Raw genomic sequence first — 72,089 nt, 5'->3', positions numbered from 1 at the left:
TGTCTCTGTCTCTGTCTCTCTCTCTCTCTCTCCCTCTCTCTCTCTTTCTCTCTAAGTTCCCCCTCCTATATTGAACCATTATTTTAGTCCATCTATAGCCAAAGGCATGGACATTAAAGCTGTGTACTCTTTGGCTGGGACAATGGTGCAGTAGGTAAAGTGCTTGCCTTTTGAGCTTGATGGCTTGATGGGCTGAGTTCCAGTCTAAGAACCTATAGAACAAAAGCTGGGAACCATGGCATGCTTGTAATCCCAGGACCTGGGAAGCAGAGGCAGGCAGATCTCTGAGTTCAAGGCCAGCCTGGTCTAGAGAGAGTTCCAGGACAGCCGGGGCTATTCAGAGAAACCCTGTCTCAAAACAAACAAACAAACAAGCAACCAAAAAAGTTGGTAATGGTGGCATGTTTTTCATTCCAGCAAGGGAGAGGTAGAAACAGGCAGAGCCCTGGGTTGCATTGGCTGCCAACCTAGCTCTAAGCCCATGAGAGATCTTATGTCAAAACTGAGGTGGGCAACACCTGAAGAATGACTCCTGAGGTTGGCCTCTGACCTACACACACACACACACACACACACCACATGCATTCATATATACATGTGTACCCACCCAAACATACATACACATACATACATATGTATGTTCCAGACCCTAACCCCTATATACAACCTCAAAAAAAGTGAAAATGACATTATGAAACTTTCAGGTAAATGGATAGAGCTGGATATAATCATTCTGAGTGAGGTAACCCAGATTCAGAAAGATAAACACCACATGTTCTCTCTCATATGTGGATGCTATCTCAAAAGGAAACTAGTAAGGGGCTATGAAGGAGACTTCAAGGTAAGGCAGGTGCTATAAAGAGGAAAAGAGAATAATGGAACAGCAAGAGTTAAATGGGGAGGGGTGACGTGGCAAAGTAGGAGTGAGTATGTAGAAGGGCAGCTATAAGTAATGACCTTAGAAAATGTCATACAGAAAGCTACTGCTGTAGAAACTTTCATACACACGTACACGAACACGTACACGTACACATACACATATCCATCCAGAGGAATTTAAATGGAGTTCCACACAATGAGGCAATACATGCTCCAGATGGCATAGACCATCAAATAGGGATCCCAGTGCCACATATGAGTTCTCTCTTTTTAAGTTGTTATTCATAACTTGGTGGTAAGACACTACTGCTGAAAACCCCACATATTTGAGTCACAGGGCATAGTGGAGTAAAGCTGGTGCTGATATAAAAGCTGTATCTCTAGCTGACTAGGTTTCACAGTGCTAGACATTTCTATGAATGCTACTGGGATGGGGAAAGTAACAGACAATCCTAGCCAGCTGTGAATCCTCTGAGCTATGATATGACTGTCCTGTCAAGACATGCCCACTGGTGCAAAAATGGTACGAGTGATATGGAAGTAACCAAGCACTTCCTAACTATATTGAAGGCAAGATTCATAAAACAGAACTCATGCTTAGTACCATTAACTGGACCAAAAACCAGTGGTCTAGGGAAGAACCTAATAACAATAAATGGACATTATAGTAAACACCCCCTAAATTCTTATCTTCATCCCATAGATTAATCCCTATTGAAGAAGCTTCCTTTTACAGTAGACCCACAGATGATCAGCAGGCAGAGAAGAGGCAACGGTGAGTACTCAGACCCAAATGGGACTTGTATATCAACACTGCAAAGTGCAGGAATCATTGCGGTAGAGGAAGCAGAATGATTTCAGGAGCAATGGTAGTGGATATCTGTAGTGAGGCAGTATTATCCAGACATGACAGGATGTATATGCACAGCAGCCAAAAATGCATGGATAAGACCTACACAAAATCAAGCCAGCTAAAATCCAGTCATGTACCAAGGAGGGGTTCATGAAATCCCACCCCTAGCTGAGAAGCTACTGGCAACTGATGGCTGCAGTGGGAAAGAGAGTTTTCTCCATTGATAAGGTCCCTGAAAGACTGCATCATGCTGCCATAGACAGTCTTACACTGTGCACATACAGGAAGCATGAAGTAGACTCAGTGGATTCAGCAGCAACAATAAAAACTAAGTTGGAAGAGGGGGTGGGAATGGGAGAGGAATTTGAGGGGAGGGATAGATTTGATTAAAATGTATTACATCCATATATGAAATTCTCAAAAAAATAAAATCTGAACAGAAAAAATAAAATAAAAATTAGGAGGCATGCATTCCCCAGCTTGGCTGAGGCTTGATGGAGTTAGTCCTACTCCCAACTCCTTTTTACTGACTGCCTTTTACTAGCTGGCCATTTTATTAACTCTTAGGACATTTCTATAGAGATCCAATCTTGTTCTATGACATTTTTATTCCTCCTAATTTCCCTCATAGACGGTAGTGCACTCTTATGGCTCTGGAGTTCCCATGCCTGCCATCAGTCAGCACTGGAGTTCTTGTTACTAAGATGACCAGAGCAGCATCCACTACACATGCAATTTAGGATCTGCCACCAGCAATGGCTCTGTTGCCACACTAGAAGCAGCCACAGTAAACCCAAGCAGATGGAGGATAAACACTCAATGAAACTGTTTTCTTTTTATCTATCTCATTGCTGATCTCTACTTTCAACTCACTTCCTCTGTATTCCCTGCTCTGCTCTCTCCTCACTTTCCTCAGCTCACATCACTACTATGGTGGTAAATCCATGGTACCAAACTGACTATAGGATGTCTATTTAGTCAACGGTGCTCCTGGAAGAGAGCAGCATCTATATTGGTAGACTGGGCAAGCAGACAGCCCTCCTCAATATGAGTAGACATCTTCCAATGCAGTAAGCCCGTACCTCCCAGAAAGGGAAGAAGAAGGTGAATCCATTCTTTTCCCAATCACTGGGGCTGGGATCTGCATACCCTCCTACCCTCAGTTCCTCTTCTCAGATCTTTACAGCACAGCTTCCCTGGCTCTTCAGATATCCGGGCTCATAGATGGCAGACTGTGGGACCTCTTCAACAATACCTCATAATAAACCAAATCTATCTAGCTCTATGAACAATCTATAGAATGTGTGTGTGCGCGCCAATATAATGTGTATATGTATCTCTGCATATCTCGGGTCATTCATTTCTATACAGACACATATGTACTTACCAACTCCTGCTTATCTCTCTCTTTAGAGAACTCTGATTAGCACAAAGGCTGAGGTATCACTGGAGGTTCTCGGGTATCAAAAGAAATAAAACAGAAAGAAGAGAAAAATGAGCGTTCATAAGAAAAGGAAGGGCTAGTATTCCACCTCCTCTCTCTCACTTAAGTGTTCTTTCCCTGTGCCAAACCCCCTCCCAGCCCCCTCAGCATTCCTCAAGCGGGAGCTGTCTACCACAGAGCTTTGCTTCAACACAGATTGCCAGGCTACACAGCTGACAGGGTGGAGCCTGTGGATGGCTGCCAGGGTACTCCTCCGCTCATTACTCTTCTTGATGCAATTCATTTCCCTCTGATTGGACACAATTAGGATGCCAACAAATGACTCGCCCAGCCCTGCTTGGCAGTTACATAACCACAAGCGTGTGTGTACTGCCCATCAGAAGCAAGTGAGCCTCTAATGAGAAGGGTTAATTACAAAGTGAGGGTCACCCCGGAACAGCCCCTTCTGTATTCCCATTCTGATCAGAGAGAGACCACACAATGAGAAACTCTAGAATAATCAATCTGCAGCACAGGAAACTTGCTGAGCCCTGTTTATGGCTGCACAGACAGGGAAGGGGCTACCTTCCTAAAGTGTCATGTTTTTAATAACCTTCCAACACAGTCCCCCAAAGTTGCCTCAGAAGCACAGGCTTCAAGCTCTTGACCAATTTCCTCTATTTTTTCCTCACTGACTGCCTGGAGCTTCACGTTCTTCTGTTTTCTGCTTCCACTTAGACATATTTGATGGTATCTTCCAGTTCTCATTCATCTCTGAGAGGACTGTGTCCTGATGAACTCTCAACCACCATTTTTTTCATTCTATATTTATTTATTCACTTTACATCCTGTCACTGCCCCTCCTCCTGGTCACCCATCCAACAATCCTTACCACCCTCTCCTAGCCCTCTGAGAGGGTAGAGTTTCCCCTGGGTATCCCCTGATGCTGGCACATCAATTGACCACCATTTTTCATGTTCTTGAAAGAAAGATCATCAGAGACACTCCATCCAAAAACACACCACTGGCTCCTGTCCAGGAATGCCTATGCTAACTTGGAATTTTCCTCTCACGTGTTTCTATAAAAACCTAGTGAAGATCAGCCTCTGTCTTTCCATACTGACTCTTAGTTCTGCTGCAGCCTGCCTGCAAGAGCTTCACCTCCCACTCCTCTTTCATTCCCAGGGAACTCTACCTCTTTCTTCAGACACAGGGTCTCCCAAGCTCTTTTCTGTGGACCCTCTCAATCTCTCCTTCTAGGACATCTCCATTCCTTAGTGTCAGCCACTGACCCATGGAAACATTTTCTACTAGGTACCCCCAGTGACCATCCTGAGCTTAGACTCAGCCTTTCCTACTAGCTCATCTCTATTTCTTTGTGGCACCCACCCAATTGCAGAAGCACTCTCCACCAGGAACTCTACAGCTTGCCTACAATCTAAAGTGGACAACCAAAGAACAGAGCATCTACCCCACAAAGACAAGAGGATACAAGGAACAAATAATCCAAGAGCAGTAAATCTAAAGGGAGGACAGCTATACCACCACAACAAAGTAATAGGACTCAGTCAACATTACTCATTAGTAACTATCAACATTAATGGTCTCAGTTCCTCAATAAAAAGAAAGACTAACAGACTGGACTAGAAAATGGGATACATCTTTTTGATGCATCCAAGAAACAAACCTTACCATCAAGAATAGACATTACTTCACAGTAAAAGAATGGGAAAAAAAGTATTGCAAGCAAATATATCCAAAAAACAAGCAGGAGTAACAATTCCATATTTGACAAAATAGACTTCAAGCCAAAATTAATCAGAAGAGATGGAGAAGAACACTACATACTTATCAAAGGAAAAATTCACAAAATTCCAATTTTAGCTATCTATGCACCAAACACAAGGGCACCCAAGTTCATAAAAGATACACTACGACAGCTAAAATCATATTGACCTTCACACGGTGATAGTGGTGACTTCAGTACCCCACTATCACTGACAGACAGTCACCAAGACAAAAACTAAACAGAGAAATACTGTAGCGAAATAACAACATAAGTCAAATGGACCTTGTATGGACATATCATACCCATGATAGGGTCAAATCTACAGAACATTCTACCCTATCCCGAGTATGCCTCCTTCTCAGCAGCTCATGGAACTTTCCTCCAAATTCACCACATATTAGGACACAAAGCAAGTGTCAACAGATACAAGAAAGAAAGATGAGTGACATTCTGCATCCTTTCTGACCACCCTGTATTAAAGCTGGATATCAATAATAGCAAAATCAGCAGAAAGTATACAAGCTCATGGAAATTGAACAACTCACTATTGAATAAAGATGTGGTCAAGACAGAAATCAAGAAGGAAATTAAAAACATTTTAGAATTGAACAGGACTAAAAGCACAGCATATCTAACCTCTGGATGCACTGAAGGCAGTTCTAAGAGGCAAGATCATGGCACCAAATACCTACATTAAAAAAACAAAAGAGAGACTGAAGGGATCTCATATCAGTAACTTAATGACAAACTGAAAATTCTAGAACAAGAAGAAATAACACACAAAAGTTGACAAGAGGAAATAAGCAACATGAAGACTGAAGTCAGTGAGATAAAAACAACAGATCAATAAAGCAAAGAGTTGATTTTTAAAAAAAACAAACATTGACAAACATTTAGGCAAGACAACCAAAAGATGGAGAGAAAAGATTCAAATTAATTAAATTACAGATGAAAGGAGAAACATTACATCAGACACTAAGGAAGTTCAAAGATTGATAAGGACATACTTTAAAATTTGTACTCCAAAAAATTGGAAAACCTAGTATGTATATATATATATATATATATATATATATATATATATATATATATCATACCAAAGTTAAATCAAGATAAATTAAGAAATTTAACAGACTCATACTCCCTAGTAAGACAAAAACAGTAGTTTTAAATTTCCCAATCAAAAACAGTCCAGGGCCATAATCAGTACAAAATTCTATCAAACCTTCAGTGAAGATCTTGTTGATTTGTTGACCAAGAGGGTCCTATGGAACCCACCCTCAGATATCACAGACTATTGCCAAAGCTATTAGTTGCTCTCAGACCCTGATGATAAGCCCCTCTTGTTGAAGAAAACATTTATGTCAAGTTAACGTGGAGAGGTCAAGTCAGTACCTAACTAGAAGCTTCGTCCCTACTGACTAACATTCATCATACTGTAAGGTACTCTGCACAATACTGAAGGAGAAAAGTGATAATCAATATGACTCAGCTACAAACCCTATGACCTACAACAGCAAGCTGCCTGCAAGATATACTACTACAATAGTGGCACAAAGGTTTTAGAAGTAACCAATCACTTTTTAAAAGTTGGATTTAAGGCCCATTCATGAGATGCAAGCCATACCTGACACTGCTCAAACTTTCAGGAACCTAAGAATAGATACATCATGGGCCTAGGGAAAAACCCAATACTACTCTTCTGCTAAAAGGACATAGCAATGAAATGACATATTGCTATACCTAGAGATCAGTGCCTTGCCCAACCCACATTAGAGAAGCTTCTGCAGGTAGTGGATGGGAATTAATTCAGAGACCCACAACTGGACAATGTGCCAAGAGTGAAAGACTTTGAAGCACTCAGTCCTAAATGGAATATCCTCATCAAATTTAGGACCATTTTCATCAAACCCCTCCTTTCCAGGCTTAGGGATCTATGTGGAAAAGGAGGCATTAAGATTACAAGGGGGCTGGGCAGTGGTGGCACATGCCTTTAATCTCAGCATTTGGGAGGCAGAGGCAGGCAGATTTCTGAGTTCGATGTCAGCCTGGTCTACAAAGTGAGTTCTAGGACAGCCAGGGCTACACAGAGAAACCCTGTCTCAAAAAAAAAAAAAAACAAAAAAAAAAAACCTAACTAACTAAATAAGATAAGATAAGATAAGATAAGATAAGATAACAAGGAACATTGATGAGGGATGGTTCCAAGTAAACAATTTCTTTTAGACACAAAAAGGCTAATGATGCACATATGAACTCACAGAGTGTGGCAACACATGGAAAATATGTACAAAGTCAAGCCAAACTGAATAATCAAGAAGCTATCTTCAACTAATTACCACTGGCCAGGGGAAAAATCAGCTTTCTCCAATGAATTGTCCCTGGATATATCAAACACATTCCAGGGCAGGTTCACAGCCAGGAGTAGTTGGCCAATAGAAAACAAGCCCAATGGTATTTTTGTGGTCTTTTTACTTTGTTTTGTCTTTTTTCCCATTTTTGTCTTACTGGTTTTGCTTGCCTGTTTGTTTTTATTTTTGCTTTTATGTTTCTGTGGAGTTTTTTATTTCTTGTTTTCTGCTTGTTTTGTTTTCTATTTGTATATCTATTTTTTAAGAGAAAGAATATATATTTAGGTGGGGAAGGAGGTGTGGAGGATCTGAAGAAGTTGAGGGAGTGGAAATACATGATCAAAATATATTATATAGAAATTTAATTTTTAAAAATGACATGTATAAATGTCACTTTTATTTCCTTAGATAAGATGAGAGCTGTAGCCATGATGTGCAAATACACAGCGTGGGCTGAGTTCAGAACATTCCCTTCTTTGTTCTAACTATCCCTAGGCCTTGGCCAGGAAGCTTCCAAGCCTCAGGACAGTATAAACTTCCAAGCAGACTGATTCAACCTTGCTTTTCCTCTGCTTCTGACTGAATTGCTCTACCTGGCCTCGTACTAACTTTGGCAATATGTTCTAATCTTCTGGATCCTTCTCATTCTCTGGCTAGTTCTGTCTTCATCTATGTCTGTTCTCTCTATAGTCTATCTCCATAGAATTGTCACAGAAAAACTGCTATACACATACATGACCCACCACACACCTTTTCTTCTCTCACCGCTCTTAAGTAGCCTCTCTCCCTTTGCTGTTCTCCTGTGAGTTGGGTGTATTCTATCTCCAAGTCATTCTGTCAAATGTTTTTCTGATTCATCACTTTGTCTGTCCCTCAATTAGACTTCACTTTTAAAGATGGCTGCTTCCCTCTATAAACTAACCATACCTTCACTCTTAGGTCTTAAAGGCATGTAGTAAGACCATGTCTGTATTCCAGCCAGATCATACTGTAATCCAGAGTGTGTCTGCACTTCTTCTAAGCCATATCTTTGAGTATGATTCCTTGCCAGAGCAGCCATGTTGCTGGATTAAAAATTCCTCTACAGAACTGCAGAGAAAATCAACTTCTGTCATGTCTCACTTTTCCCTCTGAGCCATTGTCATTTGTCAGGCATTGCCTTTGATGTCATGCACTGATAAGTCCTCACATCAGCAGGTGAAAGATCTGTGAGCTATGTGTGCTAACAGAGATGACTCAGGCATGTGGCACTAAGAGAAGGTTATAAACATCAGTCCATCTTAAGTCCTCTGATGGTTTGTATATACTCTGCCCAGGGAGTGGCACTATTGAAAGGTGTGGCCCTGTTGGAGTAGGTGTGGCCTTGTTGGAGGAAGTGTGTCAATGTGCTTGTGGCCTTTAAGAGCCTCATCCTAGCTGCCTGGAAGCCTGTATTCTGCTAGCAGCCTCCAGATGAAGATGCAAAACTCTCAGCTCCTCCTGCACCATGCCTGCCTGGATGCTGCCATGTTCTGGTCTTGATGATAATGGACTGAACCTCTGAACCTGGAAGCCATCCTCGATTAAATGTTGTCTTTTTAAAACTTGCCTTGGTCATAGTGTCTGTTCACATCAGTCAAAGTCTAACTAAGATAGGTCCACATTGTGATGTGCCGGTTACCATAATTAGGCTAAGGAACACTATGTTATTCTGGGGTCTTTTGAGGGTTGCCTTGTGGCACAGAACTTTCCACAGCACATTTCCATCTAATCTCTCCTCACATGAGTATAGCATAAAGTGGAGTCCTATATCACATTTTACTCTTCATCCTCTATAACTATTTCCCTGCAATGTATCTCTACATACTTTTGATTGAATAACAACTATTAATACCAACATACCCTCATGTTTATTATTATAGCTATGTCTATTTTCATCAGCTTCCAAGAAATGACTCTATAAACTAGAAATGTAATCTATTAGCATCATCCTGATAGACTCATCAAATTCCTCTGTCACTCCTAATTTTCATTTTACAAGATTAACTTAGATCTTCTCTCACAGGGATGGAACTTCTGGTCTTGGGTTTATGTTTTGCAGTCATCTTCATCCAAAATGCTTCTGTTGTTGGGAATGGAAAATCCCTGTCAAATGCCTCGGAGGAGTAGAGATCAGTTAATACATGGTGCAAAGAAGATATAGTCAAGAATGAGCTGCAGGGGGAAAAGAGGCCAGACAAAGAGATTGGAAGGACATGTACTAGGGGTTGGGGGATGCTCCATAAGCAACGTGCTTGCCTGACAAGCATAGGTACTTGAAGTTGGTCCCTCAGAATCAACTTCAGAATTAGGAAGATGGAGAAAGGCAGATTCCTACAGCTTGCTGGTCAGCCAGCATAACCAATAGGCCAGTGAGTGAGACCCTACCTAGAAAGAAAGAAAGAAAGAAAGAAAGAAAGAAAGAAAGAAAGATAAGGAAGAAAAGAGAAAGGAGAAGGGGGGCGGGAGGGAGGAAGGAAGGAAGGAAGGAAGGAAGGAAGGAAGGAAGGAAGGAAGGAAGGAAGGTAGGAAGGAAGGTAGGAAGGTGCTAGTCTGGAGAACAACACAGGAGGTTGACCCATACATGTATGTGTACACATATTCACATGCAACAAGTATATGCAAATACACTCACACAAATGTACACACATGTGCACATGTGTGTGTGCACGCACACACACACACATGCATGCACAGACACAATTTTCACTGGTATATTATAGGCAAGCAGCAGTATTTGATTTCCTCCTTCAGATAAACTATGACAGTGCCCATATTCTCTCTGCTGAAGGCATGCTCAGATTTCTACACACTCCCTTACTGCTAGCTATAAATCCCCCTCCATTGCCCACCACAGAGCACATCACCATGCAAGTGATTTAGGGTAATGTTATTACAGAAATAAAATGCATCCACCATAATAGTCAAATAAATTACATGCAATTGTGAGGGCTCTCACCCTTGTTACTAACAAGTTTCTGACAACATGGACACATTTATCGTTATGCCCCAAACACTCACTAGTAACTGACACAGTAGATGTTCAACAAATATTTGGTGAATGGATAGCTGACCCTCCCTGCCTTAGGACTAGCATGGCAAAGCAATTAATGTGACCACAGAGACTGAGAACCACCGTGGTCAGAAGCACATTGTCACTGAGGGTTTCTAGGAAAGGGGACGGCAACATCATGTGCACATTTTTGAAAGATTGTGTGGGAAGGACAGCTTGGAGAGGAAGATCCTGGCGGTAGAGAGACCTGCCAGGAAACTGGCTCAGTGATGTGTGTAGGCAATGATGAATTTCTAAGCTGTGACAGTAAAGAGACAGGAAAAAAGGAAGGGACCAGAGATGAAAGAGTAGGTTCAAGAAATATTTAATAGAACTGAGCAGAACTCAATCAAGGATTCTCTTCTCCATGGATGTTTTGAATGTGAGGGGCTGGGATGCTCATCACACTGGATCAGAGCGATGAAGCACAGCTGCGTTACACACAGGCAGAGCAGGAAGCTACCCCCATACTATAATGTCAGGAGCTTGTGGAGACACTAGGACTAAAAATATCCATGCCACCCACTTCCTGACGTTACATCATTAAAGTGGCATTTCTCAATTTGCATCCTTCCCAGATATCATTAGAACTAGTCAACACACTTGAGAAGGGAGGAATGTTTATTGAGTGTGAAGTTCACTTTGCATACCATTATTGAATCATCACCATGACCTTGCAGTTTTAATACTACTAAGAGAAAACTGATGACTAGAGAGATATACAAGCCAGAATTTGTACCCATGTCTTTGTGATCTCACCTAGCCTGGTCAATCTAGAATGACATTACTGTTGTTACCACTAGTTTTATATTAATTTCAAATATGAGAGACATGGGCTTGTGTAAGAAGAACCGATAAAGATTTTGTGCATTGTTTATGGTACAGACGAGTGTCATAGGTAATAGCACATCCTAGGCTAGACTTGAGAGTGCAGGCTGTGGTCATCAGCTGCATGGCCTTGTTCTCACAAGCCTTGAGTTGTCAGAACTGGGGAGGAAGTGCTAAAACAGTCTCTGGGCTCTCAACATAACATCTGCTCCAAGACCAGGAGCTTAATATCAAGTCTAAGAGTAGCTGCCTCAGTGTTTTCCAGAATATGGAAAAGGAACTAGTCTGCTCTGGGTCTAAGAGGGAACGTTCCCACATTTAGAAATTCTTAACTTATGCATTTATCTTGTTCCTCTTATCTAGAACTCAGTATTCTTTTAGGAGTATGTCCTAGTTCGTACTTCACAGATCCTGGAATTTTGTTTCCTTCCTTTTTTGTTTCCTGGGTATCTACTCTAACAGAGCTGGGCTTTGGACTAATGTCATAGTCCACCAGTAGGGGTGTCAGATATCCATTGTGTCAATCGATTGATATGAAAATAAACTTATCAATCAATTGATATGAAGATATACCCTGGATTACAAATTCTTAGGATTGAAATCTGAGCTTATTATATCAGAGTATACACAGGAAGTGGGGGAGGTGGTAGAAGTAGAGCTGAGGGAAGGAAAGGCCAAGGTCAGAAACTGATAAAAGAATGGGCAAACCAGAACCTAACAGCATGAGTGCATTAATCAGGATTCTCTAGAGGAACAGAAATAATACAAAATACGTTATATGATATATAATATAATATATTTTATATATACAATATATGTGGGAGGATTTGTTAAAGTAGCTTGTGAAGAGCAGTATAAGTAGTCCAGTAATAGCTGTCTCACAGAGGAGAAAGCAAGAATCCTGTAGTTGTCCAGTCCACATGGCTGTGTGTCTCAGCAGTCTCAAGCTGGCGCTGAAGGCCTGGAGGGTCCCCGGAGAGCCAGGGGTCCACAATCTACATCGGAACCATGAAAAATTTGCTTCTACTATCAGTGTAGGAATGACAGAGCAACAGAATAAGTTGAACCTGCCATCTAGGGTGAGGACAAGCAGGCACAAAGCAGCTGCCATCAGAAGGTGCCACATTTAGGGTGGGTTATCCTACTAGCTGCCATCAGAATGTATCACATTTAGGGTGGGTTGTCCTGCTTTGAATTAGCTGATCAAGAAAATCCCTGACTCGAGTGACTTTCAGCCTGTGCTTTAGCTGATTCCTAATGCAGACAAGCTGATAATAAAGACTAGCCATCACGGGGAATGGGAGTACTGTAAGGCTGGCTCAGAGACAGAGACTAGGTCAATCACCAGGCTGATCCCAGTAAGAGACCAAGACACAGCAGAACTTCAGCTGATTGGATCTGTCAGCACTCTCAGAATTGATCAAATTCAAGACCTCTGATTCTTGATAACCAAGTTCCCAAGACATGGTTGATAAATCAAAGTCTGAGCTATTTCCAGACAAAAGTGTTAATTGGTCTGAAACTCTGCCTTCCCTGGACCTTGCTAGAAATAAATGAACCATAATTTGTCTCTAACACTCTATTTTTCTATACCTTTACAAGCCTTTCCTTGAGGAACAATAACAAACATATACCAGGTTTATCTGGTTATATTGACATCTTTCTAGCCATCCATTCCAGGGAAATCCTTTTGTGACTACCGTGAATTTTCCTGCATCAGTTACATTGTCATTCACTCCTCATTCAATAAACACTAATGCCTGCTGTGTGCACTACAACATGATATCCACTTGGGATATAACTGAGAAATGAGAGAGGTGTGGCAGCCTTGGTCCCTGCAAAACTTACACTAGGATAGGAAGACAGACTAGTAACAGGAAAGCAGACAAAATCTATATAGAGCATATTGGAGTGTGAAGGCATAAGATGCAGAAGAAAAGGACACAGCATTCTCAGACATGGTTATAAGATGTGTTTGTTTTTTTCTTTTCCTATTTGTGTGTGTGTGTGTGTGTGTGTGTGTGTGTGTGTGTGTGTGTGTACACATGTGTATGAGCATGTCAAAGCCCAAGGTTGATATCTGGAATCCTCCTAGATGGCTCTTCTATCTCATCCATCCAGGCAGGGTCTCTTAACCACAACAGAGCTCATCCATACAGCTAGTCTCATTAGCCCGCTTACTGCAGAGATCCCATTTCCCTCTTGAAGGCCAAAACCCACCTGGCTTTTATGTAGGTTCTGAGGAACCAAATCATTATATTTGTACCACAGGCATTTAAACACTGAATCACCTCACTAGCACCGAATTAGACACCTTCTTTTTTAAAAAAATAATTTTTCTGAGAATTTGATACAATGTATTTCATTATATGAAATCCTCCTGCTCTTCACTCTCCTAACTCTTTCTTAAACCCAGTGAGTCCAGGTTTGTGTTGGCCAACAACTCTGGAGTGTGGGGCCCACCCTGGAGCATTGTCAATATACTAGTGGTCCTACGTATAAAGAAAAACTGACTCTGCCTTCCCTAGTAGCTGTCAAAATCCAGTAGCTCCTCAGCTAAGGATGGGACTTGTGTCCACCTCCCTGACTTCTCCGTGCTGGGCTTTGGTCTGGCTTGAGCTTAAGCAGGTCTTGTGTGTGCTATCATAATCACTGTGAGTTCACATGTATGCGTCTGCTCTCTTGGGTCCAGAAAACATTGCTTCCTTGAAGTCATCCACCACCTCTGGCTCTTAGAGTCTTTCTGTCCCCTCTTCCATGAAGATCCCTGAGCCTTGAGGAGTGGTGTATGTATAGACATCCCGCTCGGGGGTGAGCACTTCTGCACACTGAGTAGTTGCAGGTCTCCGTGCTAATCCCCATCGCCTACAAAATCAAGCTCCTCTGACAAAGGTTGAGAGATGCACTGATCTGTGTGTATAGCAATCCGACTTGAGGAATTGGTTTAATGCTGTCCATTTAGAAGAAATGAAAGATGACTTTTAATGTGAGACCCAAGAAAGCCAACTTTGCAAATATAGGAGGGCTAGAGTATGACAGCAGGGATTCATACAGGGGCAAGTCAGAGGTGAGAGGGGTGTGGAAGGTGAGCAGTGTCCTGAAGCATGTGAGTACGGAGCGGGGGGTGGGTGGGGGGGGGTTGCCATCAAGACTAGAGATATGCAGAGTCGTGCGTACTGTGTGTGATCAGTCTGGATTGTAGTTAACTGAGCTGAAAGGCAAGGAAGAATCTCGAGAGTCGGGAATAGAGATCTGTAAGGATCACCCTGTCTACTGTGGGGTCTCAGTTGATATATACAGTCCTAGATGGGAAGATGTTAAATGAACTGCCAGACATTTAGAAGGAAGATGGTCTCTGCTGGATTGTAAATGGAAGAGGATTTCGGTAGGTTTCCAACAAGCAAAGGAACTAGTAACTAAGAGAAAGGCAAAGCATCTTCTAGGACCTTCTCCTGGGGCTAATAATTCACACACGCCCTCTGCATCCGAGATTCAAACCTCTCTACATTATTAGAAATGTTTCCAAAGAATCTCTAGACATATTAACAACTGAAGAAAGCCCTACAGAGCAAGGAGAGCTTATGATTGCCTAAGGAGACGTCAGTAGGAACAACGAGGTTAAAGACCAACTGTTTCCTGCCCAACCTCCTCCTTAGCATGGCAAAGCACAGCAGCATATTCTAATTTACAGTTCCAATTAAATCATAATATTAAGGTCACTCTTTAGCTACTCTGACACAACATTATTAAATCGTAACCACTTATGGATGCTATTGTTGCTCTTGTTATCACTTTTGAGGTGTCTCTGAAGAGTGTGCTCGTGGACAGCAAGACCACAGGAAATTAAATTGTCTTCTTATAAAAATAAATTTGACCATCCAAGAAGAATTGGGTAAATTAACTAACCACCAAGAACCACTTACACTAATTTTAAATGTATTATTATCTATTGATCACCTACTGCATGCCAACAATTATTAAATGTTTGCTGTCAATCAGTGAAGTGGGTGTCTTTGGTCTCATTGGCAATCTGAGGAAATTGAGGCTCACAGAAGGCTCATATGACTGGGTCAACGTCGTGAACAGTGATAGGCATCAGGATCTGTCAGATGTGATAGCTGTCATGTGATATCACGCCGTGATAGTCTGAATGTGCTTGTGTTTATTATTTCCTTAAGGTTATCTGTAGTCCTGTGTGCAAAGCCATTAAAAAAAAAGCAGCTATTTTGCCTAGATTGGCAAACTTAGATGCCCTCTGGGCCCAGAAAGACGGAATTGATTACCAAACACTCCAGTACTACTGAGAAAAAAAATACAGGGCTTATTTTATTCTGGTTCATCTTCATTGGCTACCTTGTTAGAATCACCAAGGATTGTAGGGCGAATTTTTGTTTCTTTAAAAACCGGGTCATGTTATGTGAATATATTTTTGTTTTGATCCCAGGTGTGGGGTGTGGGGCTGCTTCAGTTTGTCCACAGCTGCTGACTCTGATTGTCTCATGTTCTAGGAGGGGCATGATTTTTGCCAGCTGTAGATAGTTTATGTTTGAAGTTCTGGGGACTCTTGAGAGGGTATAAATTTGAGAACTCTGAGATGGACTATGGCAGCTCCTGCTGCCCCTGCTGCTGCTGCCGCTGCCTCTGCCGCTGCCACTGCTGGTGGTGGTGGGGTGGTGGTGGTGGTGGTGGTGGTGGTGGTGGTGGTGGTGGTGGTGGTGGTGGTGGTGGTGATAATGATGATGATGGTGGTGGTGGGGTGGTGGTGGTGGTGGTGGTGATGATGATGATAATGATGATGATGGTGGTGGTGATGATGATGATGATGATGATGATGATGATGATGATGATTATACGGGTCCCTGCTGCTGTTGGCTCCTGATATTGCATTTGCTAGAGTGTTGGATTGCTGGACTGCTGGATAACCTGAAGATGAAGGTTGGGCTTGACCCTAGGAACCCAATACCCCTAATCAGCAAGAAGAAATCTAAAGAAGTATATGCCCCCCTTCCCCTCTAACCTTCTTTCTCTCCTACCTAGTTTTGGAGGATTGGAAGGGATCAGGGTAGAATAAGGGTTGGAAGTGTGGTACATATTAGAACCCAATAAAATAGCCAAAGGAGCATGCCAACAAATGATAGTGAGGGCATTTCCAGGAAGATTTTTCTTTTCTTTTTTCTTTTTTTGTTTTTTCTCCATTTTCAAGATTTCATATGTATGGAATTTTTTTCCTGCATGTATGTCTGTGCACCAAGTATGTGCCTGATGCCTTCAGAGGCTAGAAAATTGTGTTGTTCCCTCTGGGACTGAAATTACAGGTGGTTGTGAACCATCATATGGGCACAGGAAATTGAACATGGTCTTCTGCTATGGTTTAGCTAAACCAGGAACATCCATCCTGAATGTGAGTGCCTGGGGTACTGGACTTAATAGAGAAATTGAGCCCAGCACCAACATACATCAATCTGTCCCCGTTTTCTGCCTATGGATGCTGTGTGACCGGCTCCCTCACCTTCTTGCTACCAAGACTCCCCATCATACTGAGTTGTATATCTTCAGCTGTGAACAAAAAGAAACCACTCCCCACTTAAGTTGTTTTATAAGGTGTTTTGTCACAGTGATAAGCGTAACTAATACAATAGGGGACGATAGAAAACAGGCGCACGTGTCCCTTTCCAGGAAGGCATCTTCTGCTCAGCCCAACGTGGTGGCAGCAGCTGCTACTGCAGCTACTGGAAGTTCAGCCCAGGAGACCAGATGTGCTTTTCAAGGAAGCAAAAGACATGACCATTTTCAAGGGAAGTTCAATGGGGTCTTAAAGTTTGCAACCAAACTCAAATACGCTTTTAGAAAATGGAGACGGGGGGGTGGGGGGGAATAATAGCATTGTGTATGCCAATACCACGTTAGCCCAGCTCAATGAGTGTGTGAGCAGAATCCAGCCTTCAGGCTGCCGCTTTCCAGCCTCCACTACACAGACCATTAAAGAGTTATTTATGAGTTGGAGGAGTTTAATAAACAACCTTAATGGGTGATGATGGGGAATGGCCCAACTCTATGTGGTGCAGACATCTGATTAAATTTTCAAAGGCTTTAGTGGTAAGCGGTCTGAAGACTATGCAGCATCATAGAAAATTCTTAGGGAATCCAGCAGGGTAGCATGCTTCTGACCTAACATTACACTCAAAGAGCAAATTATAAAAGAATGGCCAGGCAAATGTCTGACGTCTGGAGCCCTGGGATAGTTACAAGGATGATTCAGGCACTTCCCAACACGAATGGCACAGCTCCGGAAAAACCAGTAATGATGCTTGTGCTGTGATTGCCATTCTGTGCTGTTCTGCATGGATATGGACAGGGATTTTCAGGATGCGTGGGCAAAGGAAACAACATGAAGGCGTTGGTTGTGAGAAAATGGAAATTTCTGTTTCCAATCTTCCTACATATTGATTTCTATCTATTACTGTCGTTGTCACACAACAGCTCTTAAGGGGAGAGGGGGTTACTAGAAAAGATGTAATCTCACAAGATCCAGAATGGAATTTCATCTGACTTTTAGAAAAATCAGTACATTTTAATACAGAGTAAATGCCAAAAAAGAGATGGAAAAAAACACTTGTTGTTCAATGATAATGGCCTGAGTTGCATTTGTGGACATTGTATCATATAAAGCCAGGCATGGTGGCATATGCTTGTCATCTGAGCCCTGAAGAGGTAGACACAAGATTCAATAGCCAGATAGGCTAACCAAATTGGTGAGTTCCAGGTTAGGTGAGAAGCCTAGTCTCAAAATGTAACATGGAGAAATGCTGAAAAAGACACCCATTTTTACTTCTGACCTACACATGGGCAGGCTCACACACACACACACACACACACACACACACACACCTCCCAAGGAGGAATTGATTGATTTTTATATTTGTTCTGGGTCCCAAGGAGGAATTGATTGACTTTTATTTTTGTTCTGGATCATTTTTTTATCGCTTCCTACCTAAATCATTAACATGCCTCAGTTTTATGCTCAGAAGATCAAAAGGGAAGTTAGCAGTACTGATGCCCTACAAGGTATCAAATAGACATAATACCACTGCCTATAGTCCCTGTTACTTGAAAGTCCCAAGCAAGCTGAGCTCATTCTGTGCCCACTGAGCTACCTCTGCCCCTTTAAATCAGTCCCAGGGATTTGGTTGAAAGGCCAACCAAATCACTTAAAAACTGAGGGAAAAAATCATGTGTCACCTGTCCAAAATTCACGGGCAAAGGCCAGTAAAAGTTGTGGTTCTTTTGATATCGTCTCCCTGCTGGCTTTCTACATGGCCTTCACCCTCCAACCTAGCAGAAAGAGAGTCAAGTTTCTAGTTTCCATCTAATGCAGGAGTGATATTGTTTCCCTCCATGGTTCTCTTTGGGGAGGATTCCCCTTTGCCCAATCTTCCTAATTAAACTTCAATTCGTGTCTCAGAATAAGACAGGATTTAAAAACCAGAAGATAAGATGATGACATTGTTATGAGAAGCATGGACTAACCAGCTGGATGAAGACTGACATGGGTACCAACTCCAATGTCTTTGGCATCTCCTGTCAAATGTCACTCCTACAAATACCCTAAAGAGTGACCACCTCCCTGGTTTCTATGTAACCATTGTCTCATGCTGGACCATAGGAAAATCCTCCTGACTAATCTACCTGCGAGTCTCTTGCTCAGTGAAACAGCCCAAAAGTTAGCTACGTCTACACTGGGAGCAAGAGACTCAGAGAGGAGTCAGGAAGGAAGCCAGGAAAAGAAGGAAGCTTGTTCCCCTGCTGTTGAACTGTGCTTCGTTGTAGTAAGACTATACTGCATGGTCTGACCTGGTAGACAAGTCACAAGGTGATTCTGAGAACTAAATGTAATTAGCAGTCAGCAAAAATCCAGGAAATAGGAAATTAAAAACTTAGAAAGAAGATCCTACCAAGAATAACACCCACATATCCCATGTGTGTTTTGAGGACTTGATCCCAGGCTGCACAGAACACTAGTGACAAGGGAACACAAGGCTATACTGACTCTGTCCTCAGAATCAGACCTCTATCAGGAAAGGCAGTCATTGAGTCAACCAATTAAAAACTAATTATTTCATTACCATTTTGATAAATCCTGTTAATCAAAAAATACAGAAGCCTAAAACCAGATAATGGTGCAAGGTGGGAGGTGTGAAATCAGAAAATGCTTCCGCAAGGAAGTGGAATTTAAATTGAGTGGGATTCTGGTTCAGAGAAAAGGGAAGGGAAGTTTATTCCAGAAAGAAAGAACAGTGTATACTAAGTCCCTAGGCTACATTCAACAAGGGAAGACTAAAAGAAAGTCCCACAGTGGGAACATAGGGCATAAAGTGAAGTGGAAATTTCCGGTTTCTTTGGAAACTCAGCTATATCATATAATGTTTTGCTAGGGCAAACAGGTGAAAAGGTGTTTTGCTGAAGCAGACATATGAGAGGACACGTGATCTTTAGAAAGAATATAAATATAACCCCACAGACAGTGGGAGGAGGCTCTGGCATTAGTTCACCTTGATCCACCTCTTTAGTCTTGACTGACGATGCTCTTGTATAGATTTGACTTGCATCACATGGCTGATCTTTGCTTGTCATGACCTCGTAGAGTGTGACTTTGTAGAGAGTAATTGCCAAAGAACTTCTCATAATATTCCAGTGTCTTCTTGCTACTTCATTAGGATTGAGTCAAATGACTGAGACTCGTGGTTTCTTCTGGATTAAACTACCATTGCTGATTCATGACTGGTGATTGCCTAGTGGACTGGACTGCCACTGCTGATTTGTGTTGGTGTTTTGCTAGAGGACTGGGCAGCTGACTACAAAGAATTGAATAACCCCAAAGAACTATTTCTAAACAGATCCACAACCCCCATTTCCTATTAACCTTTCTTTTCCACTACCTCTGGTGAATAGTTGGCTATAGGGAGGTTGAAGCATTTAAGAACCCTTATTAAAAGTAGGTTTTAAAAAATCTAAGCCAACAATGAAGAATGGTCCCTGTGAGCTGCTGGGCAAAAACCTGCAGGACCTGTCCTACTGGAGGATGTTAAGCATGTGACACTTGTGAAAAAAACAAAAGGAGACACCAGGAGAGACCCTCAGGAGCAGGAAGCAAGTGAGCTGCTTCCAGGATTCTCAAAGGAGTGCCTTTGTCAGGGGACCAGGCTCTGAGAAAGCTGGACCATTGTGTTCAGTGTGTTCTTTCACCCATTCACAGTGTCACCATAAAACCGCATGGCTCAGAATGATGCAAATTCCTATCTAGAGCCAGCAGAACTGACATGGCTCTTGTGATGGCTCATAAGGGTCCCAGATATCCAGAGCCTGGCAGCCCTCTTGTTGTGACCCTATAGCCAACCTGCTTTGTGTCACATGCCGAAGGCCTGGCCTCCCTCTAGCCCTAGTTAATTTGCCTGTTAATTTTCCACATGAAGTGATATGTGAAAAGAAGCAGAAACAGACACTGTCTCCAACTGAGAAATCAATTCAGGCTTTAAATTACTCTGGTGACCCAATAGCCACTGGGGCCCAAGTGTTATCTCTCCTGGCTTGTAGTAGGTTGGACTCCTGGAGCTGGGAGCCCTAAATGTACCCTTGGAGGTTTTGCTGCTGAACCCCAGGAGCCCAGTAATGTCCCTATGGGGAGGAGCAGCATGATGGAAGGCAGCATATCCCCAGGTTGGGCAGGCAGCTTGCAGTGCATAGAGGTTGGTGCTGACATCTGCCGAGCCCATGTCCCTGTGTCACAGCTACATAGCACCCAACATGAGGTGCACATAGCTGCATAGCACACCCATGCCTGGGACTCAGAGGCCACCCTCTATCACCCCCAATATTTGATAGCTCATCTGTCTTGGGTCATGTATCATTTTCACAAGATACATATAAACATCAGATCCTCTCCTTGGCTTGGAGGGAGGTTGGAGAAGTCACTCATGTCTATCAATATTGGAACTTTAAAAGGCTGTACTGCTTCTGGTTCTAACCTTCAGTTCTTCCAGATGGCAGACAGGTAACCTCAGCTCGCAGTGACCTTTCTATGTCTTGGACTCCTCACCTTTGTAATGGGTACAGTGTCTCCCAAATTGATCATACAAGCTACACAGAGATAAATAAAATCGATTCCACTTGGCACAGCATCACATAAAGCAGGTGAGCAGTTTCCAGGGGCTGAGGGAAGGGCTGGGGAAAGTAACTAAAATGGGTCCAAGATGTCTATAGGGGAGGGATAAAAACATCCTAGAATTAGATCAGGATGGTGTGTGAAACATTAAAGACCAGTAAACTGCACACTTGGAAGGGATGCTGTGGACATGTGAGTTCTATCTGAACCAGCTACAACTGCATATGAGTGTATGGTTGCACACACTATACAACATGTATAAAAATCTATTTGGGGGTGTCTCAGGAGGAAGAACATGCAACATGAATCCAGATGATGAAGATGATGCAAACATGAGCTCAGAACAGAAGCTTTGAGAAGAATGAGAGTTGCGGATGCTGTACATGGTCATAAGTCTGTCACATAGAAGCCTGAGGCTTAGAGCTTTGCAAAGTTAAGGGAAAGGGCTTTGCTTGTAAATAGAGAGAAGAAATATCTGTATCAAGAGGAGATCTAGGCAATAAGACAAGGGGGCTGGGAGGAAGCATAGGTGAGGCCAGAGGTCAAATGTCAAAGGACATTTGACAAAAAGTAAATCCCCATAGGGGAAGGTGTATTTGACATGTCACAGTAGGTGTTAGTTACAACTCTGGAAATGTAGAAATGAGCAGAAAGCCACTCCATCATTCATCTGGGCTCAACTTGAAATGTATCTCCTTTCTGCAAAAGCTGAGAGTCTAGCTATGAGGTGTCTGAAGATGACCCAAAGCGGTCTTCACTTTCTCGGTGTGTCTCCCAGGTTCCTCTTTGCCTGACTTCTGATGCCCCCATTATACTTCAGCAGGCACAAAAGCCCTGGCCTCCTTCTCCCCTCCCATTCATCAGCCTTTTATCTCCTTTCATAGCACTGGCTTCCCCTTCCATCTTTATTTGGAGCCTCTTTCCTCTCCTTCATGAATAATCTAGGAGAGGCACTTTTAGGAACCCCTCTTTCTGATTGTGATTAAAGTGGGTCTCTCTGAGCTTCCTAAACCCTCATCAGCTGAGAACACAGAGCACGAAGGCACCATGTTCCTTTCCTTTTGGACAAATCAAGCTGCCTAACACACACACAATACTATTTTACACAGCATCTGTTAAGACCATCCCAGTCAACCACAGCCTGGCTCCCTGGCCTGAAGAAAAGTACTGGCCCCCCAGTCTCTTCAGATGTGTTGAGAAACCTGAGAAATCAGAAGGATGACATAAAGCCCAATCCCATTGTATCTTTCCTATCACAGCAGATGCCAACCAGAGGAAAGCTGTGGCTCCAAACACTACAACGGTTCCGGACATTCAGGTTGGGAGACTCACTGGATTCTAGCTGCGTCCTTGTGGCTCACTTACTTAATACCCTCCTCTCTGGCCTTGGAAAGCCAGCTGCCTACTTTTGCATTTGAATTTTCTTTATTTGTATGAGGGGGAGTGGGGGGGGGAGAGGAGACAGTGAGGGGGGACATGCCAGATCACTTTGATGGTCAGTTATCTCCTACCTTTACAGAGTTCCAAGGACACAATCAGGCTTTCATAACAAGTGCTTGTGCTTACAGAGCCATCTCATCAGAAAGCTCATTTCCTTTTTCTAAAGAGTTGGGAAGGTAAACCTACTAAAAGACGATGCTACTCCTATCAAAATAAGCCTTTAATTTACTGAATTTTTACAGTGACTCATAAATGGACTCATTGAATGGTTTCAAATGTATTTTTGAATACTGTTATTATGACTGGAATCAAAATACACGGGGAAGGGAAGGCTCTCCCAATTGCACTGAGAACTAAAGCACAGGTATATGAAAGAAGAAGTTGCCCTTACCTTCACACATTCCTCTGGCTTTGAAGAGTGTGGGGCTACGCCTGCAGCTGCTGTAAACAGGGGTAGTACACACTAACAGGACTCACATTCAGCATTCACACATGGCCAGGAACCTAAGTCTCGCTAACTTGTCCAGAGCAATGACCAAGCTGAGTCAAAAGGACTCACTCTTTTTCCTGACCTCACATCTTCTATCCACAAGGCTGAAAGAAATCCCCAAAGCTGCACCTTCACCTAATCCTCAGTGCAAGACTGAGTGGCTCCATGTGTAAGAATGAAGACCCCATTTACAGGTGAGACCTGGAATTCAAACCCTGGCAGGTCACACCTGAGGATCCTGCCTGAGAGCAGCATCAGAAAGGGGACAGAGAGGAGCAAGCTGGAGCCTATTGATTGTATGGTTCTGCCACTTGAGCCATTGAGTTCTCCTGTGCCTTGTACTTAAGCAGGAGCCAGAGCATAGCTGGCTTTCAGAAACACAAAAAGAAGCTGAATAGATTATTGACATTCCAGGTCAATAAACCTAAAGATGTAAATGAATATAGAATGTTAACAAAGTAAAACAAATAGAAAAAAGAAAACTGCACCCAACTCCATTTTGAAGAGATGTAAAGTATAGGAGGGGTGAGGAGTGGAGGGCTGAGCAACAGGGCCTATTTACCAAGGGCCTGGGGGGCCTTACTGACTTGATAGATTTCCTTCTGTAAGCAGTAAAGGCTTGCATGCTGATTTTTTGAGCAGGGGAAGGAAGTAGTCTGATTGGTAATTTAGAAGTATCACTCAGAGACAAGAAGTATGGAACCAAAGTTTAAAATGATCAGAGATTGACTTTAATCACCATTAATGACAAGAGGAATGAAAAGAAAAAGAATAAAGAGAGAGACATAACAGGCTGAGTCGATTGTGTGTGGAGCTGGAGAGAGAGCTTAGACCATTTTTAGGCCCACAGTGTTAGAAACTTAGCACACTGCACCAAGAAGTGGGTCACAGAAGAAGTGTTTGGGGACCTTAAAAAGAGAACCAGATTGTCAATGCCGTCACAAGGAGGAACGCACTCAGAGGCCCACATCTGCAAGGACACCCAGAGACCATCGAGCCCTAATTGTCACCAAATAATTACTCATCACTCTGTGATTCATTTGACTTTGCATCAAAAATGAGTGTAAAAATTAAATTTTATGGGCAAATGATTTGAACAGGCATTACACAAAAGAAGAGACATAAATGGCTAATAAACATGTGAAAGTATGTTCAACACCATTAGTCATCAGGGAAATAAGTATTAAAGGCATAATGAAATACATTTTATGTGTCTGAAGTAGGGTGGGTGTAATTCTAAAAGGACAGATAAGATAACCAGAGGATGAGACTCCAGTGAGGCAGTGATAGCTAATGAAGTATTATTGGAATAAATGTCATTTAAAACACTGACAAAGTCGAAGACTAAGACCGAGTGTTGACAAGGACACGGCTGTTGGAGGTCACATCTGTGCTAGTGAGGACGCAGAATGATTCAGCCACTTAGGACACAGTTAGATCATATCTTATGAAGTTAAAAGACAACCCTGCTAGTACACATAATGTGGGAAGCCACCCCTAATCATTCACATGAGAAAAATGTGAAAGTGTACAATCACAAGATGTGCGCAGCTCTATTAGTAACAGTCAAGAACTGAGATACACTGCTGCTAGAGTGCCTGCATTATTAAACGAAAATCTTAATAGCAGTCACAGGATGCTGCCCTACAAGGAGGCCTCAGAAGTCTGCAAAACCATACAAGCTCATTGCTCTGGTTGCCCACTATAATTAGATGGCAAGTCTCTACTGCTGACGACATCACATATTTTGGTTGCAGGTCTTAAAGAAATCAACCCCAAACCCACCAGGAAACGTCTTCAGTGCCCCAGAAGTGCTGTGCAAGCCATGAAGGGCGAAGAGCATCAATGATATTATACCAGTGTTAGACCCTAAATATAGTGATACTGACTGACCTGCCTGGCAGTTGGAACAATAGTTGTATGGCCTACAGGGTAACTCACCACTTTCTCAATGGCTCTGAGGCCTACTCCACGGGGGGCGGTGGGGGGAAATCATTCCTGGTACTGTAAACTTCATCAAAAGCCAATGGCTGGAGTGGTCACAGGCCCTACTGGGGAATCTGGTACTGTCCTTTTGCTGGTGGAGAGGAGTGATGTGGCATGCTGACCTCTGGACATGACACTGTACTCATGAAACACAGCAGCTATGCCTACCTATACAAGATCTACTCAACATCAAGCTGCAGCCGCCATACTGATGCTGTGGAGCTTCGTGGGACATGGAACAGAGATTGATGAAGTAATCTTCCAGCTCCAATTGTATGGAAGTTCATTGAAATATAGTCTTTAATCTTGTAATATCACTACATGATATTTATTAGTAATATTCCAGATAATAAAGCTTAATAATTTATTTTTAAGTTTATTTTGAATAAAATGCTTTTAGATTTGACTTTTTTTAAAAAAAGTGGTATGTAAGTAAAACTATTGGTCAGAGAAAAATTATAGCCTTCAAATGCATTTTTAAGAAAAAAATTGGGTAAATGAAACATATAATCTGAGAGGTGGATGTAGGATACAGCAGAAAAAGTACCAAAGGAAGAAACCATTAAAGAAGCTGAACAGAAAAAGAAATAAATTCACCTACTAGAGAAACAAATCAATAAAGCCAAATGACAGTTCTTTCAAAAGACTAATAAAATTGACAAACTTTATTAAACTCGGCAAGACAAACTTTTAAAAAGCTAAGCAAGAACAGACTAGAGAAGGGAACATCACTACAGCTCCTACGGCCATTAAAAATAATAGCTGTCAGGGGTGGGGAACGCAGCCTCATGGTAGACATTTGCCTAACACATCCAGGGCCTCAGTGCAGTCCCCACCTCCACCAAATGTAGGCCCCCACAATTCTCCAAACGTGAAAGAGACAATTTCAGTAAACTTATAACTATTAAAATCTAATTTGAAATTTTTTTCTCAGAACCAGCACTTAAGCTCAGAGTTTTATGTATATATTAGGCAAGTACTCTGCTCAACCCTGATTTTGTAACTTCTAAATGTTCTGAAAAGAAATCTCCATACCCAGCAGGCTTCACTAGAGGATAATTAAACCAAGCATTTGAAGAAGATGAGAGACACTGTTACATAATTCCTCTGAAAAGAGAATAGGAGGATTGCATCTCTCTCTTTAGGAGATCGGGTTATTCTGATAGCAAACTGCATGAAAATAGTACAGAAAAGACAGCTATAATCAATATTCATTTTTTGAATGGACATAAAAGTTACTAAGAAAATGAATACCTGGACCAAGTAGACTTCATTCAAGAGAAACAAAGCTAGTCAGTATTCAAAAATTGGGGGCCAGGCACGGTGGTGCACACCTTTAATCACAACACTTGAGGCAGAGGCAGAGAGGCAGAGAGGCAGAGAGGCAGAGAGGCAGAGAGGCAGAGAGGCAGAGAGGCAGAGAGGCAGAGAGGCAGAGAGGCAGAGAGGCAGAGAGGCAGAGAGGCAGAGAGGCAGAGAGGCAGAGAGGCAGAGAGGCAGAGAGGCAGAGAGGCAGAGAGGCAGAGAGGCAGAGAGGCAGAGAGGCAGAGAGGCAGAGAGGCAGAGAGGCAGAGAGGCAGAGAGGCAGAGGCAGATCTCTGTGAGTTCAAGGGCAGCCTGGTTTATACAGTGAGACCTTGTTTCAAAAATTGGTCAATTTAATCCATCAGAATAAAAGCCAACAGAAAAAAAATCCAATAATTGATTCAGAAATGCATGTGATCAAAGTTAAATACCCATTTATGATTCTCTTTAGTTCTTTCAAAACTAGGAGTAGAGGGGACTGTCTACAACTTAATGCAGAGCTACACAAAACTCATTACACTAAGTAGAAAGGTAAATAACATCTCTCTAGAGCTGTAAAGAAGGCAAGGATGTTCACTCTCATAATCTTAGTGGGAAGACCTGGACAACATAATAAAGCCAAAATAAGCCAAAAAGGTTAAAGGTAAACTATGTAGGAAAAGAAACAATAAGTGTCTTCCTATTTTCTTATGGCATGATGTACTGAAAATCTCCAAAGAAAAGCCTTGGGAGAGTGAGTGAGCCCACAAGGTCATGTCATTCAAGATCACCCACAAAAGTTGATCATATATCTACACACTAACAATAAAGGTAGGACAGATAAGGACCAGTGACATTGCTCAGGGGATGTGTGAGGAGAACAACCATTCCCATAGATGTCCTCTGACCTACCCATGTGAATGGTGGCACACACATACATAAATAAAAAAGAAGTTAACATGGCAAATAAAATTCCACTTTCAATCACTACAAAGCACAATAAAATACTTAAATATGAATCATATATGAGATTTGTATGCTAAAGACTAGAAACTTGGCAAAGGGCATCCGAACAGAGGGGGATGCTATACTCAAGGACTAGAAAACTAATAATAATAAAGAAAATTTTCACAAAGTGGGACATGGGATGAATGCAATTCCTACAAAAGTCCTACCAGTATCTTTGAGTATCTTAACATTCTAAACTTTATATGGAGAGGAACCCCATGGCTAAAATGAATTAAAAGTGACCAGTGAAGAAGAGGAAGACCCACTCTACTCAATGTTCATCCCTGTTATGTAACAAATAGGCACAGGGTTCAGTGGAACAGAACACCAGCTCCAGGAATAGGCCCACGGAACATGTCCGGCTGGGTTTGATAAGAGCACCTCAGTAGAAGGAAGCTGGTGTTAGTCAACTTCCGGTTCCTGTAGCAAAACATTCAACATAACCAGCTGCCAAGGAGAAAGATTTGTTCTGCCTCTGCGATGGAGGTTTTAGCCGTTTTCTGTCTTATGGTAGGCAGGACATCATGGTGGGAGCAGAGGGCAGAGCAGAACCACTCAGCAGAACTAGGAAGCAAAGGGGCAGAGCGTGAGAAGGGGGAGGAGGCACAACTTGGGTCCCATAATCCCCTTCAAGAGCACAGGGACCTAAGAGGATTTTTGCTTTCTTGCTTTGCTTTGCTTTGCTTTGCTTTGCTTTGCTTTGCTTTGCTTTGCTTTGCTTTGCTTTGCTTTGCTTTGCTTTGCTTTGCTTTTTTGCTTTGCTTTGCTTTGCTTTGCTTTGCTTTGCTTTGCTTTGCTTTGCTTTGCTTTGCTTTGCTTTGCTTTGCTTTGCTTTGCTTTGCTTTGCTTTGCTTTGCTTTGCTTGCGCGTGCCCTTCTTGCCCTTGCCCTTGCCCTTGCCCTTCTTGCCCTTGCCCTTGCCCCTTGCCCTTGCCCTTGCCCTTGCCCTTGCCCTTGCCCTTGCCCTTGCCCTTGCCCTGCCTTGCTTTGCTTTCTCCAGTTCCAATCCACCCTGTTTTATCCCCAGTTCTGTAGCAGAAAACCTGCTGTGGTCTCCCTTTCCTCTCTGACCTCACCCCGAAGAGATCACAAAGATCTTCTCCCCCAACCTTCTCTCCCAACTCACCCTACCATCCCAGCCTCCAGTATCAGCAGGCATTCACTTAAAACTTAGCAGCAGAGCAGGACAGGGAACAGTTCAGCACCTTGTTCAGTCATCATCAGGGGAGCAACCTCTAGCAGCAGGTGGGAACAGATGCAGAGAAAAATGGGATGTCTCTACCAACCCACCCCCCCCCCCAGCTCAGGGAACCCTGGGGAAGAGGAGACAGAGAGTAGAAGAGCCAGAGGGGATGGAGGACACCAGGAAAGCAAGGTCCTCTGGATCAACTAAGTAAGGCACATATGAACTCACAGAGACAGTCAGCAAGCACAGAGCCTACACTGTCTGCACCAGGTCCTCTGTGCATTGTGCTATAACTTTTAGTTTAGTATTTTTATGGGACTTTGGAGTGTGAGAATGGAGTGTGCGGCTCTATCTGGTTCCTTTTCCTTGTTAGGTTGCCTTAGCCAACTCAATATGGTGGATTTTGCTTCATCTTATTATATTTTATTTTGTTTGGTTTGGTTGTTAAGCTTATTCTTTTCTTTTTAAAATATTTTTATTAGGTATTTTCCTCATTTACATTTCCAATGCTATCCCAAAAGTCTCATACCCTTCCACCGACTCCCACATTTTGGCCCTGGCGTTCCCCTGTACTGGGGCATATAAAGTTTGTGTGTCCAATGGGCCTCTCTTTCCAGTGATGGCTGACTAGGCCATCTTTTGATACATATGCAGCTAGAGACACGAGCTCTGGGGGTACTGGTTAGTTCATAATGTTGTTCCACCTATAGGGTTGCAGTTCCCTTTAGCTCCTTGGGTACTTTCTCTAGCTCCTCCACTGGGGGCCCTGTGATCCATCCAATAGCTGACTGTGAGCATCCACTTCTGTGTTTGCTAGGCCCCGGCATAGTCTCACTAGAGACAGCTATATCTGGGTCCTTTCAGCAAAATCTTGCTAGTGTATGCAATGGTGTCAGCGTTTGGAAGCTGATTCTTTTCTAATGAGGGATAGAAAGGAAGTGGATCTAGAGGGAAGGAAAGGTTGGAAATTAGAGAAGTAGAAAGTTGAACTATAAACAGGATATATTGAATGAGGAAAGAATCTAATTTCAATAAAAGGAAACAATGAAGAAAACTAAAAGACCTCTCATGAGCCCATCCTTAAGACTTTTCTACCCATAGAGCACAGAGCTGGTGGTCAAGCCCTCATCATATGGCTTCTGCAGCATATTTCACACCCAGACCATGGCAGACACTCTTCCATAGCCCATGTTAGAACCACTGGTTTCTAGACACCAAAATGTGTAAGTACCTTCCAACTCTCACAGCTTGTATAAAAGTGGTGTGCTGGCCCAAGATATTTATTTAGGTAGTATATGAAACTCAGAACTCATGAAGAAAAAGACTGATATGCTAAATTGCATTAAAATTAAGAGATGCAGTTTATTAAAAAGGCAAGATAAACGCTGGAGAATCCACGGGTAAAGAGAAAGCAAGCTTTAAGCCAATGGAGTGTGCTTGCATTATATATACGTAACCCCTAAGGAACTGTGTCAAGAATATACAGATGTGTGTGAGGCATTAGGAGAGAGAAAGGTAAGCCTGTAGAGAGGGGGGATTTCCAAATCACTGGCAAACAGGTGAAAAGATAGTCCTTGAGGAAGTGCCAATGCAGCCAACAGAGTGGCTTACCATGGAAAAGAAAGAGCAACACTGAATATTGTCAAGGAGGGACTGGGAATATAGCTCTCTTAATTGAGTGCTTGCCTGGTGTAAGTGAAGGCTGGGTTTAATTTCTATTACCATGTAAACTGGGCATGATGGTTCATGCCTATAATCCTAGTACTTAAGAAGTTGAAGCAAGATCAGGGGTTCAAGGTCATTCTCAGCTACACAGCAAATGTGAGGCTAGCCTGGGCTCTACTGGAGGTAGATCAACTAGAACTTTCAGATCCTGACGCAGAGTGCAAATATGTCCAACCACTACAGAAAACTGATCAGCAACACTGCTAGAGCTAATTGTACCCATAACCCCATGACTTAGCAATTTCACTGAAACAGAAGCAATCTAAATGTCCACCAGTAATAAAGTGCTATACTATATTATACATAGTATATTACATAACATAAAATAGGGATGAAATGAAGAGCCTTGGGAGATGGCTCAGACAAGAAAGTGCTTACAAGATAAGCATGAGGCCTTGGGTATGGATCCCTAGAATCCATGTAGAACGCTGGGCTCCATGTGTAGCTGTAACCCCTTCCCTGGAGCTTGCTGGACAATCTGTGTAGTTGAATTGGTCAGTTCCAGGTTCAGTAAGATACTGTCATAAAATGTAAGATAGAAAGTGACTGAGGAAGGGATTCAGCATAGTCCTTTGACCCACACATACACACAGGTGTACACACATGAAGAGAGAGAGAGAGAGAGAGAGAGAGAGAGAGAGAGAGAGAGAGAGAGAGAGAGAGAGAGAGAGAGAGAGGAAAATGAATTATTTCTAAATTCAGCATCGTGATTGAATTTTTTTAACACAAGACACAATGGATGATTATATTTCTACAACTATTTTGCTGAAAGCAGCTTAAGTGAATCTGTGGCATTAAGTTCAAGGTTATATTGACCCTTGAGCAGGATAATAGAGATAATGGCTAAGAGGAGCACCGAGCACCTTCAGGGATGCTCTTTCCATCCTTTTCTTGACCTCATCAGCACCAACACGGATATGTTCCCTTACTCAGAATACACAACGCTTCATCTGTAGTTTTGGACCTTTTAATATGGGGGTTAACTTTCAACAATAGTTATTTAAGACTTATATCTGAATTGGTGCCAATTACCACATACAAAAGAGACCTGAAGTTTTGTATGCAGATTACCTTAGAGAGGGTACAAGGATGCATCAACTACCCAGGGGACTTAAACTTGAGGAACTTACCAAAAGTGAGTGCCCGGAACCAATAGCAGATGGGAGCTAGAAAAGACAGCCAAACCTAAGAGCAAGGAGAGACAGATGATGTCAGATCTCTGCACAGTAATTCTATAGCTGAGCTACATTTTGAAGGGAGATGTGGACCACAGGTGCTCAGACCAAGAGTATTGCAGAGCGATGTTCCGAAATCGTGGCTTTATATGATCATCTCCCCCCATCACCATAACAAGGCCATTGCAGAGCAATGAGATTCCCCTAAGTCATGGATTTATCTTTCCATCTATTTCCCATCACTTCTCTTGCATGCAGTGTTTCTCGATTCCCAGCTGCATGGGTCACCTTGCCATCTTAGCTGCAAAACCAAAAGTCTAGCTAATAATTCCCAGAGGACCTTAGTGGAGGAGATGGAAAGGGGAGTGTCACTATATTACTAAATATTCTAGACCTCCTTCTCTTTTCTTTTTTTAATAATTTGGTTTTTTTCAGGGCTTGTTGGTGTTTTGCCTGCGTGTATGACTGTGTGAGGGAATCTGAAGCCCTGGAACTGGAGGTACAGGCAGCTGTGAGCTGCTATGTAGGTGCTGGGAATTGAACCCAGGTCCTCTAGAAGCTCTTAACTGCTGAGCCATCTCTCCAGGGCCAGACCTCCTTTTGTTTATCACCCTCTCTCCTTGGTCTCTAAAAAAACAAAATGCAGGGATGTTTATCATACAATAATGAAATAAAAATAAAGTCATTCATCAAGAACCCTGTATTTATTTTCTTTATGTCTGAAGGTTGTTAAATCCTAATTATCCCGAACTATTTTCATACTGCTGAGCAGCCTCCACTTATGAAGTCAGTAATTAATATTCAATTTGCCTACAGCTTTCAGATTTGCATGTTAATTATTGATTTCTTAATCACCAGTATGGGTGTTTGAGGGCTTTGGAGAACACTGACATTTCAGTAAATGTTACAGAGTGATCGTCTCTGCAGATTGGGCTTTTAAAGAAAACATTGTGCAAGTTTTTGTTTTCAGCTCTACTCCACCCTTAGCAGTTCATCTTTTCCTGAGGCATCTGCTTGGGCTTTTAATTCTGAACTCACACCTAGACAGGAGCAGTGTCACTCCTTACGGTGTCTGCCTGGACATCTTTCCCAGTATCCTCCCACGGAAGAATATGAGAGACTGTGAGGAATGTGGACCACAAAGGAAGTCTGTATTCTGCTGGGCATTGACTTGGGGGCCTGCTGCAGTGGCTGTTCTAAGTGAGCTGTCTAGATTAACCAAAGCACAGAGCTCTAAGGGACTTTAGTTGGGAAACTGAGAAAATTGATAGAAGAAATTTCAAGTAGTGGATGATACCTGAAGTCCAGGCAGGCAATAACATCAAAGTTGTCAGTGATAAAATGTTTCACACGATTCCAGCCAACCATGAGAAGATTCAATGAGAGGGATCTAAAGAATTCCCAGAGAAAAGGAAACAATATGTACTAAATATTTCCCTCTTCTTCCTCTTCCTCCTCCTCTTCCTCCTTTTCTTCCTTCTCCTCTTCTTCCTCCTCCTCTCTCCCCACCATTGTGTATGTGCTGTTTGTTTATACAAACAGAGATGTGTGATTCTGTTTGGAGGCCAGAGGTTCTGCTTGGGAAATGTTCCTCAAGATGTTGTTGACTTTTTTGGGGTATTTTAAAATTAGTTTTATTCATTTTATTTTATGTGTGCTTTGACTACACATATAACTGTGCACACTTATGCTAGGTGCCCTTGGGGGTCAAAAGAGATCGGGTTCCCTGAATCTGGAGTTACAAATGGTTGTGAGTCACCATGGGGATGCTGGGAATGGCACCTGGGCTGTGCTCTTAACTCTTCACCGCTGAGTCACATTTCCAGCCCCCAACATAGTTGTTTGGGACAGGGTCTCTCACTGGCCTAGGACTCACCAATTCCATAAAGCTGGCTGGTAAGTGAGCCCCAGAGATCTACCTGTTTCTGCCTCCCCAGCACTGAGATTATAAGCTCTTACCCAGCATTTTTATGTGGGTTCTGAGAATTGAACTCAGGTCCTCATGTTTGAGTAGCAATAACTTTACTAACTGATATATCTTATCTCTCCAACATGTGCCAAGTATCTTATGAAGTTGACTGTCTGGAATGATGCTCAGAGAGGAACCCAAACTAAGTCAGGATCTATCATCAGAAACTAACACATACATCTAGCTTCTTTCCTGACTCATAGACACCATCAAGGACTTAGCCTTGGGGCATTTCACAGAGTACTGCTCAACTGAGAGTCCTGGAAGAAAGGCTTGAGATGCTAAGTCCACCCAAATAATGATCAAGTCAGGGGACCAGCTGAGAGCCAGGAGTGGTATGCATGACCAGACATTGTAATGTACAGAGTTAGAGGATAAGATATTGCCATGGTGTCAAAGGATGAAGAACAGGCAAAGAAAGACCAGCTATGGAGTGGGACAGCTTAAGTGTTAAGACTGGATTTTAAAAATGGGATAGCTACGTCCTTTGCCTTATTATTTGCCCTTTGAAGCTGCTCAGACTGCCAAAAAGGTCTTCAAAGGAATGGCATGGCTAGAGCACTATCACCCTAAAATAGCACAACTGCAGCAATTTGTTAGTGACATCTGGAGTAGGGTCAGTACAGCCACTCTATATATAGAGTATAGCCAAGCATTCTCTGTTTTCATTGTTGGCTGAGGTAGAGAGAGCCTGACCCACTGTCAGGAGGAGCTTGAAGACACAGAGTAATAGCAAAGGGCTTTCTTGGGACTGCTGTGAAATCTCAGGCTCTAGATTTATGATGACCACCACACTGTTACTACTCAGTGAATTGATCCAGAGAGGCCATTTCCCAGCAAGAAACCTAGCCAACAGAGTGCATCTTAATGTCACTAGACTGTGTATCTTTAAGTACCCCCAACGAATCTTATTGTGGCTTTTAATAAACCAGCTAACCATTTTCTGTCATACAAGAGAAATGGAAGTGGGAGACAGTTGCGGCTGGCTGAAGTTACCCACGTGGTAAAAATGGCCCACTGTTGGGGAAACTATAAGTAGCATGTTTAGACTGGGGCCTCATGCCTATACAGCTCTCTCAAGTTCATTAGTGATCCTAGAGGAAGCCAACACTGGCGCCAGATACAGATGCCCTTTCCTTTGAATTCTGCTCATTCTATTTCTGAAACATCTTCATCCACATCTGGTATCAAAGTGGTCTGAAATAGCTTTACTGTGCAGTCCAGTCTAACCTCATCTACAGACTCATTGTGGTCGATGGCGTGCCGTCCAAATCTTCTCCCCTTCGCCACTTTCCCTGACTCTGTAGGCCTTGCAATTCTTCCTTCTAAAATAGAATAAAATACTCCTGCATCAAAGCTCATTCTTACCTAACAGTGTCATCCATATCACGTGCCCAGCAACATGGGTGAGAGCACGAGCAGATGAAGAAGGATACCTTTATTCACTTGTCTGCGAGGCGCCTTCCGGAGCTCTGACGCTCTCAGCTCCATCTTAGGAGCCTACGAAAACTCACGCACTCTTTATGCTTCTTGAGCTAGCGGACAATGGCTGTCTAAAGTCCTCTCTGCTCTGATACCCATGCTGCTGTTTCATTTCCCTGCTGTGTGGTGGTTTACTTGGACTGTCAATTTGGTTAAGAGATGCCTGAGACATTAGTGACAAATATCTCTGGGTGTTTTTGTGAGGATGTTTCCAGAGAGAATTGCCTGAAATGGGCAGATCTATACTAAATGTAGGCGGAAGCATCCTATGGGCTATGGTATCAAGTTGAGTAAAAAGGGAGGGGAGCGAAAAGGCCTGAGTGGCAGCAGATTCCTTACTTCCTGCTTCCTGATCTGTCTCACACATGTGCCATCTCAGCCATGAGCTGTTCCTGCCATGATGAACTGTACCCTTAAACCACAATTGAAAGCCTTCCTCCATTAGGTTGCTTTGTTGGATGAGAAAGGTAACTAACACACACCATAGCAGTATGAAAACTGCAGTAACCATAGACCCCCTATTGTTTATGGAAGAGGCAGGTCCCTAGGAATCATGAATTTGGCTCTATCACTCAGGATGCATCCTCACATTCTTTTTTTTAATTCCTAACTCTTTTGCTTCCTTAAATCCACAGATTTTTTCTTTTTTCCTTCATTGGTTCAGATGAGAAGGATCTGACTAGCCAAACATTCTTCCAAATCAATTTGTTTAATCAAGATAACTTTACTTGTTTGTTTTTCTTTCTAGGTCTGCTATGCCTTCTATTCCCTAGGCCAGGGTCTGGTCTGAATGGTGAGAAGGCACTGGAACAAACAGGAGCACTGAGGCAGCAAGAACAACAGTGGCCAACAGCCATGATGGCCCACCATACACCAAATGCCTGAGTGCCAAGGCACAGACAAGCCAGGGTGGATAAACAGGTTACCCGAAGTATCAAGCCAAGGGCAAGCCATGGAGTTGCAGAGGCTCAGGTCACAAGGATGGCCACTCCAGGCTGGGTCTCACTGCACATGAGACCATAGCTTACTACTTCAACATGCCTATGCCTTGATTATGCTGTGACCAACGCCTGTCATAATGCAGCTACATGCGTGACGATCCTGAGTAGGATGGATGGAGCCTGCTCCCCTCTCTCACTTCCTTTATGAGGCAGCACCAGTGCTTGCCGCTTTGAGGATTCACCACCTTTTTGTAACCCCAAGATGCTTTGGTCATTTAACTAGAGGGAAGCATCCTTTGTCCCACCCACTATCTTCATTGTTCATAACTCCCCTTCTTACAGTGACTCAGTCCTTTACCATGGCCACCCTGATTTTTTGAGGATTCAAGTGATTGAACCTCACCATTTCAGATTACTTCTCAGTTTTAAATCAATGTGCTATAACATGAAAGCATAACCACATCTGATAGAAAGAATAAAATATCATTCTCTCTCCTTGCAAGTCACACGTGCATGTGGTTGTGGCTCTTCCTCTTTACCTATTTCTAAATTTGTGCCTGTGTCCTTGTACTGGATTCCCGGCTTGGTCCTAACCGCCACCTATTCCCATCCCTGGGCTCTAGGATGTACCATGCATTTTTATGTACCATACTGTGCTCCCAACTGTTTTTCAACTTTATTTCTATAAGCCTCCCTGGATGGGGAACTCTGGTAAGGAGGAACTAGATCTTTTAGTCACTTTCTGTCTTGTTTGAATTTGGGCACAGAGCCCAACACAGTTCAGACCTCCAGTAAAGACAGAGCAATGGCCAGAAGACAGGAAAAGTAATTAAAACATCTTTGATCTGGGTTAAAAAATAGAGATCATTCACGTAGGATCTCCCTGCTATAGTGACTGGCATTCTGGTGTTTTCCTACTGTTGACCTTCACCTAAGACTTTAACCAATGGCCAAAGCCCCTGTGTGCCTATGTGAAAGTGTTAATTGTCAACTTTACAGAATGTACAAAAACCTGGGAGATGGTCCTCTGAGCATAGCTGTGGGGGATGGGGAGACCTGTCCACTGTGGGTGGCACCACTCCCTAGCTGTGAGCCTGTACTGCATAAGTGGAGACAGAGCTGAGCAGCAGCAGCATCCATTGCTCTCTACCTCTTGACTGTGGAGCAGTCAAGATGACAGATGAGCAACAGCTCCAAGCCTCTGCTGCCCTGACTTCCCTGCCATAGTGGACTGTGCACTTGAACTGTAATCTGAAATAAATGTTTTCTCCTTTGTGCTGATTTTGTCAGAGTAGTTCATCATAACAACAGAAGAATCTAATACTGATTAATTGGCTCTAACATTAGCCTGGACTTGCCTCTGCTCAACCTGGAGTCTCTGAACCCTAAGTAAATCTCTAGAGAAGAGAAACAGAGATTTTTATTTGAGAAACACCAGTCAGAGGAAGGCTTTGAAGAATAAACTCCCTTCGTCTAACACAGTGGTCTCAACCTTTCTGGTGCCGTGACCCTTTAATACTATTCCCCATGTTGTGGTGACCCCAATCATAAGATTATTTTCAGTGCACTTCACAACTGTAATTTTGCTACTGTTAAGAATCATAATGTAAACATGTGTTTTCCAGTGGTCTTAGGACACCCCTGTGAAAGGGTTCTTCAATCCTCCAACTGGGTCTCAACCCACAGGTTGAGAACCGCTGATCTAAAGGATGAAGTGTAAGCATTCTGTGGCCCCTCAGCAGGTAACGGGTACAGGTATTGCTGGGCCAAGGGAGAACACTGCTTCCACTGTCTGGACTGCTTGAGACAAGACCCTTGACCCCAATACTCCTTCCCCTTCTTTGACATCTACTATGTCATGAATTTTTGATGGCTCACTTTGGGGAAAGGGTAGTATTACAGAAAACTACTTGCATTGTCTCCTGGCCTGTGATAAATGGCCGTTTCTGAGCATGTCTGCAGAAGGAAGAAGCTAGACGGTATTAAAGGAGTGGTGAGCAATTCCTACACACAGCGCTTCTGAAAGGCAGACTAAATCCTTTCAAGATGGAAAGCAGTGGGTTTACCTCCTTCCCACTTTGGCAATTATCCTTCGGCTGTTCCGTTTTGTACAGTGATGGAGTGGTTATTTGGGATTAAAACAGCAATTGAATCTGTATCAAAAGTAAGTTTGAGATCCTTGCCTCCCTGACAAACGTGTTATTACTGCTTTCACAAAAGGGCATTTACCTGTCTGTCAGAAATATACTCTGTTTTCATTTTGTGTGAAATCCTCTTTTACTTCTGAAGACACATCTGTGGGAGGGAATGAATACCTCTGACAGACATTCCCAAGGGGAAGCGTGAGCCCTCACCCCGCCATGACAGGGCTTGGCCTTCAGCGGCAACATTTTGTTGATGAGCTGCAGTCAGGGACCCACATGCCTTGCAAAGGGAACCCTGTAGATTTCCTCCTCCCCAGCTCCCTGCCACTGCTCCCACCCCAACTCCTTCCCTGTTATTTAAGGGATTTGCTTTCCTGAACATTCTCTCCAGGGTTTTTTTTTTCCTGAAAAAAAAATGAAAGCACTTTGCATTTAAAGCAAAGAAAAAGTACTGTGGATCTAACTGAGTTCCCTGTCTAATTAAGTACCTGGGACTCAGGCTCCCTCTGGCTTCTTAAATGTGCCCAGAGATGGCAGTCCATCACCCTGAGGTGACTCAGCTGGTTCTCAGGCTGTGGGAGACATTGTTTGCTTCTGTGTGTGTTTGTGTGTGTATATACGTCTGTTCATATATGTTTGTGTACATATGTGTGTACATGTGGAGGCCGGAGGTCAACCTTGGGTATCATTTCTCAGGAGTCATCTTCTTGTTTTTCTGAGACAGGATCTCTTACTGTCCTGGATCTCAGAGAGGCTGGCCAGCCTACTCCAGAGACCATCCCTGTCTGCCTCCCTAGTTTTGGACTCACCAGCCTGTACCAACACACATGCCTTGGGAAGTGCAGGTTCTAGTGATTGAGTTCAGACCCCCAGCTCCCAGGCTGTCGTTTTCTAACACACCTGAGAAACTGGAAAAATGTGCTGCCAAGAGACGCCTCTGACTGAGTGCTAACGGCTGCCCAGAGCTTTAGATGTGTAGAACTTACGTACTCTGCTCCTCTTTTGAACCGTTTTTAACATCTTAGGAAATGTATTTTTCTTACTTTACAAATAAAAAATGAAGGCTCAGTGAAGGCAAGGATTCTGCCAGGGTCAGAACTTCATGGAAAACCTCAGCTTATTCTCCTGAATAGCTATACTAGGATTCTACTGCCAAGAAAGTCACTACCAATTAAATCAAGTACTCTGGACCTAGGGTTTGGACTGGGGTGTGCTAGACAGACTCTGTCTCCTGGAGGACTCAACTATGCACACACATGGGAGGCAGCTCTTCTTGCCTACCCCCACCATGCATAATCCTCTAGGCTCCAGCCCTAAGCTCAGAAGAAAGTAATGGCTTTCCATATAAGGAGAGCCTCTGAGGTCTTATGTGTAGGTATAAGGGGAGAAGGTATCTAACATTCATATGTATTCCAGGGTCCCACCGTCACTTCCTTAAAGGTCTTGGGCTCACTAGGAGAAAGGGTTTAAGAGTCGTGCAGAAATATGGTCAAGCTATAGTCAAAAATTTTAAACCATATTTTTACAAACTACATTGACTTTCTTCAGAACTTCCAGCCTCTTTGTCACCACCATTTGGGCCTAGATAACTCTTTCTTATGAGCCTAGCCTTTGCACAATAGCATGTTCAACAGGACTTTAGCCTCAACCTTCTGCTTGCCAGTGCAACCCCACACATGTCCTAAGTTGTGACAGCTTGAAATGTCTCCAGACTTTTCCACATGTCTCTGGGGAACAACATTGTCCTTCCCCAGATAAGACGTGCTGTTTGGTTTCATTGTGATGATATGCAGGCTGCCCCTTCTCCACCTCTTAAAGTGAGGCCATAGGGTATTCACCTCTGCAGTTCCAAACCCAGCACCATACTGGAGAGAACTTGACTTTCCCAATGTCCATTTCAACTGATCTGTCCACCCTCCAGTGAAACACTGAAAGTTTAGACTCGGTCCTGGTCTCGTGGCCATAGTGTACAAGACAAAGTGTGGATAACTAATTCAAACTCAGCCAGTTGATTCTCTCTGCTTTTGAAAGAGTGGCTGCTAGACTGTGCAACAGCTGGGGCTGCTCTTCTGAAGAGATGAACTGGGAGCTGGCAGCAGCCTCTTAAACCCATCACTTGAACTGAAAGCAGAAAAAGCCAGTCTTCCAAGAAATGAGAATGAGACAGATGTTCAGCTGAGATGGGGGGCTAGCTGAGCATCTTTGAGATCAGGAGAGTGTGCTAGACACTGCCTGGCCATTTTCCTTCCTGAGGCCTGGCTGCTTCCCTGCCTTGGGGTTCTGTGAAACAATCTCGTGTCCTTATGACAAACGAACTTCTTTATGAAAACCAGCTCAAGTTGGATTTTGATTCTTATGTCTATGCATGTGTATATATCCACCAGAGCGTGTTTGTATGTACGTGTGCAAGGAGGCCAGAGGCCAACCTTGGATGTCGTTTCTCACACTTAATCCATATCCAGCAAGTACCTTATTGACCGAGCCATTTCCCCAGCTCCTGGATTTTGATTTTTTTTTCAATTTTTTAAGATAAGATTATTCTGTGTAACTAAAGTTGTCCTGCATCATTTCTCGGCCTTTTGGCTAAGATCAAGTGTAAAGTTGTCCTGCAACTCACTCTGTAGACCAAGCTGGCCTGGAACTCACAGAGGTCTGCCTGCCTCTACTTCCCCAGGGCTAGGATTAAAGGGATGTGCCACAACCACCTAGCTCCTGGATCTTGATTCTTACAATCAAAGAAATCTTCCTAGAACATGGGCCTGGCACTGGGTAGATATTTGATTCATTTTAATTAATTGATTGGTTAATTAATGTACTGATGACCAAAACAAACAAAAAAAAAAGCATTAAGACTTTCCAAAAGCAGCAGCTACCATAATAGCAACCCTGGCTGCCTGGGACCAACTGGAGATGGAACAGCCCCAGCCCCAGACAGTACCTAGGCTTGCTTAGACGTAGAGAAGAAATGGGTAGCAGAGCAGAATGCACAGTAATAAAATCCTTGGAGCGTGGGGCTGACAAGAGGCCAGTCTTTTGGGATTCTAATTTATACACCTGACTTTTTCTGAGTCAGCTCCACCTGGCCTGTAGATTAGTCACCCAACCACCGCTACTGTTGCTACAGTGTCTCCAGGAAACTCCGGTTTCACAGTCAGCCACTGCACAGTGCCCTCCTTTGGGAAGTGGGAGCTCAGAGGTTGTGAAGCAAATCAGCAGTGGTGACTCTGCAGCTGCAGCTGAGTTGGGGCAGGGGCTGGCACAGCAAGTCCATTTACTTCCTGGCACCACTGTTAAGGGTCCTAGAGCATCCCCAAGGAGAACTGAGAGTGCCTGCAGGACCTGTGTCTGCAGCACAGAGGCTTCATCAAAGCCCTCCTGGCTCCGTGGCCACACCAAGCTGGGATTGGATTCTCAAGGCACCGGGGCATGTGGTAAGAAGACTCTGGGTGCACCGGGGTCGAGCAAGCGCCATCTGCACTTAGCCAGATATGCAGAATATTCATGGAGGGTGGCTGACTGGAAGGAGAGAAGAAGGCAAGTCTGAATGAGTGAACTGACTCTAGCAACGTGCAGAAAAGCTCTGGAATGTAAAGCAACCGAGGTGCCAGTGTGGTGTAAGGCAAGCAATGACAAATCCACTGTGACTAGGAATGGTGTTAACACTGAGGCAGGAGAAGATGGCAGCAGGTGGTTGTTTATAGATATGACTCTTTGTGAGTGACTCTGAACTCAGAGCTTCAGGCAAGGGGCTTCTCTCCAACTGGGTAGCTTTTCTCTCAGATGCTTCCCTGAAGGCCTACAAGGTGTTTGCACAACATATACTCCTGCGACTCTGTGTCACTCTGTTGAGCCATGTGGGCTATCTGAGAAGGCAGAATGCAGAAAGCTCAGCGAAGGACGTGAAACCCTCACTATAGAGCTTTAGGTGGGGGCTCTCTCTGTCACCTGAGGTTGTCATGGTTGGGCCACATGCAGGGAACAGGTGGATGACAGATCCTGATGACACTAGAAATCACTAGGATATAGTAAGTGTTAAGCAACCGTTAATGACTTGAAAGCGGACCGTGTAGGAAAGTGAGAAGGAAAGAGCTCGGCACTGAGGAACATCAGTCAGACCTAGACAATACAAATCACCACCCAGAGCCCCTTCAGATACGAAGCTAGAGGATCCCCTCCATGTTGGCTAATTGCTTCTCTTCTCGGCCTTGGTAAAACACTACCACCAAAGCAACTCCTTCCTATGGACCCCAGTACTTTCAAGTGTGTCCCTGGCTCCACTGTGCCTGGCTTGATCCTCAGTGGCCCTGCAGGCAAGCAAGAAAAACACACCCTTGGCCCAACCATCACAAAGGGGAATACTCCAGCTGACCCAAGAGAAAGCCCAAGGTTCGATAATACAACTGTGAGATAAATTCTAGTGTATCAGGTGAGCTCTGAGACACGCCATCTCCAGTCCCCATATAGAAGTTCAGAGGACCAGCTAGTAATTTACCCAGCTTACAAAAGGCCAATGCCACAAAGCTCCCCTTTTGTTCAATAATACAGTCTACAGTGTTAAATGAATGAAGTTGTGGCAGATATGCTACAAGGGCCTATAGAACTAAGCACAGGCAGAGAATGGGCTTAATGTCTTGAAACTTACATTCTAAATGACAACTTTTGTGCCTCCATGTGTGACTGAATGTTGTACAAGAATGTTCAGTATCTACACAGACAGGTCACAATCCTCTCCAGGACATTGACTCATAAAACTGAGCTCTTTGGTAAAGGTGATTTGTGTAACACTTTCGTCTTGCAGGATTAAAACATTCCATGCTGCAGGAAGCCTCAAGGTAAACGACTCAAAACTAGTTAATCAAAAACTTTTGGAAATTTCTGAAACTAAGGCCCCTCCCTGCCACAGTAAGCAATGAAAGCTCAGAGTTCCCTCAGGCTGAAGGAGGGAGCGCTGTGAAGAAGACTCCGAGACCAGACCAGCTGCCTGGAAGAGATTTAGACCAACCAAGGGACCTGGAAAGGACACGCCAACCTGTTGAGCTGCCTGCAGGCTGAGCAGTGTGCTCTAAGTTCCCAGCCTTGTGAGCTGTCACCCATGCTGGATTGAGCTTTAGTGATGGTCTTGCAGTGAGTTTTGCTCCTGGAAGTAACCCAAATAAAACTCATTGGTTCACCAAGATGGACTATGGTAGTATCCATACTTTGATCTGTCGAGGATTTCCTATCTGAGGAGACATGGGTATTGCATCTTCCCAGGAAAAATTTTGTCACACAAGATGACAGCAGACAAATGCTTTAAGCATGAAGGATTCCAGCTAGTGACATCACACCCACTCAAAGATCTAACTTTCCAACAGAGCCCACCCTGGAGAAAAAAGCAGGGTGTCCCACCCAAGAAGCACCTCCCCTGGAAGACAACGCCAGTAAGGCCATACGCACACAGTCTGGGGACGATGGCTGTTACAATAAGGAAGGAAGTTGCTTCCAGCTCTTCCTGATGGAATGAATCTGACTCCCCCTGTGACGATGAAACCTAAAATAGAAGCTGAGGGTAACGATTCCAACCCCAAATACCTTGAAATAAATGGGGTTGAAAGATCTTATACCATGGGTCTGAAGAGCTGACTCAGTGACTAAGGGCACTTAACACTCTTTCAGACGGTCAAAGTTCAGTTCCCAGCACTCACACAGCAGCGCTCACAAGCACCTGTAACTCCATCCAGTTCTGGGGATCCTACACTCTCTTCTGGCCTCCACAGGTTTCTGTATGCACATGGTATACATAAGTTCACTCAGGCATTCACACATATAAAATAAATGAATAAAATAAAGATATTACAGTAGGACGAGTACATGAGACTCCGCTAACTTCAGTGTCCTTTGCTTCTTCTGGAGAACTGGCCACCTACCAGTGTTAATCCAGCCCCTGTGTGCTCTTCTAGAGCACCCTAACCAGACCAGACTACCTTCCTCTACCAGGAGACCTAGCTGATCCAAAGACGAGTCGTCAGGACCAGAAGTTCTCTGCAGAAACAGAATCTGCCAGTGCCCGTCGTTCACCTGGGAAGTCCATTTATATGGGGCAATCACTCAGGTATCAAACGGTGCAGGACTCTGAGGGGAGGATATCTGAGGCAGAGACACACAAGGACTCCCCAGACCTTTCACACCCTCTTCTTAACAGAATCACCTCTCCTCCAGCCACACCAGGATGACCCTTCACCAACGAAGAAGAAACGACTAAAAATTCTTCCGCTTTCAGAACAAAACAATAAATTCTCCCTGAACTGCATCATTCTTCCAAGACAGCACTGAGGCTGGGTGAACTGCCTGTATGTGGAGTAGTGCCTCCCGGTTTATTGCAAATTAAGCATGCATGCATGCATTATAAACAAACAATAGATGTCTCTAGAGCAAATATAGAGCTCTCAGACCCTCGTAAATTCGTCAAGAGGAGCTCTCTGCAGTTTACAGCCTCAGTACAGTCTTGAGTGAGTTACAGCCTTGGGTAGAAGTGCTGTAAAGTCTTCTCACTTCTGAGACTTCGCAGCAAGACTTTCCTCTCTCCTGGTTTTCTGCAGACACATTCAGGTTGGGATGTAGTGGGTTTCTGACCTCACAGTGGCTCATTCTCTCCTTTCCTCCATGGTTTTTCATTACTTATGATAATATCTATCTATCTATCTATCTATCTATCTATCTATCTATTATTTGCATATATTATATGCCAACCACAGTCTCCCCTCTCTCCATTACTCCTAGCTCCTCTCTCCCCAAGACCCCCTTCAAAAAAGACCAGACCTCCCTGGGGTATCAACCAAACACAGCATAACAAGATAAAATAAGGTCAGGCACAAACCCTTATATCAAGGCCGGATGAGGCAACCCAGTAGAAGGAAAGAGTTCCAAGAGCAGGTGAAAAGAGTCAGAGACAGTGCCTGATCCCACTGTTAGGCGTTCCACAAGAATACGAAGTTATGTAACCATAGCATATATGCAGAGGTCCTAACTCAGACCCTTTCAGTTTTTGTGATTGTCACCTAAGTCTCTGTGAGCCCCTATGAGCCCTGATTAATTGATTCTGTGGGCTGTGTCCTTATGATGTCCTCAACCCCTCTGGCTCCTACATTCTTTCTGTCCCCTCTTCCTTGGGATTTCCCAATCTCCACCTAATGTTTGGCTGTGGGTCTCTGCAACTACTCCCACCAGTTGCTAGATGAAGCCTCTCTGATGAGACAGTCTTTATTTTTTTTTAAGATTTATTTATTTATTTTATGTATATGAGTGCTCTATCAACTGGAGAGTGACTTAGTGGCTAAGAGCACTGTCTGCTCTTCCAGAGGCCCTGAGTTCAATTCCCCAGCAACCACATAGTGGCTCACAACCACCTATAGTGTGACCTGATATTCTTTATTTTTAAACTCACCAAACCACTGAATTCTGGAAGAAGGACAATTATACCCACCACTCACACTTTGTTTGGTTGGAATTTTATGTGAAGAGACCAAGATCAAGTCATAGATTCAACATCCAATAAAATATTTTTATGACCAGGTATAAAAACTTAAAACACACACACACACACACACACACACACACACACCCCTAGCAGAGATCCTTCAGCAGCATGATTTGGGTTCTAATTCAACTTAATTCTGACATCATCTACCTAGAGACAACATTGGGTTCCAAAGTTAAGGACTGGGTCTCACAAGACCATTTCAGATGCCAGCCACAGTTGTAAATTCACTTCGAACCAGCTGGTTATTAATGCAGAATTCTTTTTATGACTGTCTCTCCTCTGGATTGATTAATTTACTGTGACAGCCCCCAGAGCTCAGACAGAAGTGGTTATTTTTTTTGTTGTTGTTACTGGTTTGCGATGTTAATCCCGAACAGGATAAATCTGAGTAACTGAGTAGCCACATGAAGAACTTCGTGAACTCCATTGCTGTGGTGGAAGGAGCTGAGAAATACTACGCCATCTCTTTGAAAGAGACTCTTCAGAAACCCCCTTAAGTTCAGCTACTTGGAAGCTCTCCAAACTGTGTCATGTAGGTGCAATGTAATTTTAAACTCAGTCTCCAGTCCCTCCTTACTGGCCTGAGGAAGGGGTGGAAAATAGGAAGCTCCAGCTTCTAATTATAGCTTGGTCTTTCTGGTGAACAGGATGGTTCAGTGGCCATCAAGACTCACCTTGTAACAGAAGACACTCCTGTCTCAGAGGAATTTCCAAAGGGATTAGGAATGCTCTGTCAGTCTCTGACATCAGAAACCAAGCATTGGGCAAAAGATAGATTTAGCATTCCTACCCCTCAGGAAGTTTCCAAGGGTTTTAGGAGCTCTGCACCAGACATCAGACCAGAGACTAAAAGATAGAACCTGGCATTGCATCCCAGGTTCACATAGAGAAACGGACTCAGCAGCAGCACAGCCCAGGTAAAACCACAGATACTCTGACACTCATCTCAGGCTGCTTCCTAAAATGTTATGGGCCCTGAGACCTTGACTTCAATTAAAGGGCTTTTAAAGTTCTTAAAGCTTCAAAACTCAAAAAGAGAGGGAGGGGGAGGGGGAGGGAGGGGAGAGGGAGAGGTCAAGAGACATCTTTTTTTTTTTTAATTATTAGGTAATTTCCTCAATTACATTTCCAATGCTATCCAAAAAGTCCCCAATACACCCCCCCAGCCCCCCCACCCCCCCCTTGGCCCTGGCATTCCCCTGTACTGGGGCATATAAAGTTGGCAAGTCCACTGGGCCTCTCTTTCTAGTGATGGCCTACTAGGCCATCTTTTGATACAAATGCAGCTAGAGACAAGAGCTCTGGGGTACTGGTTAGTTCATAATAATGATCCACCTATGGGGTTGCAGTTCCCTTTAGCTCCTTGGGGACTTTCTCTAGCTCCTCCATTGGGGGCCCTGTGATCCATCCAATAGCTGACTGTGAGCATCCACTTCTGTGTTTGCTAGGCCCCGGCATTGTCTCACAAGAGATAGCTATATCTGGGTCCTTTCAGCAAAATCTTGCTAGTGTATGCAATGGTGTCAGCGTTTGGAAGCTGATTATGGGATGGATCCCTGGATATGGCAGTCTTTAGATGGTCCATCCTTTCTTCACAGCTCCAAACTTTATCTCTGTAACTCTTTCCATGGGTGTTTTGTTCCCAATTCCAAGAAGGGGCACAGTGTCCACACTTTGGTCTTCGTTCTTCTTGAGTTTCATGCGTTTAACAAATTGTATCTTATATCTTGGGTATCCTAAGTTTTTGGGCTAATATCCACTTATCAGTGAGTACATATTGTGTGAGTTCCTTTGTGAATATGTTACCTCACTCAGAATGATGCCCTCCAGATCCATCCATTTGCCTAGGAATTTCATAAATTCATTCCTTTTAATAGCTGAGTAGTACTCCATTGTGTAAATGTACCACATTTTCTGTATCCATTCCTCTGTTGAGGGGCATCTGGGTTCTTTCCAGCTTCTGGCTATTATAAATAAGGCTGCTATGAACATAGTGGAGCATGTGTCCTTCTTACTGGTTGGAACATCTTCTGGATATATGCCCAGGAGAGGTATTGCTGGATCATCTGGTAGTATTATATCCAATTTTCTGAGGAACTGCCAAACTGATTTCCAGAGTGGTTGTACCAGCTTGCAATCCCACCAACAATGAAGGAGTGTTCCTCTTTCTCCACATCCTTGCCAGCATCTGCTGTCACCTGAATTTTTGATTCAAGAGACATCTTAATGGGAGACAAGCAGAATGGACCAGGAGCCAAGTGAGAAGATGAGAATGGAACTCTGTGCAGCCAACTATTAGTGCAGAAGGAGGAAAGAGGAGACATGGGCTTGAAGGGCAGAAACAAGCAAGGCAAAGACAGAAGCATGGGTCCTTTTGGAACTAGATCTGGGAACAAAATGGCATCTAACTAGTTTAGCGCCTTTGTAATAATCCACCTTACAGCAACATCCTAGGACAGGCCAGTGAGCCTAGGTTGAGCTGGGTAATGTCAGTCTCAGAAGACACTGGGAAAACATCCTGTTGTCTAACTTTCCCTGTTTCTTTACCTCAGAAAGAGCACCCACAATAAACCAAATAAACGACTCAAGTCTAGCTCAGTGAGTTAATGAGTCTATGAGGGGATACTTCCTGAAGCATGGATGACCCTCAGACACCTGCATAATCAGAGAGTCCACCCCAGCATGGATGACAAGTGACAAAAGCTGCATCCCTGGTGCTTCCTGCACAACTTTCATACAGCTCACTGAGACGACCCTCTTCCCCACAATAGTCTGCTGCTTTATAATGGTAAGGTGAGGCCTGTGGGTCTTGCAAGTTTCATCAGCTTCCTAAACCTAGTAAATTGTGAGAGCCTTCTGAGTCCAGGAGGGAATGTTTCAATTGATGTCACATGTCCCATCTTCAACAATGAAAACAAGAGAAATCTTCAACAAGGTAGGCACTTGAAGTTCAGTTCTCTCCCCATCACGTTCAGATGAGGAAACAGTTGAGAGGATACCATAGTTGCTAAGCAGAAGACAGCCTCTCCTTCCGCTGCTCGTGACACTCCAGACTTGACCCTAAAATGCCTGTTTGTTTGATTGTTTGTTTATTTGTTTGTTTGTTTGTTTGTATAAGTGCTCTATTTGCATGTATGTCTGCATGCAGAACAGGACATACAGGATATCAGATTCCATTATAGATGGTTGTGAGCCACTATGTGATTACTAGGAATTGAACTCAGGACTTCCAAAGAGCAGTCATCTGAGCCATCTCTCCAGCCCCCCTAAAATGCCTTTCGAAGCAGTGATGCTATAGATGGCATTTTTTAAGTTAATTAAAACTGTGCTCGTTAAAACTGTTGCATGCCATGATATCTGTTAAGATCCTGTCAGAATTCGAAGATCTCAAATCTAGGGTTGAGGATTAGTTAACTCTGGTGGTTTAGCTGATAATGCTTCACTAACTCATCTTTAGAAGAAAATAATAAAAAGACAGAACAGAAAGCCACTGGCAGAATAAAAAACTAAAACCCTGGTTCTCACCTGGTTTTTTTTTTTAAGCTCAAAATAGACTATAGATTCAAATGTGAGACCTCACTCAAACACTCAACCCATGGGAAGAGAAAAATGGCAACAATGACATTGTTCTGGGCAAAGATTTTGGGCTCTCTTTTGGTGTGTGTGTGTGTGTGTACAGACAATAAAAGAAAACAGGTATATGTGATTATATCACACTAAAAAAAGCTTATATACATCAAGAGAACAATCAAGATAATAAAGAGACAGCCTACAGAACGGGAGAAAATATTTATAAATAATAAATCTGTCAAAAAGTCAATATCCAGGATATACAAGAAATTCAATCACGCATAGACAAATAACTTGGACTGAGGACTCAATTGGGAACTTAGCAAATGAAGACCTACACAAGTCCAGCAGGTATGTGAAAAGGAACTCAACATCACTAATCACTAGGGAAATGCAAACTGGTTTCACAATGAAATATCATGCCAGTCCAAACAGCTTATTATTGAAAAGTAGAAGACATTAAACTGATAAGAACAGATACTACACTTGATCTTAGCCAAAAGGCCAAAAAGCAATCTTTGACAGTGATAGCAACTACACAGATGCACAGTTGGTAAAGAGAGACAGGGAAGGCTTCTGTGACAATCCTCAGAGTGGACATGGAAGGACTGGGAAATGAGTATGATCAGGGTGTATGATGTAAAATTCCCAAAGAATCAATTAAAAAACATGCTGAGTAATAAAACAGTGAACAATAACTAGTATTGCAGTATGTAGAAAGAAGAGAATCCTTGTACAACAATGAAAACTAGTGTAACCATTAAAGACCAATGTGTAAAGACTCTTCAAAATTCTAAAAGTGTAGAGACCATATTCTACTTGTATGTGTATGTATGTGTGTGTGTAAATATAATCAATGTATCAAAGAGATTCCTACATCCCTATGTTGACTGCAACCTCCTTCATAACAGCCACGTTGTTGAATTAACCTACATGGGCATCAACAGCTGATTGGATAAACAGACATTGTGGAAATACATAATGACAACTACTTGGCCTTATAAAAAGAAGGAAATTGTGTCACTTATAACACCACAGATCGACCTGAAGGGCACTATATCAAATAAAATAAGCTAAATGCAACAGGATCTCACTGGTATGCAGAATCTGAAAAGATTAAACTTACAGAAGCAAATTGCAGAAGGATGGTTAGGTTTTTAGTGATACCAGTTTCTATTAATCAGGAAGAATTCTAGAAATCCATTATTCAAATGGTGACCATAGTTAATAATAATGTATTGCATACCTTAAAAAGTTGCTGAGAGAGTGGATTTGAAATGTCACCATAAAAAATAAGGATGCAAGGTGATAGATATGTTAATTGGCTTGATTTAGCCAGCTTATCGCTCTCAGATATGTCAAAACAAAGCATGTATACTATGTATTTGTACAATCTTTTATTTGCTAATAGATGGTATACAAATTTTATATAGGAGAGCATGAAAGGTCAATAACAACCTAGATCCTCTCTCTAGATGGAATGGAGCCCAACGTTACCAAATGAGAATGGCAGTATTGGACATCTATGGGCTAGCCTACAGTGGAAGGAAGCTCCATCCACAGACGGTAATGAGTAGCCCAGACACCACTCTTTCTCACTGAAAGACTCTGACGATAGATCCTTCTGGCTGGGGCTGCACTTTCTGAGGGACTCACTGCACACAAATGTCCTGAGCATAGACTCCCACGTTGTTTTCTAGGCCCACATGTATCCTATCGATTGGAACTTGAGTCTTACACTACAAGGTGTGTTCAGATGCCAAAAGCACTAATTAAAAGCCCATGAGAGACTGGACAAGATGACAACCAGTTCCAAAGAGCAACGTCTCTGAAAATCATAACAATCTTATGAAGGAGTGCTGTTAGCTCCTTGATTTTGAGGATCTGGAAAGGATCCATACATTTTCCAAAGTGATAGATTTCCTTCAATCAACCGGATTTAAGGATTTTCCTTAAAGCCAAAGCAATGGATTCCCTTTTGTCAGGTTCTTACAACCCTCCCTGAGCTAACAATGCTAGCCCTTCACTACAGTGTGTAAAGTTTACTTATCAACCACCTGCCATTGCTCTACTGAAATCAGACCAGTTCCACCCACAGAGCCCCCAGCAATGCCTCTGCACATCTAGTAGACTGAAAGCTGTATTTTGCAAGATTCACTGGTGATGTGTTGGTTTAAACAGCTAGAAGCCCACCAGCTCCGGTGTTTTCTGCCACTTTTTAAAGCTTAATTATGAAAAGATCAAGGAACAAGGTTCCAAGCTGAGGTAGGAGAACCGAGGAGGGGGTGAGAGGTCCAGAGGCAGCAAGATTGACCTGAGAAAGAAACCAGACATAGAAGAAGAAAGCTGGGCAATCCTGAGGTGGAATGCTATGTGTAACAGAAGAGCATCCATGGAAAGGGGCTGGCACCTCTGAGCAATCTCCAAATGCTGGGAAGGTAGGCGCTATACAAATGTTCACACTCTGGTGGCCCAGGGCTTGCAGGCCTCAAGCTTTTCCCAGCTGTCTGGCCCATTTGAATTTCTAGGAGTGCCTTTCTCTTTCTTACTAAACTGTCCCTATTTCTATCACTATCTATATGTCCCTGATTCAATTTTTGTTTGCTTCAAGTCATAAGAACCTGGAAATGTCTGGAAATGGGTTCTGGACTCTGAGCCATACCTGAAAAAGTCAGCACACCTCTCACAGACACCCAGGAGACATGGCAATCGTGGCCAGGAATGGCATCCCTAACCCATCCTCATAAGGACAGCCAAAAAAGCTGGAGGTGCCTGGGACCAGAAAGCAATGTCTGTATATGCCAGGTCCTTGTTTTGTGTCTATATGGTAACCCCTGGAGATATGTATGAAACTACGCACACACACACACACACACACACTCACTCACACAAACACACACACACACACACACACACACACCCCTTTCATCCATTTGCAGTTCTGGTAAGATGAATGTTTAAATGGTGAATCCAGTCTGTGGAGGAAGAATTTTAATAATACAGGGGTATATTTATCCCTAATTTATCCCCTGTCTTTCAGCAATAACATCTGACTGCATCTGAAGAAGGGCTTCATAGTTCTATAAAGAAAAGCAGCTTATAGTGTGAGAAGCTTATAGTTTTTCAGAGTAAAAAGGGAAATTTATACCAGAGGTGGTTTTAAAAGACAAAACTTTCTCATATACCTTCAAAGAACAAAGTATTCACTCTGAGCCCACGGTTTGAAATTTGTGGCAGGAAATCCTAGTATTTGATAATTCCATTTCTACCGAGACTGGCACATTTCAGAAGCACAATAAATGCTCTTCTCCCTCTGGATTTTCTTCCAGCTTTGTCATTATCCTTGTCATCATTGTTAGTTAGGCATTGGTTTTGCCTAAAGCTATGAAGCATCAGAGACATAGACTTCAAGGCAGTCCCTGAGTAAGCACCAAATCCCAATGGGTCTTACATTAGCATGGCTATATTTTTATTTCCATCAGATTATGAGTCATCCAAGATCCAAAAACCCCTCCACCACTGTGAGTGGAAAAACATCCTAAGGCTCCACAGATCTCCCCCAGACAAATGGAAATGTTGTTACCTGGAGAGCTGCAGCCCCGGTGCCACGGCTGCCTGAGCTAATAAGATTTCAGCCTGTATTGCTTTTGGTCTCACTCCTAGCGATGAGATGTTCTGCTTTGCTGATGGGGCTGTGATGAGCAGTGTAGTGGCATCTGAGCAATGAGAGACAGCCATCAGAGGAAGAAGTGCTCAGACCCTGGAGTCCCGACTGAGACTTGCCTGGCTCTCTTACTGCATAGTATACAGTGGGGAATCTTTGAATATCTGTTGGATTTCAGCCAGATTCAAGCAAGGGTATCCAGATAGGTGGCCCAAGGGTCAGGTTCTGGCAAGTACAGCTTTCTGCCTGTGACTTCGACAAAGTGTGGCCACTGGTCATGTTAGGGAAAGACACAGGTGGTTAACAGACTACTGAAGGGATTTGGTATAGGGAGAGATGTACAGAGATAGTTCCTATGATCCACACATTCCTGGGAAGCAGTGTGAATAGGAGCTACTACGCTTTAGCACCACCTCCAACTAGGAGGGAAGACACTGAATAGTGTAAGTCTCAACCGCACAGATAGGAGAGTTTGAGGCCTAGTCATGGAGAGGGATTGAATTTCAAGGAACTGTAGTTAGGCAGGAACAAGGTAGGCATTAGACAGACAACCTGGCAACTTGTAATGCAGAGGCAGGAAGTATCAGAACTTTTCAGCCTGTCTCAAATATGAAGAGCTCATTTTTACCATTAGACTCAAGGGTAATGTAACTCCAGGCTCCTGGGTGATGGGCATCAGGATACAGTATAACCTATATCCTGTCCAGGAAAAACTGAGTTTGGGGATCTACAGGTGTGACCAAGTCTTTCAAGAACGCAGAGTCTACCTGACCTACAGAGTTTCCTATTGCAGGCTCAAAAATACTATCATCTGGGTATAATTGAATCAACAGTCCCGTGAAGCAGGAGGGTTACTAAGTGATTGTCTTGACCTAATAGCTTGTTTCTTATCGGAAAGAAAGGAACAGGGGTCTTTTTCTAGGCAGCAAATCTAAGCGCTTGACTCTTCATGTGTGTGACACAAATTGGGAAGGTTGGTGAATGACTAAAGGCATCTAGCTCTGGAAAGCCTTCAGTGTTGGCTGTGCAATTGGTGGAACCAGGTGAACAGGCAATTCTATCAAGACTATAAAAGCAGCAAGGCAGAATAAAATCAGTAACTCTGTGATTTGGAAAAAGATACAATCTAGCAGCTGGTGAAAAGGGTGGGGGAAAGACCATTTTCAGTGGCCATGGCATGAATAGATGACAGGGGACATCATGAGAAGAAAAAAGAGACTCTCCCACAAGATCTCTGGCATCCATGAAGTAATTAGGGATGTCCCCTTCAGGCCAACTAATGCTTAAACAAGAAACAGAACCTCTGCCTTCTCTTCCTGTCTCATCTCTGTCATCCAACTCGGATCCTTTTTAAATGTGCTTTGTACCCATTTCCCATTGTGTGAGGCCAAGTGTGGTACAGTCAGAGAAAGAGAGGCTTGGGGACTTTGCAGATAGGAAAGGAGTGGAGAGGGAGACATTTATGGCAACGTGAGAATGAAAGCCTGGGGGCAGAGAGGCCTTTTATCTAGGGATCTGCTTTGCCTTTCCTAACGGCAGAATCAGAGAACCTCCCACACCACTGACAAAGCCCAAACTGCCTACAGAGGCCATGAGCATTTTTTTTTCTAAAGGTACCTCAAATAGAGACATCAAAAGAGAATAAACAAGCTGTGTTCACTTAGGGCCAAAATTATCTAGAGCTGAGATTTTAGCATTCTGCTCTCATTCCTAAATCTAAACACCACCCTTCATAAACCCACGTAACAATTTTGTTTACAAAAACAAATTCCTTAACCTCTAAACCTTGTCAATTACATTGATCAATATAAATTAGAAAGCCAAGAAATATAACAGACAGACAGACAGATCTATTTCAAAGGCACAACTTTTTTATAAGTTACACATGCACATACGTGTATGCACTTGCACACTTGCACATGCACGTGTGCACACACACATACACACACACACACACACACACACACACACGTCTGCTTTATTCTTTCCCTACACACCTTTACGGTTTTCATAAATTTCCACTCTGCTTCATATTGACTTGTCCCAAACTTCCTTTCTGCCCTGCGTTTGCCAAAGCTGAGATCTCTGCAAAGAACTAACTCCCTAAGCATGGGGCGATAGTAAGCACTCTACCTCAGTCCCCACGACCCCTGATAGAAGGAATTAGCTCCTTACATGACAGGAGAGCAAAGGTCAAAGAATCAGCTGGCCTTTGTGATAACAAGCATGGAACTGAGCAGGGAAGAACTGGCAGCAAGCTCTACCCACCACAGCTTCAAGCAAGAAGCTCCCTGGAGACTGCCCCTCAGTCCAGCCGTCTTCGGGATTACACGAGAACTATTCTGTTAGCTCCCTGCAGCAGGAAAGATGGGGTTTGTAAGGCCTTTCCTGAAAGCTCAGCGACCTCCTCCAGCCCCATCTGCCCACAAGCCATTGTGACATGTGTCCTGTCACATTCCAGACTTCCTGGAAGTCTGCAGAAGCTAACCCCAACTCTCCTAGGAGGGAATCTTAGGGAAGTAGTTGAAGATGTCTTTGTAATGACTATGTGTGGAAGAGGAGGAAGAATTGGAAGGAGGAGGAGAAGAAGCTAAGTTAAGAGCACACAAAACCAAAAAGACAATGAGAGGAAGCCCTCGTGAGTTAATATTATAGTTTGGATATAAAGTGATCCAGTCAACTGTCTATGATGGAATCACAAGGACTCTGACTTGATCAATGGATTAATCCAAGGATAGATTTATAATTGATCGACTTACTGGAGGTGATAGAGTTTTAGAGGCAGAATCTAATGTGTGGTCCACGACAATTCTCCATTGTCCAATATGGCCTACAGAAACCAAAAGGTTGGCCACTCTTGATATGGAGGAGAAATTGGGCATCAGGGACATGCCTTTTAGGCTCTATCTTAGCCTGGGCCCCTCCCTGACCACCTCTGATTCCTGGCTACCCTGAGGTAGGTGAGCAGCTCTGCTCCACTATGCCTTTAGTCATGCCTAGTGACCAAGAAGTCATGGACTGAAGCCTCTGACACGCTAGTCAAAATAAACCCCTTTTTGTTGATTTTGTGAGGTACTATCATGGCAGTTAAAAAGCAGTGCAGGAACTTGAGGTTTATTATTGATGCTGAACTGAGTGGATCCCCATAACGGGGTGACTAAGAGTCCCACGGGGTGGTAAGAAACCCCCATCTTACCTGAAGCCCCCCCACCCCGTGTGTGTGTGTGTGTGTATCCAGAATATAGATTTGTGTGTGTGTGTGCGTGTGTGTGTGTGTGTGTGTAGCTAAAGACACTGATGAGTAAGGGAACAAGAACATAGTCCGTAGACTCCACCGACAGGAAACACAGTGCCTACTACAATGGCTAGACAGAAAAGAAAGCCAAAGACAAGCATTTGCTTCAATACCCTCCCACATCACCCATCAGCTACCAGGGCACATCAGACTGGCACCCCTCAGAGCAGTATGGGGGTAAAGAGTGGGGCTTATCAGATGGTTTTCCAAACCTTGCTGAGTGAATCCAGTTGCTGTTTCTACCTGAAGAATGGGAGTCAAAGCTCCAGCCTTGTAGGTCTGTTCTGAGGGTTGTATGTGATGGCCTCCAGAAACAGGGGTCTGAGCTCAGAACCTTTTAGGTCTTGATACACGGCACTATCTCCTTCTCAGAAGGAGCTGCAGGCTCACAAAGCAGAGAAGTAACAGAGAGCACAAAATTCTGCAGGACTTGGTGGACCAATCCTGGAGGGTTTGACTAGACCAACTCCCACGTTTGTGTAAAAAGGAGAATGGTAGGTATGGAAGGGATAGAAGGGATGGGAGGGGTAGGAGGGATGGGAGGGAGGGAGGGATGGCAGAGATGGGAGGGGTGGGAGGGGTGGGAGGGATGCTAGCTGGCTGATTTAAGCAAAATGTCTTCTTTCTCAGAAACAGGCAAGGGCAGGAGAAAATGAACCAATTATGCAAACACAGGAGCTTCAAGTGCAAGGTGACAATGAGATCGACAAACTCCACTCTGAAGTGTGTTAAAATCTTAGAGACTCCAGTAGTTATCTGCTAAGATGACTCCATCCAAGCAGAAAGTCATAGAATCACCTTCCAAGAGCAAAGGATTTTCAGGGGCAAGATGCCTAGCAGACACCAGGGACTATCCCCATCCATGTTGAATGTGACAATGAAGAAACCACCCAATAAGAATTGGGAGGCAAGGAAGCTGAGGTTTAAGAAGCAGGGCAGGGAAGGCTGGTGAGATGGCTTCCGTTCATAAAATGCTGTCGCACAAGCATAGGACCTGAGTTTGGTCCCAAAAACCCAAGTAAATCAGCTGAGTGTGGTCATATAAAGAAGCTGAGCAAGGAAGGTGGCACCTGCTTGTGATCCCAGTGCTGAAGAGATAGGGACAGTCAGCGTAGCTGAATTGACAAATACCAGATCAACTAATGAGGTACCCTGCCTCAAAACTACATGAGGAAACAATGAGGAAAGACACCTGAAATCTACCTCTGGCTTCTACACATACACACACACACACACACACACACACACACACGCAAACATACAATTACACATAGACACACACAGGCATACACACACAAACATATACACAACATACAGTTATACACAGACATGGGGGGGGATCCTAGAAATCTATAAACACAAAGTACAAAATGTGGGGTATTGTGTGTCTTAGGGAATCCTGTGCCTTGAGGAAAACTCACTGCCATCTCTTGAAATGCCCAGAAGGACTTTTTCTATAACCCTTACAAGGATGGTCCATAGCCAGAACCACCCACAAGAAAGAGAAGAAATACCACATCTGTGGAGTATCTGCGTAGGTCTTCATTGCATAGTTTTCTCAAGACTGGGATGCTCTGTACACAATTCAAATGAAATACAAGGAATTACCCATTGCTTATCTCCAGAGGCTTTCAGTGGGTGACATCAATTGGTACTGACTAAGGAAAGGCTAGTGGCCTGCTATCTGTCTCTACCATCCTCTAGGCTGCTGTTCGAACGTTTTCTCAAAACCTAGATGACAAACATCTGAGGATGTTCACCATGTAAAATGCACCCACCTGAGCCCGGCTCTAAATGAAGCCTGGCCTGCTGTGAGAAGGGGATGCCAGAAGATGCTGTGGGCTGACTTGGTACTGACAATACTGTACCACCTTCTGAGAGACAAAGCCTTGGCATCCGCACAATGAAGAGTTTTTAAACCATGTGCAGGGGTGGGGATAGATATATGTATACTTATGTATGTGTTCACATGTGTACACATGCACATGAGTGCCAGAGGTTGGCTGTGGCTATCTTTTGCTACCATTCTCCAGCTTATCTCTGAGCAGGGTCTTGTCAATTTACCTAACTTGACTGGCCAATGAGTCCCAGAGGTCCTCCTCTTGTCTCTGCATAGTGTAGAGGTACAGGCAGGGCTGCAGGAACTGGATTTATGTAGCTGTTGGTGATCCAAACTCAGGTTCTCATGTTGACAGAGCAGGAACCTCCCCTACTGAGCCATCTCACAAACCCCCAAAATTTGGTTCAAATTCAGGTTCTGCCACTTATATGAATGACCTCAATGCCTCTACACATCCATTTGCTGCTCTAAAAAGTGAGACAGGTAACAGCTCTTCCATCATTGGGTTGTTATAAAAATTAAACCACATAACTCCTGCCGAGTACATTGTTAATTACCTGCCACCTTGTAAGTGCAGCAGAAATTGGTATTTCCCATCAATATTTATGGATGCAAACATAAATGTTTGCTTCTAGTCCCAGGATTCTGGGACTAACTCACCCTCTAACTCACCAGGTGGCTATCCACACTGCACATATCTCTCTGTGCCCCCCCCCAGACATTCTTCCTTTCAAAATGGCAGCTCAGTCTTTTGCAGAAGCAAGTACCAATGTCCTGTAAATGGTGCTGTGTTAAGTACCTAGTGCATGCAAGAACATGCTCTTCCAAGACCCATGAATAAGTAAGCACAGAACATACTAAATTAGTTCATTTGTTCTTGCTGGGACAAAATAGCTGTCAAAAAGCATCTTGAGGAAGGAAAGGATACAGTCTGTATCCTTGGCAGAAGGTCATGGCAGCAGGATGCTAGGCAGCAGTTAGGAAGCAGAGAGTAATGAACACTGGTGATCATCTTACCTTCCTTTTGTATCCATTCCAGAAGCCTAGACCACGGAATGGTACCACCTACATCTAGGGTATGTCTTTCAACTCAATAAACCTAATCCAGAAACCTCCTCACATATGTGCCTGTGATTCTAGACCCTGTCAGAATGACAACAAATGTCACCCATTACACCTACAGTCCCTGTTTCTCAAAACATCCATGCCAAGAGACCAGGACCCTGATGGCACAGTGCCCAAAGCTATGAGAGCCAGCATTGCTGTTGGACAGCCAGAGAAGGCCACCTTCAAGCTAGCCTTGGAGGACAGGCAAGAGTTTGGCCAACAGTCAAAAAGATTCTGAACAAAGGGAACCCTGTGTGCAAGGCACGACAGCCAGGAATGCTGAGGAGTGTGGAATGGCAGGAGCACAGTGGGGTGTGAAAGAAGGATGGACAGAGTTTAGAGAGCCAGTTCAGGAAAAGATGATCTGAGATGGGAAGCTGAGAGTGAGGGGCAGCCCAGCCTAGCAAAGACAATGCCATGGTTTTATTGCCAAATCTATGCAAAGATGGATGAGAAAGAAGATGGCCCACAATGTGTAACTAGAACATCAGTGGGTGGCAGCCCCACAGGCTGAGGTAGAATCTCAGGGCAGGAAGAACAGATGAGTCTATGAATTGTGAGCTCTCTCTGGCATATGTTAAATTTGACACGCATGTGATCAGCAACCAAGATTCATGGACTAAAGCATTATCCAATGTGGAGCTCAATTAGGGTCCTTAGATTGTGTGGGTCTGTGTGTGCATTCCTTTCCCTCCTGAGTGAACACGACTACATGGCAAGTCCCATTTTTGAAGTCGTGATTATTAGTGCAGTTGTTAAAGTCATGGGATAGGAAAGGTACTTCTTGAGCTAGGGGGATGGCTCAGTTGGTGAAATGCTTGCCTTGCAAGAATGAGGGCACGAGTTTGATGGCCAGAGTCCATTTGCCAGTTGTAATAGTACATTCTTATAGTATTAGCAATAGGGAAGAAGAGACAAATGGATGCATGCTGCTCACTCACTAGCTAGCTTCATTCAGTCAGTGAGTTCCAGGCCAGTAAGGGACCTTGTCTCAGAAAAGCCAAGGTAAATGGCTCCTGGGGAACAATACAGGAAGTTGACTGCCTCCACATACATCCCTGTACACACATATACATAAGTACATCCATGTGCACACACACAAAAGTACATCCATGTGCTCACACACACACACAAGTTCATCCATGCACATATACACAGACATCCATGCACATACACACAGCATAGCCAAGTACACACAGAGACACACCCACATAAGCATATCCATGTGCACACACAAACACGCAAGTACATCAATGTACACATACACAGAAACACTTCCAAATATACACACACAAACAAATCCATATGTACACACACACACAAGTACATCTATACACACACACATTCATGTGAATACACACAAGCATATGCATATACACACACACATAAGCACAACCATGCGTGCACACACAAACATACGCACAAGAATATCCATGTTCACATACACAGACATACACACAGCACAACCAGGTGCACATACACACAAAGGGAACAGGGGTGCTCTCCTTGAGACAGATGCAGTGGAACATGCCAATAATCCTAGCTAAGAAGGTTGAAGTAGGAGAATTGCAAGTTCAAGACCAGCTTGAACAGTATAGTGTGACTTCATCTCAAAAAAGGCAGGATTATGTGATGGCTCAGTCGGTAATGTAATTGCTACACAATCACCAGTTCAGATCTCCAGTCAAAAGCCAGCTGTAGTAGAGAAAGCCTGTAGTCCTAGTGCTGGTAGGTAAAGACAGGTGGATCACTGGGGCTTGCTGGTCAGTTAATCTACTTGAATTGGTGAACTCCAGATTCAGTGGAGATATAATTGGGATGAAAACACCACATTAATCTCTGGTTCTCATGTACACATATTTATGTGAATTGCACACACACATACACATCACACACGTGGACATATGCTTCTCTTTGTAGGTCTTATAATTTATATGTTTGTATGCTATATGTGATGGTTTGTATATATGCTCAGCCCAGGGAGTGGCACAATTCAAAGGTGTGACCCTGTTGGAGTAGGTGTGTCACTGTGGGTGTGGACTTTAAGACCCTGGAAACCAGTATTCTGATGGCAGCCTTAAGATGAACATGTAGAACTCAGCTCCTCCTGCACCATGCCTGCCTAGACCTTGATGACAATGAACTGAACCTCTAACCTTTAAGCCAGCCCCAATTAAATGCTATCCTTATAAGACTTGCCTTGGTCATCATGTCTGTTCACAGCAGAAAAACCCTAACTAAGACACTGTATGTGTATGTTTGCATATTATTGTATCTGTTGCATTTTGTCTATCTTTGTGCATTGTATTTTTCGAAAGAGGGAGGAGTTTGATCAGTTATTGCTCTTGGTTAATTGTCCTGACATGGCTCCCACCCCTCCCTACATCATTTCTTCCAATGTTCACAAAATCTTTCTTCCTTTCATCTCCTCCTGCTTCTCTGCAGCTCCTGGTGAATTCTCGATGAGTCCCAGCTTAGCGAGCATGCTCAAACCTGCTCTTAAGAGGCAGCCCTGGCTTTTATCTTCCTCTGTGGGTTTTGGTTTGAAAGAATCAAAGCAACATTAGCACAATTTGTTTGGATTAACATGAAGACTTCTAATCCGCTCCTTTGCAATATTCCATATTTTAATAACTTTAATAATTACTGCTTCTTTTTTCTAATTAAGAGCTCAGAGACGGAGACCTTGGAGAGGGACCAGAAAGAGTGGTGTTTGGTATCGTGAAGAAAGGAAGCAGTGTTTGTACAGTAGAATCAATATTCAGAGAGGGCTACAAATCAGTCAGATTTCAATTCTGTAGTGTTTATTATGACCATGCTATGACTGAGACCCTGAAAGCTGGAGATGACAGAGAAAGTGGAAGATTTCTCCATCGTGTTTGAGATCCAGCCTGAATGCCCAGTTGCATTCCAATAAGAGCATAAATCCTATAGCAATATTGCCCTAGGGGTGTGGCGAACCATCTATGGAGCTTCAGGCAATGTCTCAGCCCACCTAAACTTTGCTCCAGCTTTAGGGAGAGGCACTGATGGCTGAGTAGAAGTCCTCTCTGGGAGGTTCCATCAAACCACCAAGGCAAGGTGAAGTGGATGGCCCCCAGAGCAGCTATGCTTCCGCTAAAGCCTGTCCTCTGCACTGGATACTGACCTAAAGGTCCACCCCACCCCCAGAGCTGTTGATTTAACTCTCCTATTATCCTGTACTGTGTGGGTATGGAGGCCACAATGAAGAATTGTAGCACCCTTTGAGCATGGAATGAACCTGAGATATTTTCAGGACTGGTGAGTTATCCATGCCTGCAAGTCTGTCAGGCTTGAGTTTGGTATTAAAAAAAAAAAAAAAAAAAAAAAAAAAAAAGGAGCCTCTGGCCCACATTGAACTGAATCCAAACCCAAGTTTTACACAGAGCACTTGGCCTGAACACCTACACCCTCCACGCCCACAGATTCAACCAGTCTCACATAGAGCACTTGGCCTCCACACCAACACATCCACACCCACAGATTCAAGCAGCCTCTTGCAAAACACTAATGTTCCACACCTACGTCCTCCATCCACAAATTCAGCCAGCCATGGATTAAAAATATTCAGGGAACATTTTTGTTTCTGTACAAAACATGTACAGACTTCTTTTTTTCTTGTCATTATCCCTAACAATACAGTGGAACAGCTATTTACAACAGCTTTTTATGCTGTTTACATTGCAGTGAGTATTGCAGGAAATCTAGAGGAGACTTAAACCCTTACACAGGAGGACTGCATGGCTTCATGCAGGTTCTCTACTGGTTCACATTAGTGACTGGAGCTACTGTGGGTTCTGGTACCCAAGAAGAGGTCTTGGAATTGGTCCTACATGAACACCAACAGACGTCTTTCTCTGTAGAGTCTAGCACAGGAACAGACTGGTCTGGGTGGATTCTAGGGTCCTGCACTCCTAGAGGAGGGCCTTTGCCTTGTTAAGGGAGGCCCTCCAAAGGCTTCAGCCTTTCTGAATGTCAGGCTCAGCAAACAGAGGTAGCTTTCTGAATCTTGTCACTGAAGTATAGAGGAAAATGCAGAAACTCCATCTCAAGTGGGCCACTGTCTGGTAGGGACTTGGAATCCCAAAGATACTTTGATTCTATCTCTGCCTCAAAGGACTCCAACATGGCTGATAACACTGTCAGGAGGCAGAGCAGGCTCCAAAATCCCTCATTACTTCTGACAATCTGGGTAGAGTTTTCATAGAGGATGTATTCAATGGGGACTCTGAGGATAAGGAAGATTTAATAGATGGATATGAGGGAAAATGTCAATCTGGCAGAGAAGCAGATCAAGCCAGCCAGGGGAGCTCGAAAACGCAAGTTCTATTTAGGAAACAGAGATTCAGTACTGATAAGTGCAGGGTGCACACGAGGTCACACAGTGCATGGTCTGACAGGGTGTATAATGATGCCCAACCACAGAGCCTTGAGTAAGCTGGTGAGAAGGTGGGTCTTTATTCTACAAAGGATAGGAGACCAGCTCTGCAGGTCTCTGAAGAGAGGAGTGGTCCGGGCCTCCCTCCCACACGTGTGCCCACATGAAGGATGAAGAAAGTAACAACAGGCCACCAGCTTGCAGGCTAATGCTGCTGAAAGGAGAGAAAACGGGGGTAAAAGCAGGAGGGAGCTCAGACAGAGAGAAATGGCACAGAGAGAACCAGGAAGTCCCTGCAACTGCCTGGCTGATGGAACACTGCCTGGATATGTTTGTTCCCACTTGCCTGTGCCCAATCTCTCAAAAGCAGGAACCATGTCATAGTCATCTCTGTCCTTTTGATGCTTTACAGAACACCTGTCACACCAGTAGCTCTCCACACATAGAAATAGAAATTGTGTGTGTGTGTGTGTGTGTGTGTGTGTGTGTGTGTGTGTGTGCGTGTGCACACACACATGCAAGCTCACATGTACAATGTTTGCTTTTAATGGCTTACTGGGATTGAACTCAGATCCTCACACTTCCAAGACAAGCATCTTACCAACTAAGCCATCTCCTCAGAACCAAGAGTAGACATTCTTAGAGAGTGAGGGCTGGGAAGGAGAGGGAGAGGAAGAGGGAGAGAGAGAATGCCAGGTGTGTTGGGGGTACACATGGAGGCCAGAAGAGGGAATCAGAGCCACTGAGACTTGAGTTATAGGCAGCTGAGAGCCTTATGATCCGTGCTGGGTCTTCAGGAAGAGCACAAAGCATTCTTAGCTGCTGGAACATCTCTCCCATACCTACCTCCAAGAGTAGAAATCTTAACATGGTGTACTTAAATGGGCTTCAGGGGGCTCTGAAGACTTTCCCAAAACTGTATCTAGTGATGCACATGAGATTATGAACTGTGAAACTTCCCAGCTCAGAGGGTCTTTACTTTTTATCAAGTCCTGCAAGGGCTCTATGACCTTAAAAAATGGTTAAGAACATCTTTTTTAGAAATGTGTTGTCTTTATGAATGTTTCTAACTTCTGGTTTCTGTTTTTATTCCTTCTCTAAGTACCAATTTCCCATGTAAAAAAAGGACAAGGTCAACACCATTAAACAGACACTTTGAGTGTTATTGCATTTTATTTGTAGTAAAAATCCAACATATAAATTCAGCTCCATCCGAGTTATGCTGAAACACTGAGAAATATTTTTCCCTGCCCATCCCTGACCTCGCTGTCTGGAAGCACAGCCCATTTCCAACCCTGCTCTCTAATAGCCCATGCTTCTGTGAGGCTGTGAATCAATTTTAATTTGGACTTTAGCTTCTGTAGTGAGTGCCTTTGAAGAAGCACCTTTCTGAGAATGCCAACTTGCACCTTTCAATTACGAGCAGATAATTAGGATGGAGGCTTGCTAGCCACCCTTTCCATCTCCATGGGGGGGGGGAGCTATATAGATAGAGCATTTCCAAGCAACTGACATGGAAAGGGATCCTAGTACCCAAAACCAGAAGGAACATCTAATGCTCATTTTGCATGCCAGAACTGCCCAGAGGTATAACTTGGAGGCTACACTACTATCCCAGGGTTCTGATATCAGAGCTGTGACATGTCAAGGTAGTTAAAAATGGGACCACCCTCAAAAAGCTGGAGTTTTTAGAAGAGCAAAATAACATCTGCCCTTTTAAAGGCATGCAGTTCAGTGAGGGTATGAACACAGCTGGGGAAATGTGTGTGCTTAGCAGGGTGAGGCTGTGGGTACTCACTGTAAGAGAAACTGTTTAAGAGATTAAGGAGAGGGATTCAGGGAGAAGACCAGCACTGTGCAGCTCAGTGTTTCAGAAGATGCATGATGAGGGCCAGAGGTCAGATTCAGCTCACGATGCACCTCATGCTCTCAAACGAACTCCCTTTCCCTCTGGTGTTGAGGAATTGTCTACTGTGTGCCAGGCACCAGACCATGCAATTTTGCCTGTTATCTCTCAGTCCTATCAGCTGTGAGGTAGGGACTGATCCTCTCATTTCATGAATGAGAACTAAAGCTCAGAAGAGGGGAAATAACTTTCTCAGGACTCACAACCGGCAAGTAGTCAAGCCAGAGCTCAAGTCCAGTTCTGAGTCCAAAGCCTACATTCTCTCCATGCTGCACCGTGGCACTGAGAAGCTCCGAGATGGAGCTGAGTAAAGAATCCAGGCACAAAGGATGCTTTGTATGAGTCTATTTATATGAACATCCAGAATAGGTAAATCCATAGAGACAGAAAGTAGAGGAGTGGTTGCTAAGGACCAGGGAAGGGAGAAATAAAGAGTGGATGCTTAGATGGTGCCGTTTCCTTTCAGGATGATGAAAATGTCATGGAACAAGATAGAGATGGTGGTTTCACAACTAGTAAATGTGCTAAATGTCACTGGATTAGACATTTATCTTAGTCATTTGATTTATGTTATGTGAATTTTACCTTGGCTTTTTTTTTTTAATAAAAGCTATTAGATAAGAGGTTTCAAGGAGATGAAGCCAGGAAATGTAAATATCTATGGCATGCTTGGGGAACAAGGAGGAGCTAGACAAGCAGGATCTCATGATGAGTCAATGCTCTCCTCTTGATGCAAGAGAGAAAATTGCATGAAGGTGTTAGTGGTAGCCTTTAGTTCAGAAAAAAACTGCCTTTCCTAAGCTAAGCAGGAAGTGAATGCCTCTGGCCCCAGAATGCCTCTGGTTGAACATTGGTGTTAAAGGGGTGAGCACGGGCTGGCATGATAAAGTGCTTGCCAATGAAGCGTGAGGACCTAAGTTTGACTACCAGAACCCACATAATAAAGTAGCATGTGGTAGTAGGCTCTTGGTTTTTGCTGTTGCTGCTACTGTTGTTTTGTTTGTTCGTTTGTTTGTTTGGTTTTGTTTGGTTTTTATTTTGATTTCTTTTGAGACAGAGTTTCTCTGTGTCCTTGGCTCTGTAGACAAAGCGAGCCTTAAACTCAGAGATCTGCCTACCTCTGCCTCCTAAGTGCTGAGATTAAAGAAGTATGCCGCCACCACCTGGCTAAAAACTTAGTTGTCTGTTTTTGGCAATTTCCAATTTTTCTTTGCCATTAATATTTATTTATTTATTTATTCTTTTTGTTTTGTTTTGTTTTGTTTTGTTTTTCAAGATAGGGTCTATCTGTATAATTCTGGCTATCCTGGAATTTACTCTATAGACCAGGCTAGCCTTGAATTCAGAGATCCCCCTGGTAGCAGGCATTTGTAATTCTAGGATTTAATTGGTGTGTGTGTGTGTGTGTGTGTGTGTGTGTGTGTGTGTGTGTGTGTGTGTGTATGAATGCCACCCTTACTGTGGGTCTCCTAAATTCAGAAGACACTATATTCTGCTTGAATATTTGAAAGTATTCTTATAGGGCCATGCAATGTGGTCATTATTTTTTTTCCTGCTTGGAGACAATTCTGCATCTCTGTGGAACTTAACTAGTAAGAACGCCCTAAAAGCTACCTTGCATCTCATCCCAGCTAGGCTTTGTCTGGACATCAAGGGACAGTAATTTCCTTGAAAGGTCTCAGGAGTCATGTAAGATATTTGTTTTTGATTCACAGCCATAATGCTATAGCATACCTCACTGTACCCCACCCCCCAAAATGGTTATTCTCCTAATATCAGTGAGTCTGGCCACAGACCTAGAGATTCATCTTCTTTCAGGTCCAGTCAAAAATGTTTGCCTTTACTTGGAAGTAGTCTCAGAAGTGTGTGTATTAATGCCAGTTGCAGAATTCATACTGTAGATAGGCCCTTTCAAGGCCTGGTCACTTTTCTGGAAGAGAAGGAGGAAGAAGAAGAGGAAGGGAAAGAGGGTGACAGTTGGGAGTGGACGCTACTGTTCTCCCCTTCCCAGCCTCTGGTACATGGATCTCCTGCGGATCTGTTGTAGGCCTTGATTTTTCAAAACCTATTCTAATAGGGTTCACAAATGCTTCGACACTCCCCCCTTCTAGGCCTCCATCCAAAAGTAGGGGAGAAAAATGGTAAATAGGACAAGGTGATGTGGACCTGTTTAGAAGTAGTTCTTTGGGGCCAATCTCCATTTGTCAGGATACCAGTAGTCCAGTTCAAAAGTGCCACCAAATATGAATCATCAATGGCAGCACAATCCAGCAGAAACCACAAGGCTTCTGTTGAATGATCAGGAGTCAGCACCGAGGCAGTGGGAGCAACCAGGACCAGCAAGAATTCCAGGAGTTCTCTGTCGTGCCTCTCTCAATGAAGTAAGATCAGAAAAGATGAGAGACCAATGAAGAGCTGCACAGCTAGCTATTCAAGAGCCCCGTCACTGTCCACTGAGTGCTAGTGACATTCTTTTCAACCATCGCATGTTCTCCTAGGGGTCTTGCCTTAGCATAACACCAGGTGAGTCTGTATCACCTAACATACCCAGAAACTTCCACTTCATAGAAATCCTGAGAATCTGATAAAAGTCATGAGCCAACTTCTCTGCGTCCAGACTTAAACATCCTATGACAGTTGCACACTCACTTTTATGTCCCAATGTCACCTAACACACTAACCCTTCCCTTAATATATTCTTCCGCATGAGTCTGCATCACATGACACAACCAGAAACTTCCTCTTCAGCCTCCTTCAGCTTCCTTAGTAGCACAGGCTGTTTCTGGATGGTGTCTGCTGAGTAGGTTTTGGACACAGGACTCAAAGGCCGGAGCTACTCACTTGTATCCATTCTTTAGGTTGAGATAGGGCTCAAAGAATGTGTTCAACTGAATCTAGAATGATGTCAACTATGCCGCTAAACCATATTCTGGGTATGAGCAAATATAAGCTCTATAAGGTTTCTAATGCAGTAGTCCCTATAGTGTTTCACCCATGCCTAATAATGCGTTGTCAAGTCCTGTGTCTGGTACAATAGCTGCCTGAGCATTACATTATAACATACCCCAGCCTGGATAGAAGCCAGTGAGATAGACTTAGCCATCCCAAATGCAACATCTTGTCAAGAATGCTATGCCATATGGAGCACAATTTCCCCACAAAGTGGAAAATTTCCCCACCATCAGTTAGAGGTCTAATTCAGTACTAAGTATGATACTTGTCGACAGACACGTGTGAACATGCTAGCCTACATAGTGCATGACAAATGACCTTCAACTCCCCTAAAGTGGCACAACTAGAAGGATCCTTTTCCTCCACAGCACAGGTAGGGACTACTAGGACTGCCTCTGAGGAAGCTCAGACCTCCTGTCAGCCCCTGCATGGGCTCCTGCAGACTTTATGAAACATCTCGACATGACTTTATCCAAACAACTGCTCCAAACTGATCCAAACCTGGAGATGGCCAAAGAAACAGAAAACACAAAGAATAATGTAATAAAGTTGAAGTTCAGTTCTTTTTACGTATGTCCATGCATTAGTCAAACATGCTGCTACATGCCAAAAGGTCTGTTTTCCATAGACAAGATAAGACTGATGTTCAAAGTTTCCTTCCTTTGACACTCCTACAGCCTCACTTGCTTCAGTATCTCCAATTAATGAGCACTACTCCTTAAAAAGAGGCACTATCACATTCATAGGCAGCCCTCTGTTGCTGGATTTCCATCATTCCCACTTTTTCACTGCCACGAGCAACATTGCAATTAACATCCTTCCCATTTTTATAATATTGCAAAATTACTCTCTAAACAGATTGTAACAATTTACATTTCCTCATGACAAACAGTAGAAATCTTCCCCCTTGCTGCTGAAAAAGCTATCAATTGACTCCACTTGAAAAGATCCAGGGGGAAGGTTGCCAAGGCAGGCTGCACTGCCTCAGCTCTCTGTTCAGGAGAGCGCCCTCACTGCGAATAGGACTCACTGGCAAAGTGGAGCATGCATGAAGCCATGGGTTTGATTCCCAGACCTGTGTAAAGTAGATGCTGTGGAGTATGCCTGAAATCCCAGCAGTTGTGAGGGGTAGGCAAGGAGGGTCAGATCTTCAAGGCTATCCCCAGTACACAGCAAGTTTGAGGCCAACCTGGGCAAAAGAAGGGAGAGACGGGAGGAAGGTGGAAATAAGAAAGTGGAGGGGGAGGACAAAAGGATGGTGGAAGGGATGGAGGGAAATTAGAAGGAAAGGGAGGAAAGAGGGGAAAGGAAGAGGGACTAAAAAAGATGAAAGGAAGGTGGAAGGAGGAAGAGAGGAGAGAAGAGTGGGGGGAGTGAGGGAGAAAAAGAAGGACCCATTCTCCCTGGACTTAACTGTAGTTCTCACAACTGCAATGTGTAAACTGAGGTCCAGTTTCCACATGCTATCAGCCCAGGTGCTACTGGCCACTCCCCTATACAGGTGCACAGGAGACCAGCTTGGCTCACTAGCACTTTCAGAGCTGTCTCCTGAGAGCCTGTGAGTGACAGAGCTCTCTAAGTGAGCATGGTGAGCAGGCATCCCTAAATCCTACAGAATGAACTTTCTGACCACCTGAAAATTCTCTATTCTGGTGCCTGGCTTTGCCTTTGTTCCTTCCCTACTTGGAATGAAGTCCAGCTGGCCAGCCCCTTTGGTCCCTACAGCTCAATGGCAGTGCAGCTGTAGCCCTATAGCAATTGTGGGGGCAAGTAACTTGAGCATTCCCCTGGTGAGTGCCTTGAGCATCCTGCTGGTGAGGATCTTGCATCCCACTGGTGAGGGCTTTGAGCATCCCGCTGCTCTCACACCTCCTCCTTCTGTTCTAGAATCTCAGAATCCCCTCATCCTTTAAAGCTGGTCTGGACTTTGACTACTCTAACTTATTATAGCTGCCTGGGCAACTCTTGCTCTGCAGAGGAAGGAGCAGGCCCTACAGCACTAACTGAAAGCTTATGGTCCCCCAGAAAGGGGGAGGAGTCAACCTGAATCCCCTCTCTACCTAACGCTGCTTCTCCAGGAAGAAATGCTGACCATTTCTGACTAAACAATTTACTTGGCAAATTGTTTGTGAGATTTATTAAGAAAATGAAAGTTTCTCATCCAAACCAGGTAAATGTGTGGCCAGGGGGCAGGTCCTTGGTTGCTGAGTGCTGGGGTGATAGTTAATCCCTCACATTGATCACAGAAGCATTAAACGTCTTAGGCCACTCATTTTTAGGCTAACATTGTGAACTGTAGGCACTCGGGAGAGCTCATCTGTTCTTGTCACAGAAACTGTCCTAGTAACAAGGAAATGCACGTCCCACTTCCATGTGTGCTCTCCAGATGGCCAATAAGGTGTTCCTCTGTAATAGCATCCATCGTCTCTCAATCACTAGCTCCAGGGCACAAGCGCCTTGTAACCTAGGGGACAAATGTCTCCTTGTCATGCTGCTTTCTGTGTCCCACAATACAGATAGCCCAGGCTTGAAGGGCATCGTCAAACCAACTGTTTAACAGAACAGAGACAACAGGACAAGACTTAGAGCAACAGGTACAGCACCATGCAAGAACCCAGTAAGTAACTAGGTCCAGACTTGGCTCTGCCTCTCAGAAACTGTGCATGACAGCTCATCTTCGTTGCTGACTGGACTAGATTCAAAAGGACTTTGCGTCTATAGGCTGCGTGTGTCTGGAAGGTGTTTCCAGGAAGGTTTAGCTGAGGAGGAAGACTGACCTTGAATGTGGACAATACTATCCCACAAGCTCAGAGCTCAGAGGAAATAAGTGGGGTGTGCTCTGAGTGTCAGTGTCCTGCCTAGACTATGGACACTGGCTGAAATGTGACTCCCCCACCCCTACACACACACACACACACACACACACAAGTCTGCCTTTCTACCAAGATAGCCTGTGTCCCTTCTTAATCATGGAGCCGAGATAAACCTTTCTTTCCTTAGGTCACTTTTGCCAGATACTTGGTCAGAGCAATGAGAAAACTGTGTGGTACAACTGCAAATGCACGTTTTTTTAGCCTTCTAAAACACAATTTCTTCATCTCTAAAATGGCTTAGTGGGAGTTAAAATGGCTTAGTGAGATTGCTGTTCAAGCATGAGACCCTAAAACTGAGCTCCAGGAGCCAGGCGTGGCCGTGCGTGCCTGCAATATCAACTCGAGGGATGGGGGATGGGGGGGCTGACTGTCAGCTTAGCTCCAGGTTCAGTGAGAACCCCTGTCTCAAGTGAATGGGCTGGAGTGTGGTGGGGCATTAATTAATTTAATGAGAAAAAAAAAAGGATTTTCTGCAATTACAAGTATAAGAGTTTTTTAAAGCGTGGTTGAGAGTACACAGTTTAATAACTTGTACATAGTAGGAGATTGCTGCTTACTTTTAAACAAAAATGTGTGTGTTTTTTTTTCTTCTCTCCAAAGCTAGAATGTTGCAATCTGTTCTTTTCCTTGTTCTTGCAAAACTGAGGAAACCTGTGGCTATTATTGGTCCAGAGTGGCCCATCTCTGTTCTTGTGCTGCCACCTGCTGGATGGATGTTTTAAGAACCCTGCACTAAAATGCCTGGAGCACTTCCTTGTCGGTCCTTACCTGACATTCCTCTCT

General features: G+C 43.6%; 1 long non-coding RNA gene and 1 pseudogene across 1 annotated transcript; one reads left to right on the top strand and one right to left on the bottom strand.

The window, feature by feature from the left end:
• Positions 1–49,681: 49,681 nt before the first annotated feature.
• On the bottom strand, positions 49,682–49,786 carry LOC115031679 (U2 spliceosomal RNA; annotated as a pseudogene).
• Positions 49,787–55,474: 5,688 nt separating this feature from the next.
• Positions 55,475–57,710, top strand: LOC147002876 (uncharacterized). Its single transcript, XR_015048072.1, has 3 exons — positions 55,475–55,572; positions 56,602–56,723; positions 56,860–57,710. It is a non-coding gene; the product is annotated as an uncharacterized LOC147002876 (long non-coding RNA).
• The last annotated feature ends 14,379 nt before the right edge of the window (positions 57,711–72,089 follow it).

The sequence above is a fragment of the Mus caroli genome, unplaced genomic scaffold (genome assembly GCF_978045245.1).
Source record: "Mus caroli unplaced genomic scaffold, Mus_caroli_1 scaffold_8, whole genome shotgun sequence".
NCBI classification, from domain to species: domain Eukaryota; kingdom Metazoa; phylum Chordata; class Mammalia; order Rodentia; family Muridae; genus Mus; species Mus caroli.
This window is presented reverse-complemented; position numbering and strand designations above follow the sequence as displayed.